The 72,089-nt window shown below is 41.6% G+C and overlaps 2 protein-coding genes across 2 annotated transcripts in view; both read right to left on the minus strand.

Moving 5' to 3' along the window:
- Positions 1 to 13,588: 13,588 nt before the first annotated feature.
- On the minus strand, positions 13,589 to 58,187 carry larp4b (La ribonucleoprotein 4B). The gene is made up of 17 exons (XM_083781317.1): positions 57,673 to 58,187; positions 54,075 to 54,204; positions 34,852 to 35,005; positions 32,753 to 32,929; positions 31,764 to 31,842; positions 29,108 to 29,244; positions 27,854 to 27,957; positions 25,950 to 26,060; positions 25,567 to 25,620; positions 23,628 to 23,855; positions 22,909 to 23,015; positions 21,013 to 21,285; positions 19,887 to 19,911; positions 19,175 to 19,345; positions 16,224 to 16,411; positions 15,605 to 15,716; positions 13,589 to 14,489 (listed from the first exon to the last, which is right to left on the minus strand). Exons 2-17 carry the CDS (start codon positions 54,153 to 54,155, stop codon positions 14,061 to 14,063), a joined length of 2,430 nt encoding a protein of 809 aa, XP_083637443.1. The 5' UTR covers positions 54,156 to 54,204; positions 57,673 to 58,187; the 3' UTR covers positions 13,589 to 14,060.
- A 3,515-nt stretch (positions 58,188 to 61,702) lies between these two features.
- Positions 61,703 to 72,089, minus strand: part of LOC310870794 (GTP-binding protein 4-like) — an 11,997-nt gene continuing 1,610 nt past the window's right edge. Inside the window, exons 4-17 of the mRNA XM_083782111.1 lie at positions 71,857 to 71,993; positions 71,376 to 71,476; positions 70,236 to 70,328; positions 69,489 to 69,680; positions 68,591 to 68,656; positions 67,867 to 67,956; positions 66,703 to 66,813; positions 66,030 to 66,107; positions 65,442 to 65,493; positions 65,116 to 65,216; positions 64,003 to 64,200; positions 63,655 to 63,720; positions 63,114 to 63,260; positions 61,703 to 62,813 (exon numbers count right to left, since the gene is read on the minus strand). Of these exons, the coding sequence (XP_083638237.1) occupies positions 62,661 to 62,813; positions 63,114 to 63,260; positions 63,655 to 63,720; positions 64,003 to 64,200; positions 65,116 to 65,216; positions 65,442 to 65,493; positions 66,030 to 66,107; positions 66,703 to 66,813; positions 67,867 to 67,956; positions 68,591 to 68,656; positions 69,489 to 69,680; positions 70,236 to 70,328; positions 71,376 to 71,476; positions 71,857 to 71,993 (1,585 nt within the window). The 3' untranslated portion in view covers positions 61,703 to 62,660. The remainder of the gene's footprint in view (positions 62,814 to 63,113; positions 63,261 to 63,654; positions 63,721 to 64,002; positions 64,201 to 65,115; positions 65,217 to 65,441; positions 65,494 to 66,029; positions 66,108 to 66,702; positions 66,814 to 67,866; positions 67,957 to 68,590; positions 68,657 to 69,488; positions 69,681 to 70,235; positions 70,329 to 71,375; positions 71,477 to 71,856; positions 71,994 to 72,089) is intronic.

The raw sequence follows: 72,089 nt of genomic DNA on the forward strand, positions 1-72,089 counted from the left end.
GGACTCGAACACGCGCCTGGACCACTAGGCCTCCATGAGCAATCAATCCTGATCCACAGTGTAGCTCCGGATCTTGATGTCATGAGGCCAGTGTGGCCCCTTTTCCACCGGTTGGTTCCCAATGGGAACCGGTTCAGTTATTTTTGGTTTTTAGTCCATGAGCCAGAGCTACAAAATTGAAACATTAATTATGAATTGAGTAGGCAAAACCATACCTATATTAGATTGTTATCACTGTGAAACTTCCCCAATTGAGTACTACATGAAGACAATGATCTATTGTATTCAAATTTTTACATTTTTAAATATGCAAATTATGCATTATGTAGGAAAATATGCAAAATAATCGAAAATATGAAAAAGCTACTACTGTGGAAGGGTTATCATTTATTAATTTACTTGTATTGATCCTATAAACAATTTAATATAGGGTATAGTTTGCCCACCAATTTTGGAGCTCTGGCTCATGGACTAAAAACCAAAAAGAACTGAACCAGTTCCCATTGGGAACCAACCGGTGGAAAAGGGGTCTAAGTGGAATCAGTCAACTACAGTATTATCTAGAGGTTGTGCCTCTATATGGAATTCGTTATATGGAATAATCTCCATATGGGCAATGATGGGCATGGCACATTATCCACAAGGCAATTTTAGATGTACTATAGCTTCAGTGTGGTCATTGGTCACATCATGAGTTTATTCTTAACTATGATTACCATTGTCAAAGTCACACATTATTATTTATCATTGTTGTCAACATCATCATTATCATCAGCCATCATCACCATCTGCAGCACATCACCAACATCATCATCCCAGCCATCCAGCGTTGTCCCCAGCAACAGCATCAGCAACAGCAGTATCATTAATTGTCCATTACTGGTCCAGGTAGCTTGGCAGTGGAGGTCTGGATCTCTGCCAACGGCGTTGAGCACCGAATGTATCACTGAGTGGTAAGAGTATAAGAAGCATGGGCCAGCACTGACTCAGAATGCAGTTATGTGACAATTAGAATGCACAAGAGGCTGTGTGTCGAGGGATGATGTAATAAAAGGTAATCGATGCATTTGAACTCGTGTGTCCTATGCTGAATCATATCAATTTGGGAATCCATTTGGTAAAAAATAAAATAAAAACCCTTAGCAGAATCTGTCTTGAGAGATTAGAATCACACTAGAAGATCGTCTCTCTCTGCCTCTGTGCTGATGTCGTCCTCTCTAAGTTTTTAACTGCTTCCAGTCTCCAGTGGTGGAAAGTACATAAGTACATAAGTACATTTACTTTTCCAATTTCCAATACTTTTACTTCTACTCCACTACATCTCGGTTCCAATTTTTTTACTTTTACTCCACTACATTTAAAAGAAATTGTTTCTAGTTACTTTGTAGATTTGGATTATTATTACAAAACATACATTAACCACTTCAGCGGCTTCAACCATTTGAAAATAGTCGATCTACAGGATTGGCTTATTTCAAAAGATTTGTATACATTTGAAAACTTGAAATGGGACATTCTGCGTATCGATACTTTATACTTTTGGTACTTTAATTTAATTTTGATACCAAAAGTAAAATTCGAATTCCGAACTTTTACGTAATAGAGTATTTCTATATTGTAGTATTGATACTTTTACTTAAGTAAAACATTAGAGTAGTTTTTCCACCACTGCCAGTCTCCCCCTGAGAGGGAGAGATGTGGCTCATCTTGGGCAGTGGCATTATGACGCCTGGAGCTTTTGTTTGACAATCAAGATTGGGATTGTGATATGAAAATAGTGTACCCATAAATCCAATAGTTTCCTTTATTCTGGCATATATTGTTAACTATGTCACCAATACAACCATGGATGATATGTGTTACGGTTTACAGACCCCAAGCCTGCATGGTACCAATTTTGGCTTCCAGGGTTCTCAAAAATAAGTTCACGGAACATAGACACAAACCATTTATGTTCCCAATATTTTATTGTCCTCTTGTTTATTACACAGTCTCGGAATCGTAAAAGAAATAATCAAAACCTTTCCTACTGCAACAATGACTGCATTAGTGTCTGTGACTCTTTTTTATATCTCTTATTAGGTACACAGTACTTGCTTTGTTCCATTACAGTACATGAGTATGTTTCTATTTTCACTTACAGTATAAGCTATTGTTGGTTTGCTTTCAGAATTTTAAACTACATGAGAAGCATATTTTCATTATTTATACTGGTTTTAACTGAGGCTACTATCACAAATCAACTGGAATTCACACCTGACATTATATTACCTAACCTAACTAGTATTGACATTCTTTGTAGGGCAATCATCCCTCCGGGATGTGGGAGTATATTCTTGGCTGACCAAACAACTAACCGAGTATAAACAACTAACTTGCCAATCCCCCCGGCCCAGGGCTATGTGATTAAACAGCTTTTAAGTAAAAGGTGCTGCCTAAGGGTTTGCTTAAATATTTAGTTAATTAGATATCTTATTATGTATTTGTGTATTACAACAGATTTGTTTAATTCTATTTATGTGTAATGTTGACAAGCTATGGTGAGATAATATTCACAGTTGTTGGGACTGTATGCAAACGTTTTCTATATCCACAAGACTCTCCAAATTATAGGCCTAATAATCTATATTCTGTAATCTATTTATATAAAAGTCACTTCCCATGCCTCACATTTGTACAGTGTAAATTGTAAAACATGTCAATTGAAAAAAAGAGAGAGAAAGAGAGATGGAGAAAGAGAAAGAGAGAGAGAACAACCAAAAGGGAGGCATGCCCCAATAATCATGGGCCTTGAATCAAGAGTGTCTGGATGAACTCTCATCCACTTTGGCCAAACTGAAGCATCCCTGAGTGAGTGACTGCATCAACATATCAAGTCTCTTCTGACTTCTTGTTGGCCTGAAGTAAATTAAAGTGCTCTGTTATAGCCACCAGAAATTCAAGATCATGATGCCAGTCTGGGTCATGTCTGGGTTCTCTATCTCGTTCATAGTCCAATTTCTGCACATAGCCATAACTGAAAGTAACATTGTGGCAGGGCAGGGCCTTGTCTAATATAATTTTGACAAATTGACAATCTTTGAGTTCATAGGCTGTAATAACATTAACCGTTCTTCTGATCATGTTGTGCTCTCAAACCGCAACAGAGAAGGCATTGCAAATGCATTCAATTACTTCACTTTGTCTTTTAGTTAACTATAACTAGGAACTGCATGGCTCCAATGTGGATGATGGATCTCAAACTGGACTTTGTTTGACCAGTAAGATGTTCACAGACAACAGCAGCTTTACCAGTGCAGCTGAGGTAAGGAGGGAGAGAGTGACTGACACACAGATAACTGGATTTGATTATTGCAATTAAAATGTGCTTTGGCAAATTCATTTTGAATAAAATATTTGTTTTCCTTTACCACAAATCATCACCCTGAGGGGCGGACTGGACCCCTTCACAGGCCACCAGTTTTATTCTCCTGGTTTATATTGTTGCTATCACTTATCTCCATATTTTATTATTATTTAATATTATTATTTTTAATCCTTTTGGTAAATTAATGCCATACTTTATCATACCATCTATAGCGTTACACAAAAGCAACCCATTGGCAAATAAAGGAAAAACAGCACCCTCATTTCCTTTGAATTTGCTATAGTTGATGCAAGTCAACAGTCTGTCTCGAGAGACTACACAAAAGCATCAATAAACAAAAGCATTGATAAACCTGACTGACAAGTAACAGTTTTGGACATAATTATGAGGTTTCCATCCGAAAGAGACAATACAGGTTTTGTTGTGCAACTTGTGCCAAGTGCTGATAAAGAGCAAACCATGTTTAATGTTAATACAGCTATAGCCTACTCCAGGTCAAAATATATTCCCTCCATTTCCATGTACACAACACCACACAACGCGCGCCTCAGAACTGGTGTCACCTCACTAAAGGTCCGACTATCCCCCAGACTGAAAAATAATCAGTTATGCCCTTTTTCTTCACAGTGTACTCAATGAATATAAAACTTCTTACAGTAGGCCTACAGATCACTGGCTCTCAAAGTGTGGTCCAGCAGGGACTCTCAGGGTTCCTTAATTAAGGGGGTTCCAAATAAAGCTGTGCAGGCCTGCAACTCTGAGAGTGTACAAATGGAACCTTACATTCTCAGAGTTATGGCCTGGTGGTCCTTGAAATTAAAAGGTTCGAGAACCACTGGTCTATATATGGCTGGTTCTGTTTGTATAGCCAAAAAGGGCTGAAAAAAGAGAATACTGGGTGCATGTGTGTGTGTGTGTGTGTGTGTGTGTGTGTGTGTGTGTGTGTGTGTGTGTGTGTCAGTCAGAGTAAAGTCTCTCTCAGTGTCTTATGGGTATTCCTGTAGTGTAGCCGTAGGCCTAGCACATTCACAAACCTATGTTCAAACCACACCACACTCCCACTCCGGTGTGTTTGTTGACAGCTGTGTGAGAGGTCTCTAATTGGAAACAGAACTGGAATGTAAAAATGCGGTGGCAGTTCGGGGAGGAGAGGGATTGAAGTGTTCAAGGTTTAATAAGGGGAAAAGTCAAGAGCGGTGCTAAATTGGTCCATCATGTCAAGGAGGGTACTCAGCCTTTTTAAAATCTTTATTGATGAATATAGTGACACTAATAAATGCAACTGACCAGAGAAAACAAATAGAGGATATGTGAGTGGTGCTGTACTGTACTGCTCCCTGGCCTCTGTGTGTGTGTGTGTGTGTGTTTGTGCGAGCGCGCACGCACGCACGCTCTACTAGCCACTTTAGGTGTTGCAGCTACGTACACAGACATACATACGCACATACACACATAGCTCCGCATAGGAGTGGCTAGCACCACTCAAAAAAATATAACCGGGGGCTTTGTCAAAGTACCCATTGTAACCATCTGTCATGTGTCCCTTTTGTGCCCATATATGGAGATTCTGTCTGTCTTTGTCCCTTGAGATCCCCGATGTCATCCGTATATAATGGCCATATAGTCCGGCAGCCGAGGTGGACGGGTGGGAAATTTGGGATAGTCTTTTTTTATATAAAATATTGTCTATATACAGTACATACATTCATGAATCCACTTGCTGACCGGCTGAACGTATTGGGCAATTTTTTACTATTAACATCCTATAGCAGGCAAAAATGTCAAACTTTCCTTTTGCTCATGTGACATGTCAAACTAGGGGGGTTTCATGATTCTGAATCCATTCCAATCATTAGTTTTGCACAAAATACACTCCTTGGGCTAAAAACGGCCATAGACATCATGACAAATGTGATGAGGTCAGCACATTTTGGACACATTTAGGCAAGTGGCTATAAATAAATACTTTTTGAAATGTCTATGAGGAAAATGAACAGGGAATAATTTCCTGGGCCCTGGTAGGGGGCGGGACTGCGACACTCTATAATCATAGCAGTTTAACGTAAACGTTATGGTGTAGTGGCAGTATAGTGCTCAATTGTGTCAGTGTTCAATTGCCCTTGTCTGTTATATTCCAATCAAAGTTTATACAACCTAGCTGCACATTCTAGGCCTTTATTGATAGATTACAGTAAGGCAGACAGGAAACAGGAGAGATGGGGGAGGGGGGATATTTTGTTTTAAATATCCACAGGTTGACAACTACACATTGCCAATGTTCTGGAAACTTTGGCTGAACATCCAAGTCACCCAGAAATACACAATAACTTGCAAACATTCTGATATGGTCAAAAATACCATACATACCTGTAGCCTAGAACTAGACTTCTATGTACACAAGCAGGTCACTCTGAATATTAGCCTGTCAATTGGAACAGGCAGTTAGATGTCTAGAGACAAAAATCTTTTTATGGTGGGGAATGACTAGGACAAAGTGTCCTTTGTGAAAACAGTGCCATCTTGTGGCTACTCTCAGCATGAGAGGTAGTAGACTTGTTCCACCCATACTCTGGTTCCAGCAGCATCTATATTCAGGGGGGGACATTAGAAACAAATAGCCTATCTACAAGCTTGCAACGCGTTGTGAGCTTGTAGAGAGGAAGAATTTGTCAAAAATACAGTGCTCTCAAAACTCAGATGCATTTTACTGAGTCTATAGAGGGTTTAAGTGTTTCATATTAAAGTGTCTCCTTTATGAACCCTTTATAGCAGTGGGATAAAACACGGGTTGTTAGAACTGAATGCTATTCATGCAAAATCTGGCCTAATGTGAGCATTTGGCTATGAATACAATGAATATTCCTACAGTATGCCAGCACGCATGTCATACTAGTACTACACTGGCCAAATTGTCTAATATACACTATTATTGCTACGCTCATAATGTGCTGTGTCGCACAATGCATCTGATCTAGCTATGCATCCCATGTCTATTGTAAACATATGCTTAACAGTAATCATAACAAGCATTGTATGACATTGTCAAGAATAAATGGACTGAAATCGGCTTATAACATTGTACATAGTTATACAATTAGAGTTAAAGTACTCATGTCACCATAATAACGTATTATGGCCTTTATGTTTTATAAAGTAAATTATAATTCTTCATAAATGGCCACTGAATGCATTTATTGCATTAGAGACATGGGATGCATATCAAGTGTTACCACTATTTATTTTCAAACATGTCATTGCAGCGCAAAGATAGATGCAGTCAATAACAAGTTTGTAATAATTGAATTAGTAGTTAATAACTTGTTGGAGCCACTGAAGGACCCCTGCCTGGGGTTCTCTGAATCCCACTTTGACAACGCACCACCACTGTCGGACAGCAGGATCAGAGGAAAAGCCTTGGAAAACGTGCCTAGAGAAAATAAAATATTTAACATTTCAAGTGATTCAGTTTGCCTATGAACACTTTGTGGAAACAGCTGCTCACTGCTTTCCTACAGAGTTGTTCTACACTTAATTCCTCATTGTTTTCGCCTCGTTTCTTTGCAGGTTTTATTAGACTGCAACACTCGTCGACCACATACAAACTGACACACTGAGACCGGCAGCTCCTCAACAGTGCCTAAATCTTTATTTTCAGTAAGCTACATTGTTTTTTGTCTCCAAATTAGACCATTTTACATCATGACACAAGAGTAACTTAAATTATCAACAGCTGACGTACGCTTGATTCCAGTCTCAATGGAAGAATAGGTAAGACCAAAGGAAAATTAAATAAAAGAAACAAATCAAAAGCCATCTCTAAAGTAACTTCCGTTCCAACAGCTGTTACAGGTGTCTTTAGGCAAGTTCTCCTGTTGCCCCCCCCCCCCCCACACACACACACACACACACACACACCCACCCACCCCATCAGTCATCGATTGTCCATTGCCGTTAAGAGTATCATGGCATAAAGAGTGTTAACAAGTTAACCACAGTGAGTTGATAACGAGAGGAGACGGGTCTCGTTCCAGTCAGTTCATCAGAACGTCTTTGCTTTAACCAAGAGAAGGAAAAATAAAATGAGAAAACCTTTCCAGGGGTTGGTCTTTTATGAGCCTCTGCCGTTGTAAACCAAACAGCTGGATGGCACTGTCATTGTAGGGTGAGCAAGAAGCTGGGGCAGACTGGGCAGAGACAAAGACAGGCAGACATGAACCAGAAAAGCAAAAAACTCAACGCCAACGGAGACTATTAATAGTGTGGACAAGAAACGGAAAACAACTTGCGTTAAGTCTTTTCATCATCACTGCATTACAAAATGTAATGCAAGTTCCTCTTGCAGCTGGTACCACCTCCCCCTTGTGAGCATGGAGTTTAATTTACCATAGGTTTGTGTCTTTGCTGCCTCATGTTGGGTGCATCCATTTCACATGTACACACATGCTCTCAGGAATATCCATAGACACCCAATAATCTTCAAGGACATTGGAGGCTATGCTACAGTCAAGTATATATAGAGAGATAAAACTCCATGCTTCGGACACATCTGTCACGCAGTTTGGATGAAAATTACAGTCGAGTTTTTCCTTTTGTCCTGTCAGTGGTATCACATTTGAAAATAAAATTTATCCAGGTTGTAAAATACTTTTTTTTCCTCCTTTTTATACCAGTAACAAGTCGTCACATCTCCAGAACAAAACAAAACGGAAATGTTGACCGTTTAACTACACTCAAGTCAAACTGCCCAGTCAAACGGCAAAAAACTATAATGGCACAGTTATTGGTTTCATTTGCCACGTCAAATGCAGTCCACATTACCAAAATGATTAAAAAGACAATGCACGCATTATGTTATGTGCCAGAAAACTCCTCTCTTTCTGAAGTTAAATGTAAAAATAACCACTAAACTATGATTCCATTTCAGCCTAAACACTGGTATGTCTAGCAAAAATAATGAAATAATTTGTACATTAATTAGTTATCAGGTGTGAGGCCATGAAAGCCAACATACATTTTTATGAGCAATAACCATCAAATCAAAACAGACATAAGAGAAACAAAAACAATATTAAACATTGACAATGTTCAAATAAGTTCTCACTTTCTGCTCCAAACCGAGTCTGATGTTTCGTCTGGTACGTGCAAAGATATACATCATAGACTAGACACACGCAAGAGATGTGTATGGTTCCATGTCATTGTTATTCTGTGCTTAAAATTTGGTTAACTGTGGTCCAGTTTGACACTGTACATGGGCAACACAGAAGATTGCCTCAAGCACTGCATGTCCCAAGATGATCGACAGAGCGCGACCTGTGAACACCACAAACCTCTTTTTAAGCCAAGCGCTGGTCAATGCTTCCATGTCGCTGCAGCTGAAGCTCCCTTTGCCAGCAGCTGAAATTATTTTCAACGTCCGATGGTTGGCGCTCTCGCCACATTTTGAGATACATCAAACCCGATGCAGTCTATGCACTGAGCACCAAAAAAATCATGCTAAGCTCTCGAGTGCTGCCAGGAATAAGCAACAAGAAAGAGCTCAAACCAGAGGTCGGCGGCCACGGTGGCCAAGCGGCCACACAAGAATAATTGATGCATGCTTCTCGGTACCACAGGTTCAATCCCCTCAATTGTGCACTGTGTGTGTTGTGTGTGTGTTTGTGTGTGTGTGGGGGGGGGGTGTTGTGTTTGATGACTGGAAGAGAGACACCTGTACGCCAGGTGCGAGTCACAAAACGGAAATAAAATGAAACAAAAAATGGAATGAGACAGTTTAGAAATAAAACTAAATGTTACAATCAGACAACCTGCCCACAACGCAATCCTGCAGGCAGGATTCAAACAAGAGAAAAAGACAAGATAAAAAGCAAAAAAAGAGAAAAAAAAAACATTTTCAAACCACATTAAGGTATTTTTTTTATATCCTACATCCAGCTCAATAGCGACATTAACAATTCAACAAGATCAATATATTTTTTATATCATTTTAAGGTACCTCTTATATCTTTCTGAATATTTACAACTGTACAAGCAAAGCACACACTTCAAAGTGCACATATTGAATACAGTATTGACTAGTTTTGCATTTACAAGGATTTATATCCCCCCCCACGGAAGAAAAAGAAAAAACTAACTAATGACGGAGGAAGCAAGAGGACAGCTCAAACGAGATTCTTTTTCATACATTTTACACAAAATATAAAGGGACAACGAAAACGGGGAAAGAGGAAAACCGCTGCTAGATTTGTATGTTTCTCAGTAAGACTGGTGACTTTTGGTAGGGCTAAATATTTTCCATGTGTCACCCTTAGTAACATTTTGGGTGGGGGGGGGGGTTTGAAAAAGGAGGAACTCTATGCTTGTCTCGTATAAAAGTTAAGGCAAAGTCATTTTTCAAGTTTAAATAAAATTCAAGTTTCTCAAACACTGGATGGAAATCATACATTGCGTGTTTGTTTCGTGTGTGTGTATATATATGTGTATATATATATATATATAGATAATCTTTTTTTTAATCTTGTCCGTATGATGAAAACTTAAATGATATCTCATGGAATAAACAGCATTGGTTTATAAATTAAGTGGATATGATGCATTCTATCTCATTTTGACCATTTCCACAACAACAAAAATATCCATCCAAGTGCATCTCAGTCCTTCAGAATTGAAAATTCTCATTAAAAAGATTTGTTTTTAATTATTGTTCATCCAAATCCAGAGCAGCTATCATCAACGCTCGGTTCCAGCCATTCCTCTTTAACTCCCTCCTACTGAAAGCCGAGCTATTCCCGTGTCTCAAGTGGGCTTGATACCCGTGGCTCCCCTTGATGGGGGACAGACTTCTGAGACACTAGTACACGAAAAGGTCCGCATTAAACACCTCATTTGAGTCGCTGACAGACGCCATGTAAAGTACAGTGGTTCATTAGCGGTGCCGAGCGTTTAGGTCAAAATGAAAAACAATCACCCAAGTGATTACTGGGGAGGAAGCTGAAGTTCATTTGCCCTGAAAGGCCACAGCAGCCGCTTAAAATCACCAGCCGCTTTCACTATTTTGACAGCCAGCTAAATCAGTCGAAAACAAGACGTTGAAATTATTGTTGGTTACCCGACATTGTGCCTGGTATAGCAACTGGTGTCACCCAGCACATTGTAGGCTTTCTCCTTCACATTTATATGAAATGTATGTTTTGGCCTCCATTCCTTCACTAGGGCCCCAACGAAGGTCTATACCAAAGTGTTGCTTTGTTTTATTCACATAAATGTAATCTTCCAAGAATCCCAATGTGCTTGGGTGTTTCCTTTTCAAATTTTACCCAACACCCTATTTAGTCTCAAACTATGTGTTTTATTGACTATATAATTTAAAGTGAGCCCGGAACATCTGACGAGGAAGCATGCTGAGAGAAAAGACAAAATGATAGGGAGAGACATGCAACTCTAGACACAAAGCCCCTAAATGCCTGGGCAAGGAGTGGACAAACCCACGCCAGGGATGGGATTTTAAATCAGGACCTGAAGGCTTTTAAGACATGCATTTTCCCCCATTAATTTCGAATGGGCGAAATCAAATAATCTTTTTTTGAGTTCCTGATCCTCATCCCCGTTGCTGCTCACATTCCTGCCATTTAACAGTCAATCACAATGATCAATGCATCGATCATTCAAAACAGCCAACCAAAAAAATGCCTTAATGTCATTCAATGCTTCCTTCAGTCCATCTTCCATCATGGCGACAGCTAGGCCATGCTTACATTCTATACGGTATATACTCATAATTTAACTTAAATTAAATGTTGGAACAATACCAGTCAATTCCACCACACTAACTTTTCAAAGCCAACCAAATAAACCATTACGATTCTTTTTTGTGTCTTTTACAAAATCCCTCTTAAATAGAGACCAAACATGTCAAACCCTTCTAAGAAAATGAAACGTCAACATTGGCAACTAAACCTGCCATTAAAAATAATAATAAGTGGTTGGATTCAATATCAGTACACAGCTCTACAGGCGGAGCACAGTGAGTATGCTAGAAGAAGCAAACGACTGTACCGGTGTATACACTACAGTGCAGCAAAATGTGTCACGGAGGCAAACAAATGGTCGTAAACACGAACTCCACACCTTTCATAATGGGAGTAAACAAGCCCATAGTGAAGATAATGGTCAGGTTTCCTTTCTCAAAGGATACTGTAACCCTAGGCCAATGTTGTAGTTTGTTTCTAGTACAGGTTTAGAACTACAGAAGGTAAAATAGCAGGTATAATCACCTTAACCCATTTAGGCCTGACCTAGATTATTTTTTCTAAATCCTCCAGTTTTCTGAAATAAATATTTTCACGATTTTTCAAAAATAGCAGACCTACAAGCTCGTAGTGCGCCACTCGGTGGCGCGGTATGAGCTTGTAGATCTGCTATTTTTCAATAGCTAAAGTATAACAATGCTTGAAACACCAAAAGGGGTTCCCGCCCAAATTGTGATAATACACTGATTTGGGTTACGCAGCAAAATACAGTATATTTATATTTAATAGAAATGTCTGCATTAGATTGTAGCGCCAATGTCCAAGCATTGACAATGACTACAGTCAATGTTTGCACATTGGCGCACCTAAAGCCAAGTTATTCAACACTCATTTTTAGTAGCTGGGGTTACATCACAATGTACTATGATCTGCACCATGTTTTTCCCCTCCCTTCTGTAGATTCACACCAGTAAAGGAAATAAACCTACAAAATTGGCTAACGGTTTCATTCCCCTTCAAATGTTCGAGTAGTATGGTGGATTTTCATCTTTACGTACTTGACTTTTATGAGTACAAGCATCTTCCCTTTTTAATTTTATGTAAAGTAATCTACGAATTTTGTCTGCAAGCCACAAAACTACACCAAACAGTGCAACAGTTAAATGATAGAAATCAAGTGTTTTCTACTTACAGTACCGGACCAACTGAAATAACAGGTTTCCGGGGTTCAACTTCTAGCACCAAGAGGATTAACTTGAAAGAAACGTCACACTGTTTCAATGAAGTGACCTTGTGGCAAATCTGCTCCCAACTGAAGCCCTGCCTGGTTTTTCCTTTTTTCCACCAGCTACTGTAGCCGGGAACTCCTAAAGAATTCACTGGCTACGTTCACCGTTTATAATTCTTTCATCAAGTCCAATAGGGTTGCTTCTTGACTGCTGGCCATTCCCCATCAATGATGCTGCAAAGCTGTAATAAGCCACGGGCTGTTTGCATAGTAGTTATTACAAACAACCTGCTACCATGTTGGAAGAATGACCTTTTGCAACCATTGGCAAACCACTGTCCAAACGTTCCAATACACACCTCCACGGTTTCAAATGAAAACCAGCTCTGGAGATGTGCCCCAGATGGACATGCCTCACAAAATCACAGGCTGCTTTAAATGCCTATTATATCTGGGATGTCAACACAGCCTGCATCCTCTCCTTCAAACACTGAATGCCTGGTGACTCACTACCCAGTGGACCAGATAGTAAATGAGAGCAGAGGACATGACACTGTGGGTTGGAGACCAAGAGAGATCTACTGATCTGTGCCCTCTTGTGGATTTAGCAGTGGCTCTCAACCTGGGGATCAGGTGTTACTAGACGAGTTCTAACTAGGCCAGGAGATAACTCCCAAGAAGGTGGGAAAACATCATGTCTTATATATCGGTGATGGAATGTCAATTTCCAGCCACTAGCCTTCCTCGAATAATGCATCAACTGCAAACCATAATATAAAAGATTGAGAACCAGTGGTACACGGGGCCTTCCAAGACAAGTTCTTTGTACAACCGGGGAGAAAAAACCTGCATACAACAGCAATTGCTAGCAGTCCTGGGAGAACTGTAAGCCAACACACCAACGCTGGTGTTAAAATGAGACTGCGGTTATGTAATGCGCAAAAAAGGCCATCAAATGAGAATAATGAAAAAGTCTGGAAATGAAGGATCCCAGTCTTGTCGTAATGAGATGAAGTGTTAATCCTGCATATAAACAAGCCAAAAAAAAAAAAAAAAAACTAAAATATACACCTCTGACTCACCGATCAAATGATGAGAAGTTATACAACGGCACCACGCTGCCTCACGACAAGTAAAACCGCATGCACCTGAATTACCCCCCCCCCCGGCAACCTGAACAACATGGAGTCTGGCTGGGTGAAGCTCCCCCCCGCCCCCCTCCCCATCACCCACCTGAGTGGCGGCTTCTATAGCAACACCCTGCTTTTTGTGCGACGCTGCATTAACTTGAATCCAGGAAGGCAGTTTAGACATAAACATATCAATGCCATTGTCATCTGACCCAACTTAACAGAATCACACTAAGCAAAAAAACAAACAAAAAAAATACTAAAACAAAAAAATCGTTTAAATTAAATAAAATTAACCAAAAAAAAAAAGAAATAAAATTTAAGTAACGACAAAACCCAGACCAAATAAATAAAAGATAAAAAGCATGAAAACGGTGCTCTACATGCACAGTAAAGTGCTTTTATTCATCCGCAAGCCCTGATCCAGGAAAGAGAAGGCGGCGTTCCTCTATGTTTGTGACTGGTGAATTCTCTGGGATACTTAAGTATTTAATAGCCCTGACTTTATCGAATTCCTCTTTTTGAATGCATGTGTGTGTGTGTGTGTGTGTGTAAGTGTGAGGGCATGGCGGGGTATCATCTCACTCCTACTGCGGGGACTTGGGGGGCGTAGGCTGGGGGTGAGCAGGATCTTTGCTGCTGTTGGGCGTCTTTCCTTGATGTGAGGAGGAGGAAGAGGGGGGAGGGGAGGGCCACCGACCACCCGGTCTCCTGGGGGCTTCCCGTGGGGGCCTGCCTGGGGTTGTGGCCCCCAACGAGGGCTTGTAGGAGGGGTAGGATGTCTCTCTGGCCTTGGCCTCACCTCCCCTGCTGCAACCGCCGTCTCCCACCAGGGATGTTGCGTCAGTGGTGCACTTCGACTCCTCACCTGCGGGGGCGGCAGAGGCAGTGCAAGGGACTGGCTTGGCTTCCTTGTGGGGCTGTGGCTGCTGTTGCGCTTGATGCTGTTGGTGCTGTAGTGTCGGGGTGTCCTTGATCCGCTGGCAGATCTCAGCGTAAGATGGTTTCCTCTGCTCCTGTGAGGGACACAAAAGAGACGGGCTGAGCGGCGCGGTTACAGCTAGAGACAGGAAATGAACCACCCGGTCAGCTGCCCCTGCTACGTGTGTTGATCCTAAAGGCCAACATTTCTAAATGTGTGAGTGCTTGGAAGGCAAGGTCTAGAAGAATGATCCCATATTCCTCAGCTCATGGTACAACTCTAATCAGCTTTTATAGACTTTAAATAGACTTGGTCCATCATTCTGCAAATGCACCCTATTTATTTGCTTTTTGATCTGGTCAAGATCAACAAAAAGACCACAGGGTAAAATGACTGTTACTGTTTTTATGAAACATTGGTATATTAGATTTCACATCATGACAAATGCCTGGTTTTTATTAGGTAATGGAATTTGTCCGTCCATATTAATTAATTCCACGTGGTAAAGATTAAAGAAATAAATCAAGCCATCATTAATTTCCTCCCCGTCATGTATTCATGCTCATATCGTCGCTGTCAGTTGGACACCTCATATGTCCAAAACTGTACATTTTCAGGATCAGCTCAAACCGCAATGCGTTGCGACGCATTTTGTGTCTGCTATATCTTTCTTTTGTGTGACACTGTAGTATGACAAAGTAATGTATGGCGTTAAAATATGCTTATGGAGATAAGGTTTCTGCCTGACAGCAATAATATTCATTCTTCTCCATGGCAGAGCTGTCTGGGAAGGGTTAAAGCTGCACTCCAGAACTTATAATAGTGAATTAAACAAACCAACACAACTTCAGTGGTTGGCGGTGGTCTCCCAGCACTTCTATCGAGACATTTACATCCATGTGCTATACCTCCCCTTCCCAGGCCGGCGTTCTGTCTTTGTTCAGAAGGAGACATTTCAACCCTCATATGGGAGACCCATGTTCGAATCCCGAGTTTGTAGGACATAAATCTAAAGGATTGCAGCTTTCGCACAAGGATGTCGCTAAACAAATACTGTAAGTAAGTAGCCTTGCCGAGCCATGAGGCCCATAGGGCAGGAGCCTATCTCCTGTTTCTGTAGCGTGAGGCAGCTTGATGTACAAGTACAAACAAATACTGTACACGAGTATAAATGCAGTGTTATTTGGGTGGGAGCAGAACAATACTGACTGTAGCAGCCCCGTTGACCTGCACAGATTTGCTGGTGGTGGACAGGGTGCCGGGAACCCGCTCCACAGACGTCTGCACCTCCTTCTGCTTCACCTCCAAGACCTTCACCTCCCTGACGCACACAAGACACACACACACACACACACACACACACATGCAATCAACCATGTGTCATCAAACTTCTTCTAATCTCAAGTAACATCTTTGATGAATGGAAATTCATATAATATTTATCCGACGTTAGTGGAAATAATAATCCAGTAACGGTCTACTGTAGCTTTAAACAAATGTCTAGAAATCACTGTAAAAGTCATTTTTTGTTGCCCAAATAAAGACCAATGGCGATTAAAACCATTCTGGGCGGGAACCCCTTTTTGTTAGCATTATGTTATGCTTTAGCTATTGAAAAAAAGCAGATCTACAAGCTCATAGCGCACCACCGAGTGGCGCGCTACGAGCTTGTAGGTCTGCTATTTTTGAAAAATCGAAGAACGACTGACATGGAAACATAGCTTTTTCAGAAAACTGTCAGGATGTAGAAGACATTTTTAGAATCTGATCTCAGGTCAGAATGGGTTAACAAGTTGTGTCACAGCTTATAACTGTAAGTGGTTCTTACACTGTGGGCTGGGAGGGCACAGGGCCATGGGAGAGGCTGGTGGGCGGGGGCGGGGCCACCGTCGGGGTGACAGTTGATGGGGGCGGGGTCTGGAAGCTTGTGGGTTGTGGGGATGTTGCTGTACGCAGCGGCTCATTGGGGCCTCCTGGAGAGCGGGCCCTTGCAGTACTGGCATCAACGCTTACATTCTGACCATTGGAAAGACACAGATATCGAACATGTCATCAAGGGCATCTCAATAAGCCATTCATAGCTTTGAGACGGCCTTCTAATAACCGAAGGTGGACATACATTTTGGTTGTTGTTGATTTGTTTGAATAGAAAATAACTATGCGACACAGGTTACATTTGTCAAAGACAAAAACTCAACAGAATGTATCCAAATGTGAATCCAGCCTGCGACAGATGTGGCCAGTCGCTGGCCACTCTAGCTCATATGTTCTGGCATTGCACTAAACTAACATCATATTGGCAAAGTATATTTAAACTAGAAAAAGTGCCCTACTGGGCACAGGTCTCCACCAGGATGAGCAGATGTGAAGAATTCCAGGCAAAGGTTTTTCCTTGGCCTCTAGGGAGTTGGCATACAAAGTTATCCACAGATCCGTGCAGTTAGAGGTAAAAACAGTTTTCGGCCAGTTATAGCGCCACCTTGAGGCTGAGTTGAAATTGTTCATGTGGCATTTCGTCCTCGGCCTAGTGGGAATGTGGGTGCACAATTTCACGGAAATCACGCGATGTGTTCATGATTTGCAGCATTTTTTAAACTGAGCACTCCTGTGCACTTTGGAAGCCAATCTTAACCAATCAGGATGGAGTCTGAGAAATCTGAAAGACTGGTTTCGTTGGATGGCTGTAGAGAGACTGTGTACCAATTTGCGTGATGTTTGGACAGAATCTGTAGGTGTACTGTGCAAAAACTTGTTTTGCACAAAGCGGCCTCCTGGTGGCGCTATAACAGGCCGTTCTGGAAATCTGAAAGACTGGTTTCGTTGAATGGCTCTAGAGAGACTGTGTACCAATTTGCGTGATGTTTGGACAAAATCTGTAGGTGTACTGTGCAAAAACCTGTTTTGCACAAAGCGGCCTCCTGGAGCGGCCTCCTGGTGGCGCTATAACAGGCCGTTCTGGAAATCTGAAAGACCGGTTTCGTTGAATGGCTCTAGAGAGACTGTGTACGAATTTGCGAGATGTTTGGACAAAATCTGTAAGTGTACTGTGCAAAAACTTGTTTTGCACAAAGCGGCCTCCTGGTGGCGCTATAACAGGCCGTTCTGGAAATCTGAAAGACTGGTTTCGTTGAATGGCTCTAGAGAGACTGTGTACCAATTTGCGTGATGTTTGGACAAAATCTGTAGGTGTACTGTGCAAAAACCTGTTTTGCACAAAGCGGCCTCCTGGTGGCGCTATAACAGGCCGTTCTGGAAATATGAAAGACCGGTTTGGTTGAATGGCTCTAGAGAGACTGTGTACCAATTTGCGTGATGTTTGGACAAAATCTGTAGGTGTACTGTGCAAAAACTTGTTTTGCACAAAGCGGCCTCCTGGTGGCGCTATAACAGGCCGTTCTGGAAAGTTTGGGGCAGAGGTTCATCGTTGGCATCCAGGGAGTGTGTGTGCAAAATTTGGCATCGACCGGGTTAACGGTGGCCGAGATTAGCTGCTCACGGACACACACACGGACGGACGGACGGACGGACACACACACACACACGGACGGAGTGCAAAACATACTCTCCCCCTAGGCCTTCGGCCTGGTGGAGACAATCACTGTCAGACATTGTTGGCAGGCCTTTTGACCCGGATCCACTGACAGCAGTTATGGGAGTCAGGGGGACCGGGGTCAAACTGTCTACTTTCCAATATAACATGGTAAAATATGTGACTCTACTGGCTCGCAGACTGATACTGTTGAATTGGAAACAAGCACAGGTTCCGACTCACACTTCACTTATGAGAGATGTTATGCACTACTTACAATTGGAAAAGATTAAGTTTGAATTGAGAGGGAGTGAAGATAGATTTTACCAGACATGGCAACCCTTCATTGAATATTTCAATAGGTGCACGCTAACCCCTCCTACACAATAGATAGCACAATAGAAAATTGGAAGGAAAAACAAAAAAAGGGAACCGAGTGTTTTTTCTTTATTTAATTTTTTCTCATTTAAAAAAAGTCTCTGTAATTCACTTAATTTACAACATGTTGGGAAAGTTTGAGAGCAAGTGTCTGTCCTGTTGTCTGTTTTGTTTGTCTGTTCACACTTGTCATTGTTTAACTGTTTTTTGTTTTTTCATGTTTATCACATTTATATGTCTTTTTTATTATGGATTGTATGTGGAACATTTACATTGCCTGTTATTTCTTTCATTTTATTTAACAAAACTACTCATTATCATTGTCGATAATATTCTGATGTTGTCATACAAAAATGCCTAATAAAAACAGTATTAAAAAAAAAGAAAATAACTATGCGCAGTTGCGCACAAGAAAGCAGTTTTGTGCAGTCAAACAGCATCTCCAGCTCAAACATGCTTGCTGGGGATGTAGTGCAATGTGATCACTGCTCAAGCTCTTTTAACAGCCTATAAAAGTCAATGAACATTACATAATCCTTTACTGGTTGTATTTGAGACCTTTTGACCATGTCAAATAATTCTGAGAGTAATTGATGACTACTAAAACACAGCTGTCATGAATGCCCTAGTGTACACGGGCTATAACAATTTGTGGAGGTAACAATGAGGGTATAATTAAGTGGAGTAAATGTAAGCAGTAAGTAACCTTAGGAACCAACTATTCCCAAGCCATGTGGTCCATAGGTCAGGAGCGGTTTAGTGGAGTAGGGCCAAGACATTTCTACTCAGACAGATAAGAATCAACTACAAAAGAAGGAATTGTAACAGAGCTAGGACCAACAGATCACATTTGGAGCTGAACTGCCACCTACCCTTTCTTTAGTGGTTCCCAGAACCACGCTGCTGGCCAGCCGGCTTTCAAACACGTCGTCGCTGGTCTTGAGCTGTCCTGCTGCTCCGGGGAGGGGAGGGAAGCTGGAGAGACCCAGCTCGAAACTGGGAGACGGAGGCTTGGGAGGAGGCGGCGACTGAGGCGTCACTCTCTGTAGGAGGGGTGGATGGGCAATCAGTCAGTCAATCAAACACCCAGACCAAACTCAGCACAAAGCTCTCATTCAACACCCACGCATACAGAAGTATGAACCTCCAGCGATCCTGAAATAACACTACTGTGTATGCCCTTTGCCTTGAAATCACTATGATGTGTGGTTGATAGTTCTATCCACAAATGCCACAAAACTATGATCACTTGTAAGAATACAGCAGAAAAAAAGCAGATGTTTTAGAGAGTTATAAAAGAAATGACTAATGTAAATAATGAGTAGGGTACAACCCTAATATGAATGGCTTCTTTCTCTCTCAAGGTACAAGACAAATTGTGTTAAGCGTAGAGAGACGGTAAAAGGGGGTAACACATGAGAATGGAAGAAGTGCAAATTCTTGTGTGCATCGCCAACACCTCTGAACATTCCGGTCTCTAGAGCTCGTGTGGCGCTAGTGGCCTTTATATTTGGAATTTACATTCTGCATGAAACGATAAGCGTGGCCTTGGTGTCAAATGGGTGAGCAAAGAGAAGTACTTACTGTAAACTTGTCGTCCCTCTTTTTCCTACAAGCAGAAAAGAAATCCTTTAAGAAAGAACATTTGCAAATACTGCATGGCTTAAGCTAATGGAAGCAAGATGTTCCACATTAACTTGGCCATCGTCATAATTATTGATCCACCTTAACCCATTTTGGACTGAGGCCGATTCTAAAAAGCCCTCCAAATCCTGACCTAAGCTTTCTGGAAAAACTTCAAATATTTCTATAGCGGCATAACGTTTTTTATTTTTTTTAACCCATTTAGGCCTGATGTGGAAATAAAAAAAACGTTTGCTCTGAAAGAATATATATTTAAAGATTTGGGCCGCATTTTTATGATTTTTCAAAAATAGCAGACCTACAAGCTCGTATCGCGCCACTCGGTGGCGCACTATGAGCTTGTAGATCTACTATTTTTCAATAGCTAAAATAGAACATAATGCTTAGTTAAAACACCAAAAGGGGTTCCCTCCCAGAATGGGTTAAGGTGGTTGTATACATGGTATTTTATGTAGTTTTTATGTTGTGATGTTTTATGTGGAGCCCAGGAAGACTAGCGACCGCAGCAGCGGATCCCAATAAAGAATATGGCCAGGTTAGCCCAGCTCATTAGCTGAATCATCCATCTTGGAATATTTTTGGATTTAATTGGATACAACAGATCCCACGGATATCACATGCGCCATTAGCACGGTTTGCAATAGAGTACTAGTGAAGGAGTCCCATAACAGTAGGAGCTTTTATTCACAAATAGTCGTCCCCCCCCCCCCACACACACAGAAGCTGCCCAGTCTATGTGTTGAAGTGTCCCTGAGCAAGACACTTAGCCCCAACTGCTCACTGAATATGTCCATCTGAGCACCACCAGATGGGTAAAGCTAAACTTAAAGTTCCCCTGTAGGATTAATAAGGTCTACATTACCATTAAAATCTATAATTCATGACATATATTGTGTTGCATGTGGTGAATGGCTTCACCTAGAATTTACATTTTTACTCCTATCTTGCATTTTGTAAGTTACTTTGGCAACCTTTCCAGAAGTGTGTTGTATAACCCACAAGAGATTTAAACAGAAAGCGGAGCACCAATGATTATTGTCCAGACGTGCATAGCTAGTGAACTCACCTTCCTCTGCCCATGCCCAGTGGGGAGTAGTCTGTGGTGATGGGTTCGGCCACGCGGCCTGTGCCCACGCCGTCCCTCCGGGGAAAGGCCACAGTGGAGGTCAGCCTGGCTCGGGGCTGGCTGGTGGGGAGGCGCGGCTGGGGGCTGCTGCGGACGCCATTCAGCAACCGCTCACCGCTGGGGAAGTTGAAGAGCCCTGGGCTGTCGAGGAGACCTGTGTTGCGGTCAGCTGTGGGGATCGTGGGCCTCAGGTGGGGCGGCTTAGTGTGGGTCCTGGAAGATGCAAGCTTTATTATCATGGATGTCACGACATGTGTCATATCAGGCTTCTAGAAGAGACAGGTGTCACCATGTCATGAGGATGTTACTGAAATATCCTTACAGAGCAACAGATACACTTGTTGCCCGGTGCTATTCAGCAGTCTCTTACCAAAAAACACCCGTGTGAAGTGATGGGCGCACTTATAAATCATACATCATCAAATTAATTTAATTTTTTTTATATACTTCCACATGAATACATTTGTCAACTTATGTTATCTTTTAACCAAAAAAAATATTCAATGTATTTAATGTTAACCGTATCACTACCACCTGGTGGACACAAGTGCCAACACTTAACTGCCGACCCGGATCAACTTGGTTTTAGTGTGATGAACGTCTGGTTTGGGCATCCATTTTAGATGCTAAAATATTAGCGTCAATTCTTGCTCTAGAAAACGCCAATATTCCAATCGGGATCACCGGATAATCAGAAAAGACCTCCGAACATCAGCGTTTTGTTAAAACCATTGAGAGCTCCGAAGATTTAGAGTTATTCAGCATTTTAGTCAGCTTGTATACAAGAAGTGAACGGCAGTGCTCATGCAAAATCAGCGATCCGGTTTGATATCAATAATAAAGCTTATATGACGGAGTGTTCCGCCAGGAGCAGTTGCCGGTTGGATTCCAATTGCCGTAACTTTCCGTCACGAGCAGTTTTTGTATAAAATATATCTGAGCAAATCAGCTTTTTGTGTCAACACAAACACAGCTGCACTGTGTTTAAAAAAGCCGATTTGCTCAGACACGTGACGTAAATTATCCTTTCATTGTCAATGGCAAATATAATAATAAACTTTATTTATATAGCACCTTTCATACATAAATGTATGCTCTTTACAGAGCAGAAAAGATAATAAAAACAAAAGCAAAACAAAGCGTTAAAACAGGCATGCAGTTAAAACAATAGGACAATAACGCAGTGTCAAATCAGGCAAAGGCAGTGGTACAAAGTACAGATATTTTAAAACTCAACTAAAAGCAAGAGTAAAAAGGTGAGTCTTAAGCTGTGTCTTAAAAATGTCTATAGAGGATGCCTGTCTGATCCGCAGTGGTAATTTATTCCAGCACCCTTCAAAGGAAAAGACGTTTAATATAACGGGGCACGATTGCGATGAGACAAACAAATGTGGATGACATGTCATCCACGACTGGTTGACTGATTCACATTCCTACAATTTACCAGGTAAGGAAACAATTGCTATGAATTTATTTCTTCCAAGAAACGTCATCAACACGCACTAGTCGATGACACACGGGCCAGATGAGTCACGCAGACACACAGCGGAGTACCAACCTGTTTCTGGGAGAGTAGTGTGACAGTGAGAGGAGTACCAACCTGTTTCTGGGAGAGTAGTGTCTGACAGTGAGAGGAGACGAGGAGTACCAACCTGTTTCTGGGAGAGTAGTGTCTGACAGTGAGAGGAGACGAGGAGAACCAACCTGTTTCTGGGAGAGTAGTGTCTGACAGTGAGAGGAGTACCGACCTGTTTCTGGGAGAGTAGTGTCCGACAGTGAGAGGAGTACCGACCTGTTTCTGGGAGAGTAGTGTCTGACAGTGAGAGGAGTACCGACCTGTTTCTGGGAGAGTAGTGTCTGACAGTGAGAGGAGACGAGGCTGGTTTGAAACTGTGTGACGTGGTGAAGCCATTGATGAACTGGCTGTTGTGGAACGGAGTGACCTGGAGAACAGGAGTGAAAATACATGGAAAGCCATTTGAAAAAGGTATGGTTGCATGCAACTGCCTAAGATGCAAATCAGAGACGACTATGGTTATATTTTGGAAAGGTAAAGGAAATGAGAGGCTTTGGATTACAGTGTCGATTTTAAACACATAGTAGTTTTGCTATTAAATATTGAGCTGCGTTTTACCTAAAAGATTTTTTTGACAATTAAAAACATCATGGAGTGAGTATACATATCACTGCATTAACCTAAGAGTTATAGTAACAGATAACAAATAGTGTGGAGTACCATAAGGTTTAGTGGTGCCTCTGGAGCCATGTACCCTTTTGGCCAATAGAACCTCATGATGCTTGTTATGAGCTAATCAGTTCTTCCCTGGGCCAATGCAAAACCCCTTTTAAATTTGTATCACAGTATTAATTAAATCCACTCAGAAACCTCTGAATAGATGTGCATTTTTGTGACCACACCCCCCTTTCGGACAATCGGCAGAGTTTTGTGCAAATCCGTGCATACCTTAACTGCTGCTAACAGTCAGACTGACGCACTGGGCTGAAGACATTGCCTCCTTGGTGGAGGTTGGTGACAACCAGCAGGCCATCCTTACCAGTGTGGGGTCTATGAAGCTGTGTGTAGCAGACCAGGCCTGTGGTGCGATGAGACTGTAGAGGGGGAACTGCTGCTGTGGGCTGTAAACTGGGGGGATATAGTAGGATGTATAGCGCTGCTGCTGTTGCTGCTGCTGCTGCTGGGCGTATGGGTTCACCTCCACTGGCCGGTAACCGTTCTTTGGCATGAAAGTGTTGATGGCGATTGCCTTCGCCTTTATCCGTGCCTGTGGAGGAGTTGGAAGCAGGTGGCAGATTTACAACCATTTCCCCAAAAAACCTTCGCCACCTTTAGGGTAGGCCGCTGTTCAACATAGGCAGCTGAGAAGTGGAGATCAGTGGAGATCATCATTTTAGATGCATAGTTTGAACTGATCAACATCTATGTTGTGATCTTACAGCCGTTGTGTTTGTAGTGTGTTGTCAGAAGTGTTTACTAGGGCATTAACGACATTAGATTTCAAGTTAGATCACAAGTCAACTTGTGCCTACAAGTTGTGTCTGTCTACGCATAGTTTGATCACAATGACACACACAAGGGGGGACCACACAGACCAGTCCAACAATGAGCAAATTGTATTAAATATCTCTGCAACATTAGCAATGTATTATTAAGTAAAGAATAATTCAGACTACTATATAGTGAAATGCAGAAGGATGATTATTGTCAACGTCATATCACTTGAAAAGTTACCATCCCAGTGACCTAACCAGTATGAAAATGAAGGCCCGAGCTGACATTCCGGCCATAAGTTTTGTCCAACATGCGCCAGTGGTTTTGAAGCAAGCCAACAAAAACGTCATCTATGGCAGCTACTGCCTCATATGGAAAGCCAACAATAACGTCATCTATGGCAGCTACTGCCTCATATGGAAAGTGATCAAGAAGGAGCAAGGAGATCAAGAGTCCAGTTTCTTACTTTAAAGCCAAATACATGATACTGCCCCTGTGCAGTCGGTGCAGGAAGATGGATTACATTGCTGGAATAGATTAAAGTGCTGGAGTCCACGGCGTGAATTTCGAGGCAGAAAATACTTTTATAAAACTGCACTGCCTCATCTATACAGACAGTGCTGTGGAAAGCTGGATGTTTACCGTCTTTTAGTTGACTGTACAAATCTCTGCACCAATACAAATCTGCAAGGTCTCCGATTCTTTCTCCCTCACCACCAGTCTATCTCTAGTTGATTTCTTTTTAATTAATCACAAAATATATTCTAAACAAGGCATGTTTGCAGATTTAATGTATCATTTATGTTATTTGGGGTGGGTGGGGTACTCTTAAAACATTGGTTGGTTAAGTATTCGAGTGACAATGTCACTATTTAGTATTTTACCAAGTGTAGGGACCAACATACTAGAGAGTACGTTCAACTTCACTCCAAATGCCAGGGGAAAGTACAGCATGTACTTAAGACAGCAGACCATCTATACTGCATATATGTCACTATGTACATTAAACATTCAACAGTGGAAGAATGGAGGCACTGTGGACAGAGATGAGAGTTCTGGAAGGAACGCTACCTTCTTAAGGTGTACATGGGGAGATTCATTTAATACAGTAAATAAGTGATACATGATATCAAGTCAACTTTGAACACAACTCTAAAACAGCAAGGATTGCACGAGTCTCCTACCTTAACTTGGATGGGAGTTTTGTCTGTGCAACATTGTGGTAAATTATAAATGAGGGTAGTTACCTTCACTAATGAAACTTTAAGAGGTGCATGGGGAGATTCATTTAATACAGTAAATAAGTGATGCATGATATCAAGTCAACTTTGAACAAAACTCTAAAACAGCAAGGATTGCATGAGTCTCCTACAGTACCTTAACTTGAATGGGAGTTTTGTCTGTGCAACATTGTGGTAAATTATAAATGAGGGTGGTTACCTTCACTAATTAAACTTTAACAGCTTCTGAGACAGAACACATACCTTTATTGGCTTCCCTTGGAAGGTTTTCACCTCTTCACGGAGGTACTGATATGCCTGGGAACCAGAAAAGTAACATTATACATTACACTCAGGAATAGAAAATATGTGTACTGTACACACCTCCATTAATCCACATTACAGGTAAACTGTCGTGAACTTAAAAGACGGTCCTCAATACCAAATGTCATATTCAGAGACACCAAATTATAATTTGGAGCTTCTAGTTGACTGGTGAGACAGTAGAAGTGGCAGTGAATTTTGGTAATCTCCAACACACTCTACAAACCCCTCTTCACCAGATTTAGCTTCTCGCTCAGGTTAAAATGATATTTCAGAAAAGTAGTGATAAGCAAACAGTAAATAACAAGCTGAAGTTTCATTACCTGCTGTGCATCAGCCTCTGATTCAAAGGTGATGAACCAGTTGTCATTGTAGGCAAACTCACAATTGATGAACTTGGGTAAGTTGTCTCCCTTGAACAGAGCTTCTACCTCCTTAAACATAAAAAACGTACACATTTGGTCAGAAAGCAAACAAATCCTTTAGTACTGCACCTACCAGCTCCCTTTCAAAATATTTAAATATTTGGCAAGAGAAATGCCATTTTCCTATCCTGTGTCTGATATAATAATTTGTCCCCATTTTAAACAGATGGTGGAGCTGATAAAATTGTATCTTATATAAAAATGATAGCTCGAGTCACACTGCTATCAGTGAGACTCTAAATTCCAACAGTAGTTTAGATTCATGTCACTTTGAAAATGGTACCACTGCCAAACTGCAGTCTAATTATCTTTATACCAATAAATTGGTTCGCTACAACCAATAAACATGACTTGACACAGGAACACTGCACATAAATTAAGTCTCAATTTCAGCCCTTTTAATCCATTCTGGGCGGGAACCCTTTTTGGTGTTTTAAACATTATGTTATAATTTAGCTATTGAAAAATAGCAGCTCATAGCGCGCCACCGAGTGGTACACTACGAGCTTGTAGGTCTGCTATTTTTGAAAAATCGTTAAAATGTGGCGCAAATCATTGAATATATATTTCAGAGCGAACATTTTTAACTCAAATATTTGCTTCTGGGGGGTCCCTGGAACTACATATTTTGAGATAGGGGTCCGTGGCCCAATAGAGATAATTCTGGGGGTCCTTGACATGAAAAAGGTTGAGCACCACTGACATAGAAACATAGGTTTTTCGGAAAAATGTTAGGATTTAGAAGCCTTTTTTTTATCGACCTCAGTCCAAAATGGGTTAAAACGAGCACTCTTAGAATAGAACTGCAAACACATTCATTCTGACGACCGGCCAAATGCTGTGGTTGTGAAACTTGAGATTTCAATTTGGTTGGAAAACACAGGTTGCCTCGAGTCCGTCAAACCCGAGGCATAAATCCAACATGCCTGCCATGGCACGGTGGGGGACTGGCATGCAGGGTTATCAATCCAACAGCAAGCAGAATAAATGGCAGAGATACTGTCAGGCAGTGGTGGAAAAGGTACCCATAATTGTTTTTACTTAAGTAAAAGTATCAATATTACAACTGCAACTCTGTTCCAAGTAAAAATGTGGAATAAAACAAATTACTTGAGTAAAATAACAAAAGTATTGGCATAAAAATGTACCAAAGTTGAGACCAAATTTATCAAAAGTAAAAGTACTTACATACACAATGTCACATTTCAAGTTTTCAAATGTATAACATTTGTTTGAAAATAGCAGATCTACAAGCTACAGGGTTCCCCAATTAATTTTCCTCAAGGGCCATATTTTGACTAGCGTACCAGGCTGGGGGCCGAGTCTGCACGCGCGAGGTCGAGGTCTTGCCCTGAAAATTCATTTTCAGGGCAAGACCCCATTTGAAAAGGATGCCCAGTTTGACATGCATAGGCTACTGACCCCCATTTAATGCCATTTATATCTGGGACCCTTAAAAAAAAAAAAAATCTTTCATGGGCCACAAGGGGGCGCTCTGTGGGCCGCAAGTGGCCCGCGGGCCGCCTATTGGGGAACCCTGAGCTACGAACTTGTAGAACTGTTATTTTCAAATGGCCGAAATGGTATATAGGGCTGAAGTGACGTATGTTTTGTAATACCGGTAATAATCAAAATCTACAAAGTAACTAGAAACTAACATTTTCAAATTACTGTAGTAGAGTAAAAGTGCAATATTTGCCTCTGAAATGTAGTGGAGTAGAAGTAAAATTACAAAAGAACTTGACATACTCAAGTACAAATACCTCAAAATTGTACTTAAGTACAGTAGTAAATGTACTGACCTCTATGGGGGTACTCTCAGGGACTTCTCTGAGGATAACGATGCAGCGGTTCTGATTGGGCCGAACCTTCTCCCCCTTTTCATCCACCTGGACCAATGGCAGAGCTGGAGACGCAGAGAAACGGCATCGAGTTCACCAGCAAATTGAACATTAGAATGAAAAGTTGGGCCCCTCGAACGCAGTGGACTTTTTACCTGTATGCACCAGAGGCTTTCCTGGTAGAGGGATAGTGAGAACTCACTAAGGCGCTACGCCCAGGGTTACATTAGAGAATTGACACTGGGTGAAAAAAATGGGTTTAGTCTAGTTTTATGTCTTGAACCGGGTCTCCCACATGGGAAACTAAATACAGCTACCTCTTATCAAGGGGGAATGTTGACAGGGCAGATTTTGGACTTAATTGCTTCAGGCAGGGTTACTTGCCAACCAGTAGACGTCTTACCAGTCTTACCAGAGAGACCACTGCCAATGTGCAAGTTATGTATGCAGAATGCATTCGTTAAAATGAGTTGCAGAATGCAGCTTTAACAGACTCCAACAGGGCTGATATTTGAACAAAACAAACGATCTGTCAGGAGTCGGACTCTCCTGCTAGACTCTGCTTTAACAGCTTTCTCATGGGAAATTAAACAACAAAGAAAGGTCCTACTGTAATACAAACATGTCACAGGCGGATTTGGGAGTTCACAAGCCATTGTGCCTAGTTTAAATGGGGCATTTCAACCATAATGCATCTGGTTTTGCCTTTGGTGTAAACAGAAGATTTCAGAATAAGTGAGCATTTTCATGTTTAACACCTTTCAGAATGTGTGAGATTATCTGGTGAGGCAATCAAAAGCCAAGTTTCTGGGGTATAAAGTATGGGATTACATGCAGATTTAAAACCTACCGGCACAAACATCTTGGTTGATCTTGGCATATTGTCATTTGGAATGTTTGACATCATCAACCCAAAACTTAGTCATCCCTTCTGGGTAGCCTTCTTATCCAAACAAAATTCATGAAAATCTGGCCATCTATTTGGTGTATATTGCTGGTTGTAGGAGTGGTTGCACCATTCAAGAATCGTGAAAATGTGTTCATATCTTAATATATATTATTCCACAGCGAACGTTTTTAAAACTCATATCTTTGCTTTTGGGGGTCCCTGGGACAAAATATTGTCAGTTGGGGGTCGGCGGCCAAACACATTCTGGAGGTCCAGATCACTGTATAGGTTTTTCAGAAAACTCATTTTTTTAAATGATCACTCACATCGCAGGATGTCCACAATGAGCTCAACGTCCGTGCTGAGCTTCTTGACATGGTCCAGGTTGGCCACCGTCACTATTGGCACATACTGGTCACTGTCCATCTGAGAGATGAGGTACATGTCGCTGGCCAGGTTCTCCCTGGAAACAAACACACACAGGATGAGAAAGGAGGTCAGCTGACAAAATGTCTGCTCTGAGCTCCTGTTGAACAACAAGATTTCTTTTTTTCTGAGCTCAAAGTAAGCTTTGAATTGTTTTCGATAGGAGCGGCCCATATTTACACTATGCTACAAATGCCAGCAGCATGGTGAGGCACTTGAGCGTGCATTCTGAGCAAGGCGTGCACATGCAATTTTTATCTGGTCACTGTAAGATGAAAATTTTTCAAATTCTACACTGCAAATCAGTCCCTTTTTATGCAGCCACCCAATCACGGAGGAGGATTGTAAAATACCCGATAACCTGAGACCTCTCGTGGCTTATTGCTTAAATAAGCCATGGCATGCAGTTGCTCAATTATGATTAATTTAACATCAACACCTGCCAGGTTAAAGGTTTGTTATCAATATTCATCCGAGTATCTCTGATGAAAAATTGCTTTGCCTCCAAAGAGTCCGATTACAGATGGGTGTTAGTTAGTTATAGTGTTAGTTTCAAGCTGGGACAAAAGAAAATATGCTTTGGTGGACACAAATGTTGCTTTGGTGGTCCCTTAGTTAAGAATCAGACCAGTCTAAAGTGAGTGGTGCAACAGCGCCAGCTCTTGGTACCCTAAACATACGGCCAGAAATAGGGACGGACAGACATTGCTGTTTCTAGGAGTGGTTGCACTACTCAAAAATGAAACAATGAATAAGTGTGTTTGTATGAGTGAGTGTGTCCATGTGAGTGTTTTGGGAATGAGTTAAATAATAATTATATTAAAAAAAGAATCGTGTGCGCACGTATGTGTGCCTGTATGTGTCACAAGAGACATGGGTACATAACACAGCACCTCGGCGGGAGGTGAACTCTAAGAAAACGAGCACTCCTTTATTTGTATTTATTTTAATGTTTTTTCCAATGGTACTGTAACATACTGTATACACTTACTTGGTGTAATAAAACACTTAGAGTTAAACAACTATCGTATCAATGTTTGTGTGAATTGGGCTTTAGGAAAAGTTAAGAGAATAAGGAAGATGAGTAGGTATTAGCAGAGGATGAGGGACAATGAAAGAGGAGCAGAAAAATGACAGTCAGTTAGTCCACTCAACTAGGACTCCGCCTTCACGTCTTGTCTATTTTTAACTGTCCTTTTAACCACCGTTTCCAAACAGCAAACCTCTATGAACGACAGACAATGCAGTGAAATCTCTTCTGGGACCAGTCGATGCCTCTATGACGCATGCGGATACAGCCTGGCAGAGCCGGTAAGGTAATGATTAAAAAAGGTTGTATGGAGATTAATACTCGTGACCATGACTCTTTGCTGTCAAAGAGCCATGGCAAATTAACTCTAAAAGTGCACAAATGAACCAAATGGAAAATTACAGTACGCACAAGTCTCTGTGCGTACGAACATGCGTGTGCATGAACGTCTGTAATCCATGTAACTCGAGAACCGTTCGCCCTATAGACTTCAAATTCGACACACGTTCCACACCACCATAGGGAGTGCAGTGCTCGGTGTCGAGTCGGTCGGATAGCCGGCTGGCCTGTTCTGACAATGATTGTTCTGACATCCGCATAGACTATAAATCCCTGTTCTGATTAGTGTGGCAAAAACATAACTCATGTATTCTCTGAATTTAGAGCACATTTAGAGACATTTTGCGCATTTAAAAAATCTGAGAATACATAAGATCCTTTTTGCCACACTATATACAGTATATATAGATCTGCACCAGAACAATGGGATTTTGGTCCCAACATCAGTGTCCCTTTAACACTCAGGCTTTTACAGTGTAAAAGTCAACCCTATGTGGCTTTATGTGCGTCAATAAAGATCAGGAGAGCAGACCAATCCATGAGGCCCATTGGTCCACCCCCACGCCAGCGCTCTTCTCTGACAGTATGAAATAGGGCTTTCATTCAGGGCACGCCTCACACCCACAGCAGGGGACCGAGAGACAGAGACAGAGAGTGAGACAAGACAGACAAATGAGTATGCTGCTGTGCTGCTGCAAAAATCACAGCATATTTCAGAGTTCTCCATGAGTGAATCTTGATCGGTCTTAAACAAACAGTATTGCTTGGATCAACGAAGCCAAGGGGGAGGGGGACTATGGAGTTTGATTATTTTGTTAATGAGAAGAGATGCAATCATTCTTTTTTTTTATTTTTAGATATCTTTTTTTGCGGCTTACGCCTTTTATTGATTTTTGAAGGGACAGACAGTAGGCTGACAGGAAACGGGAGAGAGATGGGGGGATGACATGCAGTAAAGGCCGTGTCGGGTCCGGGAGTCGAACCCGCGGCACACTGCGACTGGATTACCAGTCCGGTGCCCAGACCGTTACGCTACGGCCTGGGCCAGATGCAATCATTCTTGTCATGACTCTGTTATGAAGTGCATCTCTACGTTAAGAGCCAGAGTACAGCGGCTGAGCAGTGGAGCCTTTTGACACATGCAGTGTTTATGTGTTTCTGTTGGATCTCCCATCAGTTCGACTCACCGTGACAGACAGAACTCCAGGGTTTTCTTCAGGTGGTCCCTCAGTCCCTCCTGGCCATTCTCTGGCTGGGCATCACCGCCTGCCGACACACAAAACCAGATTCAGAACAATAAAGTATAAAATAAACAGTAGCTACTACTGAATGAAATGTTCAGAACAATTACAGAGACGGAATCTAAAGGTTTCGTTTTCGACACAGGCCGTTTTTGACACAGCAGAGGAATAGTCACACTTGAATAGGACATAGGAAACAAGTCCCTAGGACTTTCAGCCAAAGTGTTACTAAAACCTCTGTGTTGTCTAATAAAGTATTTGCTCACAGTACGGTATCATCTTTGGTGACGCAAGTGTTTCGAATGAGTATTGAGTAAACCAACCAAAACAATAATGTATAACAATATTTGTACAAACTCATCGATATCAACCTGGATTAGTTCATAGTCCTATCCCCGTCTCCCCCTGGGTTATGAGGGAGACGGTGTAAAGTGCTTCGAATAAAGGCGACCGTTTGTTCAACTGAGGTTGAAAATACAAAGTGTGAAAATGCCTTGTCCCACCCCAGGGTGAGTGATTAAAGCAGAAGGTCAGGTCTAACGATGTCACCCACTGAGAAAGCACCCTTTCATTATTCCCTGAAGAAAACCTTTCCAGGTCAAAATACATTTCCAGGTTTAAATAAATCCTGCATTGTATCTACGAGTGTGCAGCCTTTTCTTTACTTTTAAACATGGCTCTCTCTATAACATAAAATATCATGCTTCTAAAAGATATGATGCAATTTACCAATGACAAAGACTTACTGAGCCAAATAAAAGAGGGATATTGCCAGCATCACTCAGGCAACAGCAGCTTCAGGCGCACACACAAACCCCCCCGTTTTTATTTAGTATGATTTCTCTCCACAGAATCAAATGATGGACGCTGAAATTGTTGCTTTTCCCTAACAGATGATAACATGATTATATTCTATAAAGGATCTACCAACCCACCAGTGTGCGGGGGGTCGTGCCCAGTCTCAGGGTACTCTGTGTAGGCTGGTTCAGAGCACTCCAGTGTGACGGAGGCCATGGGTGCGGCGTCTGCCAGTATCACTGGCACCGGGGGAGGCTCATCAGGATGGGCTAGTAGAGGCTCCTTATAAGCCTTGTCTTCACTGGCTTCATAGCCTGGACAGAAAACAATCATATAGGGAAATTAAAGCAACACATCACAGTTTCTGGTTTCATGGACAATTTCATCTCAACACTCATGTTGCTGGGAGACGAGCCAAAACACTTTTTGACACGACCAGTTTGCCATTGGTTCGTTCATTTAACTAGTCGATTTCACTTTTTTAATTAATAGGTGGTAGAGGCCCCAGTGCTGAATCAGCACAAATGAAATGCTGACTAAATGGTTAATGCTATCCCTTGGTTGAACTGGGTCCATACATCTAAAGACCGTTTATGAGACACAGATTAGACATAATCCAGTATTTGGACGGCACCCAATTACATTGCACAATACACTGGATTTAAAGTAGTTGAAGGTGAAAAATATCACTTTGTACATGTACATGTGGACAGGGTCTGAGTCAAACACAGGCTAATCAATAATTTCTGTTTCACCACCATATCTTTGTTAAGCCCGTCTATGAGAAAAGCTATACTTGGCTGGCTTTTTATCACATTAAAATGAGTGATTATGCCCATTTGTGTAGAAGGGAGTGGGGACTGTGGGAGGAATATTCATGGCTCATACTAAATTGAGTATGAATGATTTAAGACGGTTTTTAACAGTGACGAGGACATTTTAGTGCAGTGGGTTGCTGACCAAAGGAGGGTTGCATGTTCAAAATGTCCTGACCACCTGGGTGGGGAGAACTAAAATCCCCCACACCCAATTGTTAATACGCCCTTGAGCCAGGCATCAACCCCTGGGACTAGGCTATATGGCAGAAATATGAATTATTATCAAATCAAAAAGGACATTTCACGACATTTCAGTGTTGTGAAATGTCCTTTTTGATTTGATACACAGAAATGTCTGCTGTAGTGTACCATCATCTATGGTTATGCAAAAATAAGCAGCCTTGAGTCACCGTATAACGGTATAAGATAGAATGTGATCGATGAATTGAAGTGACGTTTTAGGACCAAATGGATTTTTGACACTTGACGAGAAAATAGACGAGAGGCTTGACACGTGGCTCTTGGTAAACATTGCCGTTTGAAATGATACGTTTTGGCTTGTTAATTATTTCTTTCCCATGTCCGTATATATAGTACCCCGACGCTAGGTGGCGCCATATCCCAGGTCCGTATATATACGTACCCCAACGTATACTCCGTCTATATAATGGTTGAGGCCTACGGAAGCTTTTAACATTGGCCCGGTTCCTATAGCAACGCTCCACCGTTCCAACTATGGGATTGAAAAACTAATCACAGTGCAAAGCAGTTGAAAGGAGGATTTTCAAACCTCCATTAGTCGGACTCCAGGATCGCTGTCCTTGGTGGATCTTCTGCCATCCACATTTCGGACTTAATTTGTGCCTTTGTACCGCGACACTGCTGCCATGTAAAAGCTTCACAAAAAGTAAACAGTGTGTGCTTGTTCCAATGTGTAGCGAGTGTGTGTAGCGAGTGTGTGTGTGTGTGTGTGTGGGAGCTCCGTCTTTTAAAGTGAATGCGTATGGTGGCACTGGGAACTGGGGTTTATGCTAACAGCTAGCCGCAATTATAGAGTTAAGATGATTGAGCTGGCTGTGGCTACATAAAGTATAGCCTGGCCCAGCCAGCGTGCATTCTATTGGTTCACCGATCCGGTAAATTCTTAACGGCAATTAATCGAGTCGATTAATTGTTAACATCTCTAATCAAGATTGATTTCATTGCCCAGTCCTACCAAACCAATGGTTTCTGCGGAGTCCAAGCGGCTGAATGATTGGAAATGACTACCAGTCAAACAAGTAAAGTGGTCAATTTTGTTAGGCCTTTGACAAGTAAACAGTCCTAAGGGATATTTAGCTGGTAAACTATAGCTAGTTGAAAAGAAAACAACAATGTTGGTGTTGGAGACTGGGAGGATGAGGGAGGTACCATCTGACCTTCAGGGCCGGGGTCGGCGGAGCTCTCAGAGCCTTCCTTCCATGTGTGGAGGGCAGCGGGTGTGGAGTCAGTGTTCCCACTGTGGTCCAGGCTAAACATGTGGTTGGCCCATGCTTTCGCATTGGGGTTTAGGTCCGAAACCTTGGCGGATTCCTAGGAAGACAAAACAAAGATGGTAAGAGAAGGACATTTAAATTGTATATATATATATATTATAATAAATTACTACTAGGGATGGGAAATTCATTTGTCATCCTATCGGTATCAGCCGACGTTGGCCTTAAAATGCAACTTCAGTATCAAACCGATGTCAAAAGATTTATTTTGCCGATATTTTAATTTATAATAATTATGTTGAAAATGATTAAGGCTAAATATTTTATCAGTATTTTCTGTTTTTGTTTTTTTTAAGAAATACTAAATTCTAAACGGCAATAAATCATATCGGATATCGATACCATCCATCTACTAGTTTTTACTTCAGTATCCAACAATGGCTGTCAATATCAACAGATACAATTATAATGCATTTTAGTTGTAGATACTTTAGGCCGCTAGCTAGGGGTGTAACGATACAGCGACACGATACGTATCACAATACATGGTTGACTATACGATACATGAACCATATTGGTTCATTATGGCGAAGTTTAAATTCTGAATAATATTGACTTTTTTCCACACTTCACTTTGTCAATGCTCTCAACCAGACTGAGGTTAAATGAGACACCTTTCTGTACACATTCTGTACAAGTACATTTAGTGGTGGTGTAAGCAATTCTGATTCTCCAGACATGTCTGAGAAGTCATAATTGACTGAAAACATTGATTCCGTTTCGACTGTAATATTGATTCATTAAGTGGTCCAGTCACATTGGCACAGCGGTTGTATAAACACAGGATAACCATCACAAGATTTGAAGTTTGGCAATGGGGAAGTGTTGTATCAGTTTGGCTTTTCACTCCAGACCCTTCTTTTGACACATTATAGTTTTGACACATTACAGCCAAGGGCTGACAGGGACCAATGTATAGCTTGAAGATCAGACCATACAGTGTCAGTGTGTTGGTACATAAATCGTGCGCTCTGGCATGACATCACAATCAATCAGTTTCAATATTAGTAAAAGATATATATGCATCTACAGGGCTCGAAATTAACTTTTTTACTTGGTAGCGCTTGTGCTACCAATTTCAAAATGAAGGAGCACCAGAAAAAAATTAGGAGCACCCACCAAAATCTAAGGAGCACCAATATGTAATCGATTACATTCATAAAAACAATAATATAACGTGTGGTTTACAAATAACATGAAATGACCAAAGTATAAAAATGCATGACAGAATTTAAAATGTAGTGTCTGTCCCTCATCCATCCATCTCTTCAAAGAGACAGAGGCATCAAACATCTCCAGATGAGGACCCTCTAGTCTACACTGATTCCGGCCAGTCACATCACCTGTTTTCTTATTCTTTGTTTTGTGTTTTTCACCTTCATAGCCTATTTAGATCATATATTAGAATTTCTAATATAAAATAATTTCGATGTAAAACATTATATTTATAGCTTTGCCTACTCACTTCTAATCAGTGGTGGATAAATTACTCTAATGTTTTACTTAAGTAAAAGTATCAATACTGCTGCTATGTAGAAACACTTACAAGTCTGCTATTCTCTCTCCCTTCCTCTCTCTCTCATTCCCTCGCTCTCTTGCATGCGTGTGCGGCTGTGCGCGCACACACGCATGCACACACACACAGCTGAGCCGGTCCGCCTCCGGAGCTAGAGGCTCCGGTCTTTTCTGAATCTGAACGCTTGAAATAATGTACTTTCTGACACATGGTGAAGTTGCGAGCCGATGCGCTCTGGAATGTGAGCGATGCAGCGCTCAACGTTGTCCCGTACCGTTGTGTCAAAGAGTAGTTAACTACACACTTCACACGTTGGTTTGTTAGCATCAAGTGCTAGTGCAGCTAGCAGACAGGAGCAGTGCAGTGGATGTCAGAGAGCGGCTCAGAGCGCCCTAATATATTTTTAGGTCGCAAAGATTAAAATTCAGGCGCATTTGCGAGCAAAATGGTCGCTATTTCGAGCCCTGATCTAAAATCATTCAGCGAATGCCCAGTCTTAGTGGTGGAAACGGCATCAACAACAATAAAATCATTTTAGAATTTAAATGATCTACAAGAATGAAGAATATTGACCCATTACGAAGAAACGGTGGGAATGGAAGGACAATTGTGCAACAGAGATAGTACTCTCAAAGAAAACTCTGGAATGATCTGAGAGAGCAACAGTTACCACAACCTTAGTCAGAAATGTGGAGACCATTGGAGAGGATTAAGTGTGCACCTTGTTGTGGGTGGGCTCTGTCACATGCTGAATCAATCAATATTTACCAAGAACATAGCGCAGTTCTTTGTCCTGGGTGAATGTCAACATGATGATAAAAATTAGGGATGCACCGATCCGATACTCGTATCGGAGATCAGCGCCGATCCAGGCTAAAATTCTAGATCGGGTATCGGATCGGTGGCCGATCCATTATCCGATCCGATCCGATAATTATGTGTAATTACAGTATGAAAACAACTCTACCTCCTCTGTGACACAGCAGTGTAGTATTGACAGTATAACATGTGGAATGCAGCCAGGCTAGCCTGCACACACATTAACCTGGTCTAATTGTTGCACAGTTATTTAATAAATAATTCAGTGCATTTATATCTGTGTTTGTTACATTTTGTTTTACAAAGTTGGGAAAGTAATGTTTAAGTCAAGCCTTGATGTTGCCTTACACAAAATAATGATTCCAGACTTCACACAGTGAGGCATACAGCTTAATAGGTTATTACGTTTCTTTGTGGGGGGTATCGGATCGGTACTCTGTATCGGCAGATACTGGACCCCCATGTATCGAAATCGGTATCGAATGCCAAAAAGCCGGATCGGTGCATCCCTAATAAAAATCACCAACAATAACTTCACAGTCAAAGTCAACACAGATAGTAGTTCAGCAAATAAAATAGCAGCATTCCTGCGGCCATTAGCCATTTAGGAACATAGCTCGAGAGGAACAATCAATTGATAACCCACATATTAGCAGATAATATTTCCATAAGTTATCCATAAGTTTCCATAAGTTATCGGCTTGCATTGGAGATCATCCATCATAATCATCTTTAAACAAAACAGCAACTCCACCTCCGGTCTTATGCACTCCAACTTAACTCATCAAACTGAAGTTGGAAACTTTAACATAAAATATCAGCACAGGTATTCAGGAAGCTAATAGCATATAAAGTCCCAGGTTGTGGCACTATTAGAGATGCTCTGATAATCGGCGATCGATCGGTGATCAGACGATATTCACTCCAAATGACTCGATCGGTGATCTAGCCTATCTGTGATCGGCAATTTACCCTATCTGGAGAAACCAATCTTTTACACCCTTTAAATGGTATAAATGTCGATCCAATATATAGTATAATATCAATTTTGAGGGTCCTTATGGCATTTAATGTTTGTTTTTAGTTCAAGGTTCAAAAACAGCATTGACAATGCAGGGAAAATGTACGTCATCTTGTCCCTAACAAACATTAAATGCCATTAACAATAAAGAGAATTTAATGTTTGTGTTGGCACCATTTGTTTTACATCACCATTACATCACGAGTTAGACTTTAATATATTAGCGCCCCTCACTTCACGGGTGTGATTTTTGTGACAGGCCTAAACATTCTCCCCTCACACATGAACAGTTTTGACGTGGGTTTTGACATAATTTTGAAAATATAAAAATTTTCCCCTTACACACAAGATTGGTATTTGTATCACGAGAAAAACATCGGGATCGGTTCCAAAAAACCTGACCGAACCCATTTTATTATATATATATAATTATATATATATATATATAAATAAATAACAGTCTAGTATGGATTTTTTTTAAATAATCTGTAACCTAGCTTTCCTCTGCTGTTAAAGGTGGTGTGTTAATCGAGCATCTGGTTGCAGTGTCGTCACCTCAACTTGACTAATCCAGAGCAACAAGCACTGCTTGCCCCTGGATTCCCAGAACTCATCAGGTTAGTACTACCTCTCAACTTGAGAAACTCATCTAAAAGTCATGGTGTATGAAATCAAATCCAGAATCTGTGAAATAGCACATCATTCTTGTATTCGAAAAGCAAAGTAAACAATGTATTATGTGGCATCTTATATTTCTCAGAACACTGATGAGACAGAACAGACATTTTGAAGTCAATCTTCTCACATTCAGTGACCCAGAGATCAGTCATGAACATTGATGTAATTTCTGTCACTAATCGTTCTTACTGTTTGGTAATTGGACAGAGCACTAAACAGCAAGAATCAATGCCATGACGACAAAACCAGCTCAAAAGTGGCAGCCCTGGTCTATAATAATAACAACCTCTGTTTCTGGACATACTCACAGGATCAAAGCCAATGCTGTGCCAGTCCCTCAAGCAGGTCTCGCAGGCCAGCAAACTGTAGCTCAGAGCTGTGGTTAGAGCCAGGGTTTCCTCAAAGTCCTGAGGCAAACCCCGCCCGGCGTTCACAGTGGGGGGCGGAGGGACAAGGCTCCAGTGTATCCAGTCCATGTTCCACAAGGTAACGTCAAGACATTCACAGATGGATTACTCTTGCGAGTGTTCACAGCCGACTCGACTGTATGTGCTTCAACCAATAACGCTGCCGAGTCCACGATGCGCACCGGCAAAAGAACATCTGTCTGCGTGCGCACAAACATACACTAGATGCAGTCTAACAACACATAGGGATGAGAAATTCACAACATGCCCAGCTTATGGTTTCTGCTTCATACATGTACACACATGCATGCAAATTTATCACATTCTCCTTTCATGAAAACGTAATGCATGATTTGCATGTACCTGTAGATGCACACGGCAATCTGTGCCACACTTAGAAAAAAACAACTAGCCTTTCATGCTGTGCCCTAGAACCCTGCTCCAATCACCACAACAGTGCTGTACATGGAGACAGACGCATATACACAAACAAGCTCTATCCACACGCTCTCTATCCACAAGCCAGAGAGCTGCTCTTTCCAATGTACCGAGTCCCAGTAGATTATGTGCGCTTCAAGCCGTACAGAGTCTCATTCTACACCCCCACCCCTATCACCCAAACACTTTCTCCAGGTCCTGGATGTCACCGGTAGCTCCAGGCTACTGTGGAGTCCGTCTCTCGCCTGTCAAACTCACTCTGGTCGCCAGGCGAAATGTAGGCGACAGGTCGACGTGTAGCCGAGTCTACAAATCATGGAGATGATTTTTTTTCTACAGGGGGTGGGGGAGTTGGGGGGCACTGACGTGGCACAAGACCATTGGTTGTCATGCTGGGAGGAAGTCTCACTGCTTTGTTTAGTGCCGTTGGCCGTCTGATGAGTCATTCAAGTTTGGTGAATTCAGCCTTCCTTTTCAAGCATCGATTTCAATGGGAACGTTGTAATGGCAGGCGGCATGTTAAATTTGCGAGGCAAGGAGCTTTGAGCGGTCCGATGGAGAGGTGGCAGGAGGCGCAGAAACAGATAAAAGAGTGAGAAATGTAAAAGACAGGCAGGCAGAGGGTGGGAGAAAAGACAGGCAGGCAGAGGGTGGGAGAAAAGACAGAGGGATGCAGACAAAGAGAGAAGGCAAGAGAGGAAGATATTTAGCGAAACAGACATATACACACACAGAGACAGAGAGACAGAGAGACAGAGAGAGAGAGAGAGAGAGAGAGAGAGAGACAGAGACAGACACACAGAGACACAGAGAGACAGAGAGAGACAGACAGACAGAGAGAGCGAGAGAGAGATATACTTCAGACATCTAGCACATACACACACAGTTCCACTGAGTCATTCTCTGGTGAAGCACAGAGCTCCATCAACTTCAGTGACAACACCTGTGCTCTGCTGTAAATGTGAGGAGAGGCTTGCTGCTCCTATCTTGTGTGTCACAAAGAACAGCAGAAAAATCAAGAGAGGGAGTATGTAAGCAGAGGATAACAGAAGAAGCCTGATACATGAGGAGATGAGGAGAGGAGATGAGGAGAGAGGCTTCTCCTGCCTGTTTCCTGACTCATATTTCACCAGCGCTGCACCATCAGCTCAGCACGCACAAACCAGGACACACAGTGACTTCGACACTAAATATGCTAATAACCCGACCAACACATAAGTCGATTCACAAAGACACAACCTTACCACACATACAGTAAAGCCTGGATACACCAAGGAAAATCACATAAAACGCACTAACCGAGACACGATGTATGTGTATGCACGATGTATGTGTATGCATATGTATTGTGCCATGCAGGACCAGCAGTCCAGCCGTGTTCTAACACCCAACCGTTCGCTTGCGTCCGACATGGCTGCCATGGAAACCGTAGACGACACCACATCCACCCCCCCCCCCCCCCCCCCCCCCACACACACACACACAGGTTTACTTGACCTTTCAGAACCTGCTCCCATCCACCAAGAAGGAAGCACATACATACATACGTTCCCTGGGTCTGTGATGGAGAGATGGTAATTGGGGAGCAGACGAGCGAATGTGATTCACCACACAAGAGTTACGACGTGTCACCAGAAGGAGGACATACAGTGTGTGGCCCCCTGGCCCCGTGTCTGAGAGACGGAATTATGTTCTTTGTGTTCATATCACTACGCCCAAAAAATAGTTCCATGTGATAGAGTGGTCAAAGTTGAACGAAGGTTGCGCTAATATTTTAGAAATAGGTCAACAATACAAATGAATCTACAAGCTCAAACTGCGTCGCAATTCAACACATTCTGATATTGTAGATTCACTTCACATGCCACCACAACAAAGTATAAAGGGCTAAGAGGTTAATCAGACTAATCAATTCAGTGGATTATAAAAAGTCTATTAAAATATTTTCTGTGATGAATCGCATACTCGCAAAATAATGTAGGGTTAATTGCCCAGCCCTACTCTATTCATCTGGTTCCACCTCTGCCTATCCTCCGTCCACTCATCGGTGTTCTCTCTGCCCTCTTTGTCGCCCCTCTCGTCCGCTTCTAGCTGCAGGCTTCTCTGACGTCATCAAGGGGTGACGGTGACAGGAGATCAAATCAAATACTAGTTTTATCTGCTTTTTTATTTTTCACTTTCACACGCCTCAAGAAGTGGCAGTAGGATTAATTTAGAAATGCCAAGTAGGGCTGAAACCGTTTATTTATATTTACATTTCCAAAACACAGAGCTGAAACACTCAAAGCAAGGCTGAAACTGAAAGCAACTGCATGTCATAAATAAAGTATAAAGATGTTCATATTCATTTTGTATTCATCATTATGGACCCAAATCATACCCTAGAAAGCACTAGTGTTATTTCAAACAGTGTTTTAGGTATTATAATACTTGACATTAATAAGTCAGTATAATAAGCTTTATAATGTGTTATGATAAGGTTATGAAGTACTTATACATGTAATTATAAATGTTTATGAGAAAATGATATTGTCTTATAATAATTTGTATAATGCGTTATAAACATGGAATACATAGCAAGTTATGAAGTATTATAATACTTTATATGCGTTATGATTAAGGTTATAAATTATAATGATTATTTATGAGCGCTTATAAATAGAATTATACATGTTTGAGAATATTATAATCACTATAATTCTAACAATGTCTGTGTGTGTGTGAGTGTGTGTGTGTGTGTGTGTTAAGGCTGCAACAACGAATCGATTAAATCGATAAAAATCGATAATTAAATTCGTTGCCAACGAATTATCTTATCGATTATTATCGCGGGTGTTTTCCAACATTAAAATGTAACGTAAAGCTGCTTTCTTTTTACCGTTCCGTAACGGCACTAGGCTGAACGAACAATATGCAACGGGTCGGTATAAACACAACACAGGGCGCGTTCGGAAATAGCGCACTGAGCGCACTGTGCAATGCAAACTAATAGGCGAGTGCGCTCCCGGTGTGCATTTCCAAACGCACCCACAATATTGTCTTGAACGTGACCAGAGCGCCCGGTCCGCATCTACCCCTCTCTCTCTCCCAACTAACTTCAGTCTCCCCCACACACACACACACACACACACACACACACACACACACAGAGGGAGAGCGTCAGCTCTGTGGCTGCGATGATCTGCTTGCAAAATGCCCCAAACAGGTCCCAAAACATGGCATTTGTGAGCACGGCCACTGTCCATATTTGTTTGTCTTATGACAAAAAATGCTCCACAATGTCTGAATCTGTGAGCTTGCAGGCTGTCTACGACGAGCACTATAGCAGTGTAGCTTGCTAACGATCGTTAGCTCCTCATTTGTTCCACCTGTGTAATCACAGCAGCGCATTGAAGTGGGCACAGGGCAAAAATCTCCGTGAAGTGAACGTTTTTGCTTAATGATTTATTCAGTGCTGTTTAACTTTAGCAATATGTGTTACTAGAGCCTAGACCCTAGAGAACATGCCAATATGGCTGCTATAAGAACGGTTTCCCCTATCAGCTAGCTATACTTGTAACTTGTGTGCACTGTGTGTGTGTGTGTGTGTGTGTGTGTGTGTGTGTGTGTGTGTGTGTGTGTGTGTGACTGTGTGCGTGCATGCATGTCCACACAGACTGTGTAGGACAGTGGTTCTCATAGTAGGAGTTCCAGCTACATTATAGATAGTTAGGAAGTAAATGGTGCATTTATATAAGTAAACCAAGTGGACCCTAAAGGGTCTGTAACAGAGAGTGCAAAAATGGAACCAAATGGACTCACAATTGATTTTACCATAGAAATAAAAGAATTGGGGTCCCAGAGATAGAAATGGAAAGAGACAGTCAGCTATACACTGTCAACATTACAGATTACAGTATCATTACAAGTAGGAATGGCAATGAAATCAAATTGGATAAAAAAGGGGGTAAAATATTAATTTTGAATGAGTATTCATTTTTATTGTCTTTATTGTTAGTTACAACATGCCTAAAATAATTTGAAGCTAATTTTTTTAAGTAATTGCAAAAAGGTGCCATAATCCGATTAATCGATTCATCGTTTAAATAATCGGCCGATGAATCGATTATGAAATTAATCGTTAGTTGCAGCCCTAGTGTGTGTGTGTGTGTCAGAAACACCGCATTATCTCCTCATTGCCTGCACCAATCGCTCCCACACAGGCATTGACCATATGAATATGGAGGGCGTAACGGAGCCCTTTTTTCGATTTGACACATTAATGATTAATAATGAATTTATTAGTGAATTAAAAATGCGACCAGGGCGCAGTACCCCCCGCGGCCACCAGGGGGGGGGGGGGGTAAGGACTAGGGTCTTATAATTGTGTAATTAGTGTGTTCATAACGCGTTATAAACATGGGATGCATAGCAAGTGTTACCGTTGTGGTGTGGCATCTTTTTAATATTCATGTTGGAAGAGAAATGCCAAAAAGGAAAAGCCATATGCTGTACAGTTACACTTTAATCATAAAGAATCTTAAATTTAAGTTCCAAAGTGGTGATGATGGCAAGAAAAGAAGCTGCCTAACATATATAATCTAATTTAATTAGAGAGATAGTACTGCATATGGCTTTATTCCTTTTTGGCATTTATCTTCCAACTAAAATATTAAAAAGATGCCACAGTAGTACAGTATACTCCGGCGTGTGAAGTGAACACCTGCAAGATGGACTAAACACAAGTCACAAGCACTACAACCACCTTCCTTCAGACCTACACCAGTGAAAGGAAGCAGGACAAGACACTTTCTTAAAAACACTTTCCTGTACATCAGCTGTCGCTTATACAATTTCACACAAGGCTAAAAATAGGTTGTGTGTTAATAATGTGTGATCCATCCGTAGACATATGAGGCAGGCATATGGTGTAGTGCAGGGTGGTGAGCAACAGAATAGAGGATGAGGAGAAAGAGGTCGGACTGGCTCTCGATTATCATGGCAGGCGTATGCTTCAAGCTGTAAGCTGTTAGGATCTAGAGTTTGCCTGGCATCCTGGAACATGACATGAAAAAAGTCTAGCCTCTGGGCAAATGTGACAGTTTTGTCAATGTTCATCTACAATAAGGTTGCATTCACACCACTGACACCAGAATGCTTTACTGTGATTAAAACGAATCCTGCTGCGTATTGTCAGAAAGTGCACTTCGAATGAGCCTTCAAACCTGCCAAACGACGTCTGATTCGGATCAAACAATCGTATTCCAGTTCGCCATAAAACAGGGGTTTCGCTTCGCTTCAAAGCGCACCCAACTTTGATTCACTGCAGGTGTGAATGCATTGCAAACGCATTAAATAAAGGAAATGAAACGTGAGGAGCACACACAGTTGCAGACGGAGAGGGCATCTTTTACGGAGCACAAAGATGTCACATTATCGTGGATCAGGGATGTCAGTAACGGATAGTTTTTTCAGCCGGTTAGCCGATAGGATTAACCGGGTCATTAACGGATAGTGGTTGATTTTTTTCTTTTTTTTAATAGGCTACCCCAAATGTAATATGCATGTATAGGCTACATAATTAAAGTTGGTAGACGATTGGTATACATTTATTTATGCTCCTTTTTTAAAAGACAAACAAAAAAGCAACATTTAACAATATAAATAAATTGTTGTAGGCTTAATCATCAATAAACAACGCAACACATCTGCATGATGCATGCATCTGCGCGTCTACAGTACAGAGGTCCGCCGGTTCTAGTCCAACAAAACATAAATAAATCCAGTCCAGATCTGAGCAACCTATACCTATAAAGCCACTGGACGCATGGGCTAAGCCTTTTTTTATTATTAAGGAAGATCAGCATGCATGTCACCGTGTTCTGTTTGTTGACTTTTCGCTGACGAGAAACCCTCAAACATCGATAGCACATGGCTAACTTGATAGCCGTAAAAGCCGTGCCAGTGTGGGGACTCGGGAGACGGATAGGAGGAGGAGGAGGAACCGGCAGCGGCTGTAAACGGCCAATAATGGATTTAATAATGTAGGTCTCTGCATTGATACGGTCGACATGTGTTCATCTCGTCTCGCTGTCACTCGCTTACATTTCGACTACCGCAAAGCTACCGTTGTAGCCAACTAGCCATTGAAGTACAACAGAGATCTTTGGGAAATTGAGGGGGCAGAAAACAGCGCCCGAGCGCTGTTCATGCAGCCTGGAGTGTGACAAGCTGGGCGGCGCAAATAGCAATTTTAGGCATGTGTGCAACATGACAACTGTTTTAAAGTATTGTGCAGGGACAACTACAGTCTCTGTAATGTTTATGTTGTACTATTACTAAAAACGATCTAAAATAAAGGGATTTAAGATCAGAACACGCATTTATTATTATGCAAATTAACCGTTAAAGCTGATAAAAAATATCCGGATGTTTCTTAACGGTCGGCTAACCGGTTAACCCCTGACATCCCTATCGTGGATAGACGTGGTCAAATGAGGATAAACTTTGGATAATTTATTTTGCGCTCGTGTGTCCGCTGTGCCTCCGCAATGTGCCCAATGCGGTTTGACACAGCCAGTGTGAAGGCAAACGCAGCTAATTAAATATGCAAGAATGATGCAACTTCTCCACCCATTCGCATCGAGTCTAAGTAGAGGTGTGAATGCGACCTACGGTCACCAAGAAAAGTATCTGTGAAACAGTATGAATAAACAAAATAGTTAATAATTTATAAGTCTTCCAAACTCGTCACTGGTAATTTTGATATTCAACTATTAAACACAGAGTATTTCCCCAGCATTCCCTCAGGAACAGACCTACTGAACAATGGCCCCCACACCAGCCCCACAATCTCCTCTCCAATCGTGTGCATGTAAACGACGCTGGTTAAAAAAGGTGGGCTCTTTCCACTTCCTAATGTCGGAGCTGTGAGGGAAACATGGTTATTTTTCCACTCTTCGCACTGCTTCTATAATTCAACATTATTTCCAGTAGTGTGAACTGAAGAGTAAGACTCTACTCCGCACCACAGTTGGTCCTTCACACACGTTGTAATCATCAAGTTCAGAAATAAATAAAACAAGTGAAATAAAGTGTGTGTATATATATATATATATATATTATTATTATTTTTCTCCAACTCTTCCTTCTACTCTCACCAAGCTACTATGAGAACAAATACTATATATATTTTTGCAGTGGTCAAAGCAGAAATTAACATAATTAAAACACTGACATTTTGCCCCATTTCTCTATATATAATTCTAGTCTGCACTAGAGGCATAACGAAATAGACATGAAAATTCAAACGGCTGCTCCCTGACAAAAACTACTAAACCACACACACACACACACACACACACACACTCAAGGACAGTGGAGTGGGCTTGGTGCAAGGACGACCACCACATATAGGCTTCTCTCAAGCGCCTTGGCAATGGGTTTCATGTGCTGCTGTCAATCAAAAGTCTGCAGTGCTCTGCAGAGCGGCCACACGTCCAGTGTTGTTATAAGCGGCTGTGGGCTTTTCTGTAAAGTCTTTTGTAAATATTGTTGACACATTGTCAGCCTTGTGATTGGTCCCTGACTGACTAACCAGCAGGCTCTTTCTGCATTGTTCCTCTTTGGCCCTGCCTTATGGTAGTTTGTGGAATTTGCTAAAACATTTTTTACTGACAGCAAGTTTATAATAAGAATTTAACAGACAATATCAATACAAAGAAACTGAAAAACGTATTTCTTCCGCTAATGGTAGTGGATGGAGAGAGAGGAAATTTGACCAATTTAATTGATGCTACATTAACTATTTTATTAAACACGTAGACTCTTGTTTATCTTGCGAAATCTGGCAACAGTGGCTCTGTAGAATGGGGCAACACTGGCCCGGTCAGTGCACTGAGGAGACCGTAGGGATGGCATGCTGGATTACCCAGGGAGAGAGGCAGCACTCACTCAAACATGAACACAATGCTTCCCACACAAAGTTGCATGCGAGTGTGGCCCACCAAAAACAAGTGCTTCAAAGCTCAATTCAACTTTTAGTTTCCTCAATTGCTATTCATTCCACATAAGCATACTAACTAGCATGATGGCACCACTGTCATTTCATTTTAAACGCCATTTGCAGTTTAAAAATAATCTGTTCAAGTGAATGTAAAATATAATATAAATAAAAAATATATTAGTCCAACTAGTGACAACAGAGGGATCACCTAAAACAAATATTAGGCTACCAAAATGAAGAAAATTTTCAGCCGTAATGATGAAGCCTTATTTTACATTATGCACATTTCCCACATCAACAACGTCTCAGGCATACCGACTTAGGGCTGACCAAAAATATCAATAAAAACTAAAATCACAATAAAGAATTGGGACTGATTTTGATAAGAAGAATGAATAAATTAATTCTGTTACCCTCTTTAATGGAATGGATCATTAAAATGAAAGAGAACAGCACCAAATTAGGCACTTAAGAATATCTTTCATAACACTGATTGGCTCTGCTGGCTGACAATACATCATGGATGGATGCAGCTGAAAGATGTAACAGTATGTGCATGTGTAACAGTGTACACATACCCATTTTTGCATTACTGAAAGTGGTGAACTTTCGTGGAGCTCACGTCATTTCCCCCTTTTCAATACAGCTCCAATAGTCCCCGACAACCTTCATGTCACTCATGCTTATCACATCACATCTGTCTGCCATGTTAGCAAGGTAGCTGCCAGCTTTGTCAGTACAATGACAATGCAAATTGAAAGGTATTGGTAAACATCAGAGAGAGCATCTCTGCAGTTTGGTGGATCGAGATCATCGAGTCCGTTTAGTGTTGAGTGCTACACGTACACGATGCTACCTAACCACATGTAGATATGTGCTGAGTGGAAGCTGATCTGTGAGGATCATAACACCTTCTGATTAAAACGCAATGTTATAACACAAGTAGGAATGTTATAACACTAGTAGAACAGTTATCCTAATTTATACTCCGTATCACATCTGTGATACTTAATAGATAAATAATAGAGTGCCGAAGTCATCCCCTGGTTCACGGAACTAATTTCTCTATGGAGAACATGGGGTCATCTTGAAATCATCTCATAAGCATTGTGGTCCAAAAACAAGCTGTCTCTGCGATATTGTCAGGGAGGTGCCTGTGTCGTTTATGACAGTCAGTCACACATATTTGATAGTCTGTTTCTAGCGAACATTTAACTAATTCAGCAGCAGTCAGTTGATTCTTCATATCCGAGTGAAATGGCCGGGATGACATATTTTTCAAACACAGTTCTTATATGAGGCGATCAAAAATCCCCCTATGGGGATTACAATGCAAATAAAAAGTACATGAACCTTTGTGGACTTGCGCCCTCTACCGATATTGACGTCAAGACTTCGGTGCTCTATAGATCTACAAGCTAACATTAGCTAGTAGATCTGTTCTTGGCATGAGACACCTCCATGCATAAGAGTATAAAGGCTAATAGCAAGAGGGGCCAACTTTGCATTACTTCCTGTATCTGCGTGAAGGGGACGGACACATTAGGAGACAGGAAGAATGTTGGAGTCTATTCAATTCCAATGGGAGAGTGAACGTGAACACAGCTTTTGAACCATTCCTTAACCCCATGGTCACTGAACTAAATACTGGACCCAATCATCACAAGGCACACAATATTCATACTAAAATGGCTTCTTTTAGCGAGACAAATCAGGAGAAAATCTACTTTGTTATCGACCTTTCTTTATCCCAGCAACAAACTCTCACAAGAGATAAAGAAGTTCGGAAGAGTCTCTCTGTCCATCTGCAATTTGACAGATGACACATGACACATAGGGGGCTCGGCCCAATATTTATGTGAATATTATAACGTGAAATGAATGGACGTTTCACGTGCCATTTCTTCTTACGACTTTGATGCGTGAAAGATTTCACGTAAATTGCACACTGCATTCATTATTTGAGGCTTTTTGTTCAAAACAGGCCAATCCTGCAAACTTTGGAAGCCAATTTTAGCCAATTAGGATGGAATATGAAATATGGGACAGATCCGTCTTGAGCACATGACTATAGAGATAGTGTAACGATGTGCGGGATTTTTGGGCAGAATCAGGAGGAGCAATATAAAAAAGTGTTTTACAATAGTCAGCCTCTTGGTTGCGCTATAAAAGGCAGATGTGAAAAATGCAGGGCAAAGGCTTTTCCTTGGCCTCTAGGGAGTGTGCATTCAACATTTCACACAAATTGGTGCAGTTATAGGTAAAATGTGAAAATCTGCCTTATAGTGGCGCTATAACAGGACGGCCGCTCTGGAAAACTTGGGGCGGAGGCGTGTACAAAGTTTGGCATCGACCGGGTTAACGGTGCTGGAGATTAGCTGTTAACGGACGGACAGAGGGCAAAACATAGTCTCTCCCCAAGCCTTCGGCCTGGTGGAAAGTGGAGACAATAAAGCATGTCTGTATACCTTTACATGCATTTTTTTTCCTTCTCAGAACTCTGTGTGGAATAGACGGAGCACAAAATAGAACATGCAATGCAAACCAGTTTGGTTCCAGCTCATTTTCATAGGCTATATGTCATTTTACAAATGGCTGAAAATGGAAGACGTTATGTGTGGGAGTGGGACTACTTAACCAAGATATTGTACCATCTGGTACAGTCATTTGTAATATATGTGCAGACTATCAGGCAGGCTTCAAACAGAAAAATACATCTGGTCAAAATACCAATTCTTACATTGCTGAAAATGATTAAATTCACCATGAAACAGTTAAAAACTGTACAAAAAAGTACAATCTCACAACAATGCCCTATCCCAGCTGTTGGCATAATGGTTAATGGCGTTTGGCTTAATGGCTTTATCACTGAAATAAGAGTAAGTAACTTAATGCTATGCCTTGGTGTTCTTGGATTAAAGTAAACTACTTCTGCTTTCACTCTGCTTTTCAGGTCAAAAGAAAACCTGTCATCTCCACCCAAAGAATCTGTGACACCTGTACTGGTGAAACTTTACTGTATGTGTTCAGCAGTAGGCCTCAACTCCAGACATAAGGACTATTGCTAGTTCTCCATTTGAACAGTTATTGATCAGATTTTTACCTGGTGATTAGGTTTAAATTAGTCACTGACAAGACACATGGAACTACAACTATCAGTACACCGAGTTGAGAACCATTACTTTTACGGCTTCCTGTTACATTGCCTTCAAAGAGTGCAGAGTGCAAAGAGTGGGTAAGAGTGCAGTTACTAAGCGACAGGATATTAATTTGCTTAAATGAGGGTGAAGGTTTAAATTAATTCAGTGCTAAATGTGAAACCTAACTGTCAACTCACAGGCACAGGGGGACACTGAAAACAAGTGCTGGCACATCAACAAGTTCAACGACTCCTATTTAGATTAAATGTCAATCAGTGACGACTCCAGGATGATTCCGTTAGACATGTGATCATTTCCTAACTCAAATAAGACGATGCAAGAAACGGTAGATTATACGTTTCTGTGCTTGTGCTGCGTAACACATTTAGAACGCCCAATCTGCTTAAGGAAACTAATATGATGAATGTGAGGAATGAGGCATTCTCTACCAGTTCAACTCAGACTCTGTTTAAGACACTGAAACAGCAGCAGATAAATAAATGGCCTTCACAATTTGAGGTGCTCATCGTGACCTGTATCTCTAAGTGAAGAGTCAAGACTGACTACTAAACTCATCTAGGAGAACCATTACAGCTAAATTGGAACTAATACGACAACAATGGTAAAGAGTAAAGGCTACCACTGGAGGTATTCGCTAGCCCATCTCACAGGCTTAGTGACAGACAGACATCATGCCATTAAGTCCCAACAGCTACCCCAGCATTAGAGTGGGAGGAGTACTAATAAGGTAAGGAAGCAGGCGACATACCATTTTAAAGGGTTTAGTTCAACTTGAAGGTCATTCTATGTTTACATAGCAACAACAGAGGCATTATCGCAGATTAGTGCTGTTTTGCTCGTTTTATTAAAACAAAATAAAAAACAAAATCAGTGAGATCGCTGTCCAGACCACTGTCTAGCAGCATATCCGTTGCTAGGCGATGGCTAAACAGGCAATGGTCTGTCAGTGAAAAGGATCCACTCAGTCCACATTTTAACCGAAAAATTTAACCCCTTTTATCTCTGAATCTTTTTCCAATTGAATTTAATCAAAGTGGTGGTGTTCACGGCTCATAACTAAAGCGGCGCTGCCTCGCGGTTACAATATTAATGTTTCGGGTAAAATTCGCCTAGCCGATTGTACTTCCGGTTCAGGGGTCGTGAATTTGAAGTCTTCAAAATAAAACTTCCGGCTGAAAAGACGTGGCAGAAGCAAAACGCAGCTAGAATCAATCTGGCAGTAAATGAGTGAAGTGCGCAACACTTCCCTGACCTGAGCAATATTAACCATCCTACACTTTATCCAATGCTGACTACATTGATTGACTTCTTGCGGAGGCGTACAATGTTGCTGTGATGTCAAGATTTTTATATTGCACTTTTTAACACCCTGAGCGGCAAGGACGGAGTTCTCCGTTCATTAAATTGTGCCTAAATTTGACTGAAAAAAGACGGGAAAAAAAACAAGACGGAAAATGTTTTTTTTAATCCTCCCTCCCCCCCCAATAATGACAGTAATATCCTAGAGTGCGTAGCGCGAGATTTTTGGGGGCTGGTATTGGTACAATCATGTTTCCCAACTTTCCGTTAAGTTCTGACCACCTTATGATTGCAGTTTGCACACACGATGGGTCATTGATTCGTGTGCATGCATCCTCGCTTGTTATTGAAACACCGGTAGTATTCAGTAGAGTTGGAGAAGCTGACAGCCAGGGACAGAAACCAGTGACGACAGACAAGCCCAGATCGCCCTGATGCATGCAGTTAGCAGAACGGGCTACTAGCTGGCTAGCGAGTGCAGGGCTTGTTATACCAACGAGGCAATACACACACATTTGCGTTGAAAATATATCCTCCACAGTATCACTACTCCAAGCTATTTTAAAAGAACCCCTCTGACTGGGTAGAAACCACTATGAACGTACTAAGGCTCTCTCCATCTCTCCACTGTGCTTGAGAGAGCAGAGAGACTAACAGCAACAGTGTGACTGCGAGACAGTGAGGAGGGAAAGGAGGGAGGGCTTAAAGAGACAGGCTGCGTTTTCAAGGCTTCGGCCATCATATCGCTACACTATATACAATACTCCCCCTTTAATTACAGTATATTTTTGCGCTGATCTCATAAATAACCCTATGAAATCCTCAGGACGGAAATCCGTCCCTAGGACGGAGAACTTTAAGCCCTGCATATTTACATGTCAATTTCAGTCATTGAAAATGTTCCCCCCCCCCCCGCATTTTTGGGGGACAGAAAATCTTAAAACGTGAATAACTCTTGATCTAAATCATTCCGTCGAATTCTAAGCAAATAGTGTTAGACGGCCCATCGCAGTCCCGTCGCATACCCTTTCAAATAATATTATGAAATTGTGTAGTAGGTGTACTATGTATAGCTGGCATTTGTACATGCTACACCAACAGTTATGCAACAAGTGCTTTTTCTGACTTTAATGTGATTTCCTGTGGGGTTCAAGACAAGCTGAGGGCACATGCACGCATTTGCCCAGGCAACCGTGTCATTCATGCATAAGCCTGTTTAGCCTGCAAGTGATTTAAATGAAGTTTGAGCGAAATTGCAGTGTTTTGGATATAGAACACAGACAGGATAGGATACAATACACTTGGCGTATATGTTCAGAGTTGTGTTGGAGTTTATAAACCGATATTAGACAAACAGTCATTATAATGGATGGGGTTTTTTTTTTATTCCTTTACTTCATTCAACAAATACAAACCAAAAGTCTCCATGTATTCAAAGCTTCGCATGTTAGAAATTAATAGAAAGTAATTTTGGGGGTAAGTATTCCTTTAAGATTGTTCTGCTGCTGCTCTTGGTAATGGCAGTTACACAGACACACTGTGCACCCGTATGGTGAGCCTACCAAATAGAAGTTCCCTATTACCTCTTGAACTGGCTGCACCTGTAGTTGAGGAAGAACTTTCATGTCCAAAATATCAGTTTGCTTTACGGTTAGGTCACACTGTAAGAATTAAGTGCCCTCAACCTAAAGTGTTCAGAAAACAAGCTGCAAGTGTGTGTGTGTGTGTGTGTGTGTGTGTGTGTGTGTGTGTGTGTGTGTGTGTGTGTGTGTGTGTGTCCTACCAAATGAGAGTTCTCTTTTGCCTCTTGAACTTGCTGCACCTGTGGTTCAGCTACAACTTTCGTGTCCTGGTCAGAAGTCATGAGCCGTCTGCTTCTTGGCTCCTCAGGGAGAAGTCTGTCACCGATGAAGCTACAGGGGTTAGGAAGGGACAAGCAACACAGATGTAAGGAACAGTACTATTAAAAAAATATATATATATATACATTGGTTGATATGTAAATTGGGCACGGTGCCAACTGCCAGTGGATCCCAACTGGTGTGCCGTGAGACAATTATTTTCAACTGTAGCCTACTTTATTCATATTTTGTGCACACAGAATTTGAAATACTGAGGCAAATTCTATTATATACCCCAAAATAAATATTTAACCTCTTTCAATCCAATTTTGGCCATTTCATTATATAAGCACAAATTTTAAGTTTGATTTATTTGTTCATTTACAAATTCCCCCAAAATAGCTCATCTTCAAGACTGTAGATTGGCTATGTTCGCCATTAAAAATAATCAGCTCAGATCGGTGAATTAATAGGATCCAATGCCGTGATCCCAGTGGCTGGGCCAGGCCATTTTTATAAAATAAATAACTTCTATTATCTATTTGGGGTTCACCCTAGAGCGCTGTTCTTTAAGCGGTGCAGCTGCTTATATACGTTAGGTGTATAGGTGCTCTGATCGATCAGCCACCAATCGGTGATCAGACTATTTTCACTCCAAATGACTCAATCGATGATCAGCAATTTACCCGATCTGGAAAAAATCTTTCGTACCATGTAAGTGGCGTCAGTTGGAACCAGTAAATCGGTGTGCCCCCAGCTATTTGCAGCTTCAGAGCCCTTTTCAAGGTGACTCCATCTTGTTGTGCAGTTAGCATAGCATCCAACAGAAACATTCGCTGGAGGATCGCCGTCGCCGACCAACCGAGGCATGAATTATTCTACCACGACTAGCGACGGGACCACGATGGACAGCTAACGTGTTAATTTAAAGTCACATACAAATGGGGAAGTAGCATTGAAATGCATTGCATGATGGGGTTTTATTCTGGGCATTTAAAGTATGTTTCCTCCTCCTGCCTCAGCCTCCCTCTTCCATCCATCTCTTCAAGGAGGACCCTGAAATACTGTGGTTATTTTGGTAATCTGATTATGTCTGTTAACACTAGACGAAAACAGACTTTCATCCTGACATGACTGGTCAGCAAGTTACAATTTGCATTCCACACACTTGCTGTATGAGACAATGACCATTTACTTTATCAGATAAATCAATTGGTTAATTATTGACCAAAGTCACACTCTTGACTATCAGCAGTAAGAGTCTAAGACAGATGCTGAATCCAACAAAACATCATTGATTTGAAAGTGTGAAAAGTCCTTTTTTCTTTGCGATTACGAGCTATTTGTAAAGGAGTGGTAATCCCCCCCAACAATCGAATGCCTGTCTTTGACGCGGGCCCTCGCTGTGTTTGCATACAAAGCAGAAAAAGAATGGCATGGCTGTAAAGCGACCTTTGATCCACATAGTCATTCCCATAGACAGCATGTGAGTGTGTCAGGCCATGTGTGATGAATAGCTGCTCAACACTGACGCTTTCCATCAAACTACACAGTAAAATACTCATTTGACTCTGGGTAGTGTACGAATTAAACTTAATGGATCTGTTAAGGGTCCATTTGTACACTCAAGAGTATTAAATGCACACTCAAGATTTTACTGTGCAAGTTATCAGTCACACTCAAAGTGACAAACTGCCATTTCACTTCATTTACAAACAGGAGACACTTTAAAGACATTTGTTTGCCAATAGCTTCAGACCCTCAAACATAACTTTCCTTCTGCTTCTGCATGGTTCTAGCAAATATGATGAAAGAAAGAAATCCCGGAGGAGCGAAACGTTGTTGTATATAGGTTGAAATAAAAAGTACAGGGAGCAGAATTATATTGTGTGCGGACATTCCACTTTTTTCTTCTTTTGATCACTTTTTGGGTCCAGCACCATATTTAAAAACTGGGATGTGAATATTGTTTTAATTCTCTAGCAAATATGACTGTAAGTCAGTAAATGGCACCAACACCACAGCTGAGCTGACTGAAGTCTACTGTCTTTTACATGACATTTAATTATAGAGCTACTACTGTATTCAGTTTCTCTTTTTATTTCCTTTTTACACAATAGGCATTCAAAAGCTAGCCAAGTCTGCTTCCGCAATACAATTTAGTCAAAAACCACAAACCCAAGTCATTGAACATGTCATTTGTTGTGCATATGTCATTTCTGCAGTACTCGGTGGACAACTAACTGCACATTCTTTTCTGCATTCACATGGGACTACCAGGTTTACATTATTCAAATTAAACGCATCACCTCTGGCTCAGTGTCGCCAGGATGGGAGTTTGGATTAGGCCTTTACACAACACAAAACTTTACTGTTGAGACTTTTCTTCGATAGCTCCTGCAATTTAATGTAATTCAATCAAAAGTAAAACACAACACAAGGCAAGCCACAGAGCATGTTCTTTCTTCAGCAGATGCAGTCAGTCATCATACAGACCAGGGCCATCTTAAAGTTAACTCTGCCTTGTCCTCTTTCCCTAGACACAAACTAGTTTCCAGTATCCACACTCTTAACCAGGAGGTGATTTATATCTCTATTCTGTTGTTCCAAAATAACCCAGAGGTTCCACCCCACCAGTGAAGAATGCAGTAGTAGGCCGATGACAGCTTATTTTTGGCTAGTGGGTTACCACCAGAGCCATGGGGAGGAGGAGGGGGGGGGGGGTTAGCCAGCATCTCGCCAAGTACTCCTGAAGAGTTGCCTTTAATATATCTGTACATTATACAGCTGGAATGGGTTAAGTTAGGTCAGATAACTATTTAACGGGGTGCAATCTGCACCTACAGACGCAATGCAGGCCTATTTAGTAGCTGACACAGGCCACAAACACTGCGGTGCACACATGCCATGCCCATGGCAAGAGCCATGCATTGCGAGATTCCGTGCTGCTGGCTAAACGTTGATCGAAATGTTGAAATGCGAAAACAAACCACCCCAAGGGATGAATTCCTACAAAAACTGACACAAGCCGACAGCTACGGTTTAAGATTGAGTAAGTGAAAACAAGGCGCTCCACTAAAAGTTGACTCACGCTGGAAAGTAGCAGTCCGTTTCTATCTGTCTAGCAGCGGGCCAACAGCAGCATCCAGTGAAAGATGGCGACCTCAGGTGTTGTACCAAGTTTTGTAACCCCGTTAGAAACCGTTTCCACACAACTTAAATAGCCAATCTCTCAACGTTTCTCCCCCGCATTTTGATGGGAATAAAAATCTATCCATAAAAAATAAATCTACATGTCATGTATATATTTTCTCGCATGAAATACAACCGGGAAATCATGGTTGAGCAGATTTTGCCAGGGATACAATTGTCGGCATAACATTTTACCCCAACCCCCTCGTTTGGTTTGAATCAGGCTAACGTTAGCTTGGTCAGGCTTAACCGACCTTGTTTATCAAACAGTACGAGACAGTCTCATCTATGCTCATGCATTTTGTTCCACTAAACGTCTAGGGTGGCTGCTGGTCCTCTGTCACTCACCTGTCAAATCTCGCTGCACGGCAATGTGAAGACAAGTTTGTTGGTGTTGTTGCTGGACCTGCAGGCCTTAGGATGGCTTCCACGAGAAAGATACGCAGGGAGTTAGCTTGCTGGCTAGCAGGCTACCGAGCACGCTAACTGTCAACAACCCGAGTTAAACGCACGGACTTGACGTAAACACTGTCATATAACCCCGGCACTATAAGCTGCAAAGACAGAATGAGGCCCAAAATATATGTTTCTATGTGGGCTCCCCCAACTAGAAGTACAAGCTAGTAAACAGATAAGCTAACTTGGATGTTAGCTAGGCAGCTAGCTTGCTGGTTAACTTTATCCAGTCGTGGGCTCGGGATGATAAATCAAACCTGGCTATTTGGTGTTTAAGCCCAACCGGAATAATTCCCAAGCTCGACAAAAAAACACGGACCCGGCGAAACAAAACAACAACCGTAAAAAGTCACAAAACTCGCGTAAAATTCAGATTTTTCGCCGTTTACTGAAGTCAGTTGCAACGATGAAACAAACGTTCGCTAGAGAAGCGAAAGCGGGTTTTGGGATGATAGAGTCTATATCCCATGGCCAGAGGGACAGTCGCGCTGTGATTGGCTAGGCTGTTGTCACGGAGCCAGCTAGCCAATCACAGCAGGGCCGTTCCTCTGGGTTATGGGATCCCAAAGCCAAAGATTATCACTGTGATTATTTTTAGAGAGCATTATTTGTTTGTTTGTTTAGCGATAGATGATAGATGATATTATTACGATCAGTGGTGTACAAATTACAAGTGTACAATATTTACTCAAGTAGGCAGGTGCGTGAGTACTTCTTCCACGACTGATTACGATTTAAGTTGTTAAATCGTTTGATGTCTGGACTGTAAATTGTAAAGTATTAGTGTAAATTGTGTAACCATTTGATTTGAACATGGGAAACCAACATCTTCCACTGACTCATATCCAAAGAGCTATACTCTTCTTTATTCACCGCCCTTTGACCTCGCTCCTCCACCTGCCTCACCCACAGTTATGGCCTCACCTCAGCTGGGGTTCAAATCCAGGTGAATGGTGATACTTTGGACTCCCAAGGACCCGTGGTTATTCTGGGTGGCCCCCTAAAGCCTTTTGGAACTTTTTTTTTAATCAATTAAATTGTAATATCGGTCTGTTGCTGCCCAATGTTTACAAAGATTACCAATACAAACATACCTAGAGTGTGTAATTTGGTTTACCTGTAGTGTCAGACAGACTTTGTCCCAAAAGCTGAACTACTACAAAATTAAAACATGTCTCGTTTTTGTGAGGATACTCTTGTTTACTTTTGGGACAGTGTCTGCAAAATCTGGTTTTAATTCAATTAGGCCTAGTTAGGGCTGTCATGACTATGACATGCTACTTGATGAATTGTCGCTCAAATAATTATTGTGAATATTTTAAACTTAATTTAATTGTGTTTTTGTCTTTGAACATTATGAATACATTTCTGTTTGGCTTTTAGACTTCCTAAACAAAAGTTTAACAGGGCAGATATGACAAATATAACACATACTTTATACTTAAAAATAAACATTAATATTGGAAATAGCCGATCTACAAGTTCAAAGCACCAAGGAAGAGTGGGCACTTCAATGTTAAATTGGCTATTTAATTATATGTAAAGTAGATTATACATTATTAGAACATGCTTGAGCATTCGACAATTAAGACCTACTAATACAACTATTTCTAAGATTGCCATAAATTTGAAGTTTGAAGGGTAAAAATAATTCTGATAATGTTCAAATCATGTATATCCCCCTGGCCATGCATAGAAGGAGGCATGAGGTCAGTCCGCTGCCCCCCAGGTTGGCAGAGGAAGTGTAGCGCCCAGGATTACATTAGATAATTGGCACTGGGTGAAAAGAAAACTGGGTTACAAAATCATGGGATAAAAATGTATTTAAAAAAAATAAAAAAAATAGGTAATTTACTAATTTAACATTGAGATGTTAAGAGATGCCCACTCTTCCTTATTTTAATCACAAATAGTGACATCAATGTAATGATGAGTTAGCAAAAATAAATAGGTCAAAAGAACTGTGTGTTCTGTGGTAGGCTACAGGCTGGGCGGGAACCCCTTTTGGTGTTTAAGCATTATGTTATGCTTTAGCTATTGAAAAATAGCAGATCTGGCGCGCTACGAGCTTGTAAGTCTGCTATTTTTGAAAAATCAAAGAACGACTGACATAGAAACATAGCTTTTTCAGAAAACTGTCAGGATATAGAAGACATTTTTAGAATCTGATCTCAGGTCAAAATGGGTTAATCCTGGCTCTGGACCTGAGTTGGCAGGCAAAACTTGAGACGGCCCCCAAAGCCCACCTCAATGCAAAAAGCTGTCATTCAAACTCGAACACTGGTCAAAATTGATGGTTGTAAAGTTTGCCACAACGATCACACTCAGCCAATGACAGCATAGTTATCCCTCTGGGCTACTATGGGATAAAAGCTCAGCTGTCAAAGCTGTCAGACTCAGAGCATGGGTCACCCCCACCCCCCCACCCGACCTCTCCCGTAAAAGCATCAGACAGGGACATGCGGATCCACTCGTGATCAGTGGTGTGGTTGTGAATAGGTGTTACGGCATTGGTGACCTATCGATGTTCCCTTTCTGTTACAAATTATAAAGAAGATTAACATAGAGAACGCAGCAGTGCCATAAATACAGTAGCCTACAATGACAAAGATGAGCAAATGAGTAAATATGGGGCAGTGCAGGACCTTTAGGGGTATTTTCCTTTAATATCTAAATATTGAACCAAGCAACTTAAACTATCTGGAGTGCACACAAAATCAATGAAAAGTATTGACTTTAAAGCAAAATATCCCAGCTTGTAATATTGTTCCCAACAAGCACCAGTCTGTATGTGTGTGTGTGTATCTCTGTCATGGGCAGTGTCTGACCGAACGACCTCAAACTTTGTGTGTGTTCCAGATGATGGGTGTGCAGTGCCGAGTGGGAATTTGATCGGAACAACGGTTTCCGAGAACTGAAAAATCAAGAATATCTGTCCATCTGTCCCTGGGTCTGCGGAGGACGAACCCAATCTATGTGTTTAGGGGGTGTAGGCATTGGCTTCATTGATTGGCCAACACGACACATCAGGTTCACGCATTAAACAAGCTTGTGCAGCGCCAATATAACTCCTTTCATGTGTGTTCATGTACAGTATGGACGCCATCAACACTTGCACAACACAAGCAGTTTGACGACATCAGAGATCCCTGTATGTCCTTGGTCAATTGGTCACATGGTATGAGACCAGGGTCAGCGAATGAAGACAAGCTAGTGGTCAGATTGTGAACGCGTGGCCTTGTGCCTCTATACCACATGGTCTGTCATATGCACCCAGTTTTGTACCATTGAAAGTATTGCTGGAAGACAAGTCATTTTGTGTGGGCTGAAAACAGCCACTTGCCCAAATGTGCCGACCTCATCAGATTTGTGCTGATCATCACATTTGCCATTTTTAGCCCAAGGAGTGTTTTTGTTCAAACCAATGCTTGGAATGGATTCAGAATAATGAAAACCGGCCCAGGCCGTAGCGTAACGGTCTGGGCACCGGACTGGTAATCCAGTCGCAGTGTGCCGCGGGTTCGACTCCCGGACCCGACACGGCCTTTACTGCATGTCTTCCCCCATCTCTCTCCCGTTTCCTGTCAGCCTACTGTCTGTCCCTTCAAAAAAAAATCAATAAAAGGCGTAAGCCGCAAAATCTTAAAAAAAAAAAAAAAAGAATAATGAAAACCTAGTTTGACATGTCACATGCTACTTAAAGCATAAGGATAGGTAAAGTTTGGATGTTAATGGTAGGGTCACAAGAAACCCCTATAAAAAACATTGCTCAATACTGACAGCCGGTCAGCAAGTGGATTCATTAATGTATGTACGGTACATATATAGATAATATTTGAGGCCAATAAAAAATTTCAACCCCACAAGCCAGGCTGCCGGACTAGCAAACCTTTTGACAATATTCACTGTGAGACACAAGCTGTCATTTTAGTAGTTATTTATTGACTTCCCAGATGTTGAGTCATATTGCAGAAGACATTTGGTGCTGGAAACAACCATCAACCATGAACCATCACTTTAACAAGTTGCAACTTCAGCAAACATCACTGATGAAGTTCACTTACGAGTTGGAAGGCATTGTATTTCCTTGTTAAATTAAACAAAACTAGTAGAGTACACAACAAAAAATGAAGAGATTAACCACTGTAATCACGTTTTGATTTTTTTTTAAATAGATCTATAAGCTCACAACTCTCTGCACTTGTAGATCTTCTATTTTTGCTATACAACAAAGTATATAGGCCTTAACCCATTGATGCCTGAGGCCGAATCTGGGAACGCCTTCTAGGGCCTGACCTAAGGTTTCTGAAAACCTTCAAATTCTGATGATTTTTTTAAAAATAGTTATGTTGCTACATGGATAGCAATAGCTGATGAGACACAGAGAGCGTGCCGGCATCAAGGGTAGAACAACGTATACGTTGCACCAGGCGTCAATGGGTTAATAAGCTCTGAAGCGGTTACCGAAGTGGGGTATCTACCGAAGTGGGCTATGGTTGCTGCAGTATGTCTCAACTCCAGCCCAGAAGACACACACAACTTTCTATTCTACAGTTAGTTCACTGCCTTCATCTGGTGTCCCTGGTCTAACTTACTCCCAGATTTGGCAGCAAATCAGATGCACTGCGTGTCCCCAGGACCAGAGTAGAGAACCTGGTGTTGTTGTGAAGTTATGTTGCCACAGCCCTCCATGGCGACACCCCAACATCACACATACAACGCCCCACAGGAAGAATGTTAAACATGCCGAATATGTTCCACTTTCTTGGGACAAGAACTGGATCTGAATGAGGGAAAGGCTCATGAAAAAACATAGGTGTACTGGTACAAAGTGAGAGTCCAGAGCCTTACAGTCCAGAGACAAGGTTGGGGGGGAGAGTTTATCTGCGGTCGTTGGTACCAGATTTCCTCTTCCCTGCCAGGAGGTGCTTGGGTTTGAGGTCGAAGATGTGTCTGTCTCCCTCGCCTTTCCTTCCATCCGCGTTGAAGACTTTCTGGGAATTCTTCCTCATCTTCATCACCTTCCTCGCCATCTGAGAAAACAAAAAACAAAATGAGTTGTCAAGCCTCCACTACCTCTCAAAATGGAATAAGGGTAATTAATCTAATAAACTAGATTAATTATTTTCAACATTGTGTCGTGGGACACAGCGACGGGAGTCAAATCAATGTCTTGATAAAATGATCCTAACTGCACAGTTTAATCAAGTGGTAGTAACCCTTGACTTCTTAAATACACTGTATGTCTGGATAGTTTTGCAGATAATTATATGATAATTAATAATATGCAACCATATTACACTGTGTGTTTGTGTGCGTGGGTCAGTGAGTACCTTGGGATCTCGTATGCCAGACTGGTCTCGAGGTGGGCGGGAGGCGCTCTGACTTCGGGTTCTAGAGGTGGGCGGGGCAGAGACCTCACGCTTGCGTTTCTTAGCAACAAGGCTGCGAGACCGCCGGGCATTTTCAACATAATGGCTCTGAAAGAAGATGGAGGGAACATATTCAATAATAATGCATTTACATAAATGCAATAATTGACTGCGAGGTGAGGCCTTAGCTTAGAGTACTATGGCCATTTATTAAAGAAAAGGGAGGCTGTGGTTATAATTATTTACTTTCATAATTATATAAGTAATATGTTTTGGTAATCATTGCTAGTGTTTATTAAAGAGCTGGAGAGAGGAGACCCCTGTTATTGAATGGAAAATACATTTACAGGCTGGTTACCATTTTCAGCCAATCAGGAGAAAGTACTCATTTATCAGCTTCAATTGTGTCCGCTCACTTTGGTGATTGGATCAAATTGGTATGACCTGATGTGAAAATACATTTCGGGGAGTGTAGCAATGTGCTAGTGTGTGGACAACATACATCATCTTTGTTAGTCATGTCCAGACCAAGGTCGCCCATTTCCTTCTCCAGGATCTTTCTTTCAACCTGCAAGAAAACAAACTGGTTGGTTACAAAGGTTTAATGCACCACAAATGTTTACAAATGGCTTCATTTTATACAGAGGCGATGTTAAAAATTACAAATAACTTTAACCCTTTATAAGGTCTGTAACTCAAAGTGTGCAAACGGAACACTAAATGGACACTTAGGGATCCGTTTGGTTCCATTTGTATACCCTCAGAATTTGGGGGTCCTTGAAAGTTAAATGTTTGAGAACCACTGATCGAAACTAATTGAGATTTCGGCACAGGGTGGACATGTGGCCACCTTGGTCTTGGTCCTGGGCATGCGTGGCCCATGGACGTCCTTCTCCTTGGATTGCAGAACCTTGAGCTGTTTCTTGTTTCGGATCTGCTTGGCTAGTGCTCGGATCTCCTGCATCTCCTCATCTTCACTCTCCTCATCGTCATCGTACTCCCCGGCCTGCTCCTTCAACTCCTCCTCTTTCTCCAAATCCTCCAGTTTCTGTACAGAGGGCAGGACGGGGGCAGGGAGAGAGAGACAGGAACAGATTGAGAAGGACAGAGGAGTAAACGCCTTTATATATTTTTAAACAGAATAATAATAATAATATTAACATAATGGTGGTCTGGTACATTTAGCCTACCGTACCGACTATGACCCATTTTTCCAAAGAATACAGGGGTTTGTTAGATTTTCAAGGAAGCCATTAATTAGTTACGTTATCAATGTGTTTTAATGCATTTGAAAGACTCTAGAGCAGGAGTGCCCAAAAGGTAGATGGTGAACTAGCAGTAGATCACAAAGGCTGTTCAGGAAGGTAGACCACATGACATGCCCCTAAAAATATAGAATGTAAATAAATATATAAACCAACTCAAACCAACAATGCAATACAAACATCAGTAGAATTACAAAGTTATATGTAATAAATCATTTTGAAAGTAGCTCTCAAGTCAGAAAAGTGTGGGCACCCCTGCCCTAGAGCATATTGACATAGTTACATATTGAGCTTTTGGTTGATAACATAAACATAACATACCTGTACTCTCAACAGGTATCGAATGGAAATGAGATAAATTCCCTTTTTGACCACTAGGGTGCAGCCATGACAAATATGGTGCCTTTTAAGTTATGATTATGAATGCACTTGATAATGAATCTTGGAAATGCAATAAAGATCATTCATGGTGATGACCCAATTCACGATTTGATACGATTCTTGAACAAGATCTCAGACGAATGACTATGATTGTGATAGTTTTTCAAAGAAATTAAACAAATTATAATAAAGAATGGTTAATGTTATGGTTAATGTATACTCTTGTGCATCGGAAATATCCAGTCTACCGATTCAACATTTCCGCACAACAGTACAGTACTAATGGAGAGGAATTCTGTGGTGTTTCTTGTGCTCACCGTCATGATGTCAGGGTCGATGTAATCGGCAATGTTATGACCCTCCCAGATCTCAGGAATCTTATCCTGTTTCTCTTCTGCATTCATGAGATCCCAGTATTCTGCAAACAAACAACTCGGTAAGCAGATGCCGGTACTATACATACCTTCTACATTTACTCAGTTTAATTTGCACTCCAAGTTAAATGAACACTGAGGAGTTTACAGTTTATGTGAGGACAAATACATACTGTAAATATGCATCGCTAATAGATACAAAACGGATAGATAGAGATGAACATCATGAAGGTCAAGTGTTACAAATTAATACAGTGATCATCACTTACTCTGCAGGTCCAGAATGTAATCATCGCCAAGCTCCATCTCCAGGTCTCTCTCCTACACAGAATGAAATTAAGTTTCATGAAAAGAATAAAAGGAGAAAGAGTTAGTCAATGAAAGTCTATAGCCGATTCTACTACTACCAAAGGCTTCGTCATACCTGAGGTTTTACGAGGTATGAATTTATATAAACATCCAAAAAGTACACTCACGCCAGTGGTTAGGTTGCATGGGTTCTTAACAAATTCCTTACAAATGCAATGAAAATACAGCCTTCAAACTAAAAAGGCAATGTATCGTATTATTTTTCCATTGTCAATAAAAAATCTAATTGATATGAATAGGATATGAAAACATAAATGGAAGATTTGAAAATGTGACTGCACACTCAATTTTGATCAGGACAAACTTATTTCTCCTGAATAAAACAAGCAGTAGCTCTTTAGCTAAGCTAAGCAAATTGTATTCATAAAATTATGTTTTATTGCAATATCCATTAACTTTCATTGTTGATATATAACCAAGTTTTGTGCTACTGGATTTCAAGGGTCATATAATGGTGAACTTTGATTCGGTTAAGCGGCATTACATACCGTTTTGCGTTTGGGTCCGTCCACCTCCATAGCCTTTCTGCGATTCAAGGCTCCCTCTGGGATAAATGGCAGCCTCACCTGATAAAAGAAATAAAAAGACATGAGAAATTACCTTTCTGAAACTGATGGGACAACACCATAAGAAAGAGTTATGGCAACCATTCTGGTTACAGCACTAGGTTGAGCTTTTGAGGAAGTTCGTGCAGCATGCATGTGATGCTCATGTTAACATGCCAGAGTGTGCAGCCTGTGTGAGCAGTGACACCATACATGGGCTGCACAATTAATACAAATATCTTGATTACAATTTTGGCTTTCTAAACTACTGCCTTCAGAGCCTCACTTTCAGTGAGAGGTGTAATTTTGACCCCTTTAGGGGGTATATTATATATTTTTGAGAGGCCGCTAGCCCCTCCTATGCCCAGCTTTCCGGGTTTGTGTAAACACAAACATTGAAGACAAAAGTGAAGATGGAAAAGTGAGGACGCAAATTGTGATTGGCCAGAATGAGATGTTTTATGATGATAATAGCGCCCCTCGCGTCACACGGGTGTGATTGTTTTTAATCTGGCAAAAAACGCTGTCTCCGAGCAGTCTGACATTCCAAAAATCTAAAAGATTCTGATGACACCTCAAAAGCCGCCCTTTGGAGACAGAACAGAGGGTGTGTTACCTTCTCGTCTCTCTTGGAGGGCACGGCCAGGTGGAGTCTGTTGAGAACATCGTGGACCTTCTTTCCTCTCATCTTGCCGTCAACACGGTGGGAAAGGAGCTTGTCACATGCCTGGGAAGCAGAGAGAAACATGTTAGAATATTTATCATCAAGACCCATGTATTGGAAGGTCTCTGAATGCAATAGGGGCAGTGGTGGCCGAACGGTTTGCGGAGCGGTCTTGATATCGGAAGGTCGCTAGTTCGTATCCCCGGACCGGCACGTTAAAATTACCACCGCTGAAGTGCCCTTGAGCAAGGCATTGAACCCCTACCATGAAATGTTCTATGAAACTACATTGCATGGATGCAACTGGGACGTATCCTCAGTGATGTATCCCAAGGTCATCAGGGTTTCGGGTCTTGCGAACATCATACCCCTCACTCGGGTGACCCAGCCGGGGTGATCAAGTCCCGACTTACGTCCCAGTAGCTACCCTCGATCAGACCCACTAGGGAAAGACAAGGGCCACACAATCCGTTGGAACCACTCCGGAACTAAGATGCCAGGACTGAGAGGTACAATTCTGGCATGTGGAGGGACTAGGCTGTGGGTTGCCTCCTGTCCGGGCCCCTCCTACATCTCACCAGGTCCACTCCTGCTCTCACCAGGAGTACAGCGAGGACCTGTGCGTTGCACCAGACTCCCAGCACCAGACACTTCATTCAGGAGTGGTGGATTCTTGAGCCGCAATGGTTCCGCAGGCTCCACCGCTGGGCAACGGTAGTACTGCAGGCTCCACTTGCGGCTCGAATGGCCCTCCTAAAAGCCTCATCGAAGGTTTTTGGGCTTCCTCCTCACGGAGGATGCAGGCTGGGGCGCTAACCCCTACTGCTCCCGGGGTGCCATCTACATTCCGGCTGTCAACCGTCTCTGGTGGTCACCAGACTATACCTGGTTGTCACATTCCTATGAGTCACTATAAATAGAATACCTCAGAACGAAAATACATTGCATGGATGCAACTGGGACGTATCCTCAGTGATGAAACATTAGCTGCAGACAGAGATATATGGAGCAGAACGCATTATCTCCACCAGGAGGTCAATAAGGGATCAATAAATGGCTTTACTGTACAGCACTCAAAACATTAATTAGTCCAACTCTAATGTCTGATGAACTTACCTCTGTCTTCACCTTCATCACCCCCTCCTCTGTCAGGGTGCTGGTCTCAATAACAGGGATACCTTCGGCAGAGAGGTCTGTAAAGATTTTCTGCCAAAATAAAGGACATGCTTAGGGTCATAAGCTTTGGACATGTCATGTCATAAGTAGCGCAGATGAAAACCATATCAATTCTGAGCAGTTCAGACAATGCTGAGTTGCTGACTGCTGTGAACAGAGTTCACCTCAAAGAAAACAGGGGAAACGTCTAAATTACAGGTAGTGAGCTGGTCATCAATACATGATATTCTATTCTACTCAGCTCATAGAGAAAATCTTAACATTGAAACTCTAGTGCACTAGGCTTGGGAGGTATAAATACCAACTGTATGATTTTCAATACTGTCACCCCTCTTTCTATTGGTACAGTGTTTCTGTATTATTGTAATGCACAGAATGCACCAACAGAGGGCAGTTTGATCTTAACTGAGTAGTCAACATCTCAGAAACGTGTATCACTACAGCACTTATATAAAACAAAACAAATAACATGAAAAAAGAAAGAACATATTGTTCATAATTATTTTTAAACACAACTGTCACACACACAGTATACCTCAGTAGTGTCAAAAGGGTATGACGGTATAACAAACATAGATAACGCCAAAGCCTATTGTGTGTATTCTAGTTTGCAAATGTGTCCACCATACAGCTGATTTGGGGCCCCGAGGCTGAAAGTACTCACCTGGTTTTCCTCAGTCAGCTCACTGATCTTCTTCACATCACATTTGTTGGCCACAACAAGCAAAGGCTGGCGGAACAAGACAACAGCAGCTTTTCACTTTCAGAAATCAGTCCCATCTTGAAACATTTGCATTTAGCATTATATGTTGCATTATATTTTATACGAGCATGTATGTGTGATCAGTGCCATCTGGTGGACATTTGAGTCAGGGCATGATGTGACGCACTTTCACTTCAACAACTTATGTGTATGTTTTTACTTTAGAGATTCCAGTAAGGTGGGGTTTATTTTACATATGGTGGTGTGTCTTTAAAGTAATTGGGGGGTTTCTGTATTTTTCTGTGTGTGTTTAGGGGGTTGTTTGAGGTTATATTATAGTATTGTTTACCGTCAGATAGTCTACCGTTGGATAGTCTACTCTACTGCGCATGTGCGACATGCGTGTCCGGTGTGTGTGTTTGTTAGCATTCTATCTTTGAGCATCGCGTGTGACAGCCGGTAAGAATTCATGAGCGTACTTTGTGCGACAAACATAGCATATTCATTCAATGTACAGTTATTATTAGAGATATTGCATGCTAGTAATTGTTGTTCCACTTGTTTGTGTTTCCTTCTGTAGGTTTATAACCTGATTTTGTGCAGTGTTTAGTTGGTGTGAGTGTGTTGGTGTGAATGGCAACACAATAATAAACCAGATAAAAGACACTATTATGTCGAGTTGTTACCTACGGTCCGATGCCAAAGTACATCCAGTGCAAGGAAGACTATTTAGTTACATAGAGTGTGTGACTGGGTAGTAAAACGTACAAGCAGTAAACACCAAGTGAGGTAGTGATTAATAGCTATTTGACAACAATCGCGTACCGAGTGTGATGAGTGTGTGAGTCTGAGTGCGTACCTTGTTAGCAAAGAGCGGTCTGATGCTGTTGAAGAGCTCCAGCTGCTGAGGCAACGTGTTACCGCACTGCTCCGACAGATCCATGATGTACAGCACGGCCGAGCGCAGGTGGGCCAGTGCCGTGATGGCCTGCATCTCAATGGTGTTCCTCTCCTCCAGGGGGTGGTCCAGGATGCCGGGTGTGTCCACAACCTGGAGACAGTAGAGACACATGCTGGGTTTAGAAAGAAGAAAGTCAACTGAACTCCCCGCCAGGTCCCCAAAGTGCGGCATCTCTTGAACAATCATTGCTAGTCACCTGAACGCATTGATAATCCTAAATGTGTCCTTGTATGTTTGTTTCCTACTTCTCACCATTTTATTCATTGCACTACACTAAAGTGAAAAATGCAGCCTAAAAGGTGTGGACGTTCTCCGGTGGACAAATATGCAGACAGCAATATACTGTACATTTAGAAAGACAGCCTCAATACAACAGTTCAGCACTTCAATAGCGTGAATTTAAGCCAGAAGAGCTTGCACCCTCACAAAAGTCTCTAAACTACCTCCCCCTAAACTACCTCAGTCTGCTGCCCCCCCAGGTTGGCAGAGGAAGTGTAGCACCCAGGATTACATAGATAATTGACACTGTGTGAAAAAATGGGTTCGTGGGATAAAAAATATATAAAAAAAAAGAAGAGCTTGCAAATGGAACATTTATGGGTCGATTAACACTATGATTTTACAGAGCAATAAGCACCATATTACCTGCCAGCGAAGATACTTGTAGTCCATGTGGCCCACAAACAAGGACTTGGTGGTGAAAGCATAGGGCTGCACGTCAACATCGGCCCTGGTGACCTGAGGAAAACATTTCACACCATGTTAGTGTTAAAAGTTAATTTTATAGCTGTCCACAAAAGGCTATCACCGATAGGGGTTATGCAAAGCACCTATAAGTTGAAACAGACTGGTGTGGCCCTAAATATTCTAAAACGAGACCGGCAAAAAATTTCAATATTCATATTTTGTATGTTATTTTAATCAACGCACACAGGCATGTCACATGAACGTGTTCACTTTAAATCTATTCCCATGCTATTCTGCTGTCAGCCACTTCTGTTCTGGCTAGTGTTGTGTGGGTGTGACTGTCTGGGGTAGCTGTCCCCTTTGGCTGATTGGATTTAACCATCTTTATAAATACTTCACCTCTAAGTACAAAACTGCTGTGTGTTAATAAATAAAATACAAAATAAAGTAAAATAAATTATATGCATAAAAATAAACAGAAGACACAGGTGCCATGTGTAGTTGATAATCTATGCCTGTCACACATTTAAAATTTCTCTTCCAATACTTTACACAATAATGTTCTTGAGAAGCAGATTCTAAAGGATGTATTAAGATTACCAGGTTACAGTAGGCTTGTCTCTAAATGGACAGTGATTTGGTGATTTATATTAAATCAACAATAACAGATAACTGGTGTAGCCTTATCGCCTAATATGAGTTGAGAAGGGACAAGACAGACCTGTCCCGTCTCTCTGGGTAGAAGGCTACTCACTACAGTGTGTGGTGTTATGACGACATCATAGACTTTATTTTATCCTTTGCATGTCGGAATTGCAATATGGCAGCAAAGCATGGCTGCCGTTGTTTACACAGATGATGCCAGTGAACTGCTTATCATTTAGACAGCCTACACAAGAACACATTTAGGCTGGACCATCCCCTGAACATTTGTAGCATAGGGGGGTGCCTCTGTGTGTACCGTAGAATGTGTAGACACGAGTGTTCATCAGTAAAGTGTTAATTCATAAAGAAGTGCCACATACAACATATGAAAGGACAACATTAAAAAATGTTTCCACTGAATCCGATCACACATATTCCAATATGTCTGCATACCTTGTTGATGAAGCTGGACTTGCCGACATTTGGGTAACCACAAAGCAGAAGGGTTCTTGTGTTGGGGTCAATGGAAGGCAGACGTGACAGATGCTGACGGACTGTCAAAAAAATTAAAACAAAGAAAACAGCACAAAGTGAGGGAGGGAGGTTATTTTAAATGTCTCCTCAAAGAAACAAAAACTGAATTTATGTTATACAGGACAAAGTATAACAAATGTATACAATAGACTAAACACAACACACACAGTAACATGCCTTCTGCTCCACATCTATGGAATGCCCTCCCCAAACACTTCAGAACCCCACAGTCTACCACCGCTTTTAAAAATGGACTAGAAACATACATACATTAATTCGTTTTACAAGCGGGTCTTATGTTTTTGCCGTTGCTATTTTTATGCCACTATTATTAAACCTAGCACTTTGACATTTTGTAAAAATGTAAAGAGAGATACAAATGTATTATCTTTAACAATACCTTGTTCCAGGTACTCAAGGCTCTGCTTCTGTCGCCTGAGGATGGTGCACATACGCCCCAGGGCTGCCCTCTTCAGCTGTTTACAGCGGTACAGAGAGTCTCCGTACTTCATCAGACGAACATAGTCTTTGGCCACGCTGAAGAGACACGAGTGGCATTAGAAAAAGTTAATTCACACTACAATAAATTAAAGACACAGACACAGCAAAACATTTTAAAATAAATACTAGTTT

The sequence above is a fragment of the Protomyctophum parallelum genome (assembly GCF_964188405.1).
Source record: "Protomyctophum parallelum genome assembly, chromosome: 14".
NCBI classification, from domain to species: Eukaryota; Metazoa; Chordata; class Actinopteri; order Myctophiformes; family Myctophidae; genus Protomyctophum; species Protomyctophum parallelum.

Bases quoted from the DNA above. Each gene is read 5' to 3' on its own strand.
- larp4b (XM_083781317.1), bottom strand. From the start codon at position 54,155: ATGACTTCTGACCAGGACACGAAAGTTGTAGCTGAACCACAGGTGCAG. The intron at 27,958-29,107 runs GTGAGTGATCAT...CTGCGTCTCCAG, and splicing joins CATTGTGGACATCCTGCGAT to CTCTGCCATTGGTCCAGGTG. The intron at 23,856-25,566 runs GTATGTGTTCTG...ACTCCTCCACAG, and splicing joins TCCAAGGGAAGCCAATAAAG to GCACGGATAAAGGCGAAGGC.